Source organism: Amblyomma americanum, chromosome 9, assembly GCF_052857255.1.
Source record: "Amblyomma americanum isolate KBUSLIRL-KWMA chromosome 9, ASM5285725v1, whole genome shotgun sequence".
NCBI classification, from domain to species: domain Eukaryota; kingdom Metazoa; phylum Arthropoda; class Arachnida; order Ixodida; family Ixodidae; genus Amblyomma; species Amblyomma americanum.
The window spans coordinates 49,832,020-49,904,108 of NC_135505.1; the positions used below are offsets into that span (position 1 = coordinate 49,832,020).

The 72,089-nt window shown below is 45.7% G+C and overlaps 1 protein-coding gene and 1 long non-coding RNA gene across 2 annotated transcripts in view; one reads left to right on the forward strand and one right to left on the reverse strand.

Annotated features, from left to right (window-relative positions):
- The first annotated feature begins 12,377 nt into the window (after positions 1 to 12,377).
- On the forward strand, positions 12,378 to 39,383 carry LOC144105020 (uncharacterized). Its single transcript, XR_013308690.1, has 3 exons — positions 12,378 to 12,482; positions 15,672 to 15,726; positions 39,298 to 39,383. It is a non-coding gene; the product is annotated as an uncharacterized LOC144105020 (long non-coding RNA).
- A 30,105-nt stretch (positions 39,384 to 69,488) lies between these two features.
- Positions 69,489 to 72,089, reverse strand: part of LOC144105386 (endothelin-converting enzyme 1-like) — a 4,619-nt gene continuing 2,018 nt past the window's right edge. The window contains exon 3 of the mRNA XM_077638510.1: positions 69,489 to 69,897. Within this exon, the coding sequence (XP_077494636.1) occupies positions 69,556 to 69,897 (342 nt within the window). The 3' untranslated portion in view covers positions 69,489 to 69,555. The remainder of the gene's footprint in view (positions 69,898 to 72,089) is intronic.

Here is a 72,089-nt window from a genome sequence, read left to right on the forward strand (position 1 = left end):
TGCAATCCAATTAAAAAGAACAATTCAGTAGAGTCATGAACGGGTGGCAGCACAATGAGATATCGTACAGAATTAGGTGTCACATGAAGTATTTTTTTCAATGCCCGTTGCTTAATATCACAGAAAAATATCGCATCTTGAGAATTGATGAAAAAATGCTCAATATATTCGGTAGCATCACAAAGGCGCCAAATAACCTGAGACACAAAATGCCATTTTTTTCTGACAATGATTTAACGGGTATTATCTCGGTGTATAGAACATGAAAAAATCTCTTCGTGCACGGCGAGGGGCATTTTACGCACTCTCTGAGTACTTCATATCCCAGTAAACCAAAATACACAGAGCAGTACGTATGCGCTGGGAAAAGCATGAAAATAAATCCTTGTACAACCATATCTACGGCACTGAAAAAAGAAACTCAAGAAAAAAACGAATAATTACGAAACGAACAGCTAAATACACCTCATGCATTAATTGCCACAAACAAGGGCTAACAGAAAGATTTGAAGACACAATGAGGTTCGGTGAAATATAAACTAAACTGACTGGCAAACATGCACGCTCTATTGGGTGTGTAGTGCTTGGAAAAAGAAGAAATATGAAACTATGTGTTGAACATACAAATGGAATAAACTAAGGCCGACAGCGCTCATAGGCCGGAAAAGGTTATCACTCCTCATTGACTGAAACGAATCCCACACAGAGGGGGTGAAAGTTCTTCGAAAGCGCTGGATATAATGTCTTGTGAAATAAATAATTTGGAGTACGTAATAAGCGCAGACCTTCGCGCGATAAACTGCCGGCCTCTCGCGCTGGGTTTGGGTATCGTCGTGCTGATGAACTTCCATTTGGTCGGCGCGAGCAAATCAGATTCACTGGGCACTACAAACAGTTGTACACCATCGGCGCAGCAGAACACCTTCCTTGCATGCTTTCGCATTCACAGGGCGTAAATAGTCGTAAGTGGCATCTGTAATTTTTGTCAGCAGGCTTTGGCATGTAGAATCGTCATATCTATACAGCACTCTATACATAAGAAACGACAGCGTTAATAGCCTTAAACGCGCTGCCAAAGTCACGTGTGACGAAATTCTGAGAGATCTCATATTGCCCAGGCATTTCCGGTTTCTGCGTTATCCTAAAGTAATTGGCCAGTTCAATGTACCATTTCAGATCCAGGTGCTGATATTCAGATTCGAGAGTGCTGCCAGTTTTAAATCTTTAAATAATTACTTCTGTGGTACGTCGGAGATGGTACAAAATTAACATCGGGCGACAGTAAAAAAATAATAAATTATTAAACAATATCATGAACAAATACGTATAAGAATAGCAGTAGATTCCGGTTATATAGAACAATATTCTTGTTTATGCTTGGATTAGCGAGAGGTGCCGACAGTACGCGAAATAGCGGAGTTGCTAAGGTTTAATGTATACATATGGGACTAACCTCAAAATCTTTTTTACAAAGTATTTGATCAGATTCTCCAAATATGATAAATAAAAAATAATTACATGATTACAGTTCACATTGAAATTTGTCATTCTTACTCTATAAACGCACAATATGCAGTAATGGTAATTGAAGGACATGTGGCGTGCATTATGCACTAATGTTATATTGAAGAATAATATGACACACGTAACTGTTTTACACAGAATTAGGAAGTAGTTACGATCTTTCACAGAAATTTTATAAAGAATGAGCATTGATGGTTTTTTTTTAAGGAGACCAAAATATTGAATTAAAAGAAACCGACCGGTAAAGATGTACAGATTTTGTTTGACGGTTGTAGAAAGAACAGGTGAATAGCGAGGAGAAATGTCAGCGTCGGATTCTTACTTCTTGTTCCAAAATTGGCCCAAAACTGAGCTTGTTGAACAATAAAGTTGTAATAATTTTAGCGATTTCTTTTCCGCGAAATTATCTGAGCCAAAAGTTTTTTTGCGCTCATTTCAACAGATATTTTTATGTAATGACTAAAAAATTATTCAGGTTCCATAAAAATATTGCTCTTTTTACGGAAGACTAAACTTTAGGTTTTGTGAAATCGCTGAAGCGGCGTTTTTCATTTCGCGTGATCCACGATTTTTTGCAAAGATGGCTCTGACGTTCCTTGCGAAACAATGTCCCACCCAATTCTTTTCGTCACATTTGCGCATTACATATAAAATCTAAATGAAAACAGCATATGTTCATGAGCCCTCACTTACCGTCCTTATCTGGACGTACCGTACCCCCCCCATCCATCCATGAATTCTAGCACGATCCACCCATCCACCCTCCGACTCGCCTGCACGCACGTGTGTGCGCGCATACACCGCACACACACATATATCAACATCAAGAATTCTAACAACATAAAAGAACTTTTTAATTCAAGATTATATGCCCACGCAACTAAAAATAGCCCCACGTGCCTAGAAACCTTTATTTTATCTCGAAGTAGTACAAAAGAGCGATTGATAATAATGAAAAGTTTAACGCCAAATTTCCAGAAGTTCTGTACTCATCACCATCCTGAAAACCGCCCTGTTTGGAATGAAACTCATTTGAATGACCTTTGAGATTTTTTGGCTGCTAAATTCTGACAGCGAAAAAGGTTCTTTGCACTGCACAACCCTAAAAAGTTTGCTCATAATGAGCGTAAAAAAAACGTTATCGTACTATAAAAGTTTCCTTTGTTCAACGCTTATAAATACTAGCAGTTTTGCGAAATTGCACAATCTACGTTAGCTACGTTTAGTGGTACAGGATTGTTGTCCAAAAAACTGCAAAATTGCCTGGAAAGGTTCATTCCCTTTCGTTGAAATTTTTTCTCATGACCTCAAGAGTTATTCGAAAAAAAAAATTCTCATGTGACCTCTACTACTAGCTTTATTTTATCACGGCATCAAACACGGACGCACCCACGTACATCCGACGTAGTAGTGAAAGTTACGAAGCATTCTTTCTATTATTTTTGCATGTTTTCTCGTCTATAATGCCTTTTCGGTCATTATGCAGTGTCGAATGCAAAGACTGGCTTCAAATTAGTACGAGGTGTTTCTTCTCTGGCCTCTTTAATAAAAGACATATTCGGTGGCCATTATAATTTCAAATTATTCATGTGCAGCTACATTGTATGATATAGAATTGGATGTCACAGCCAGTGGCCATTAAGAAAGCCTGAAAATCCATATAGTTATCGTTTCTTAGTTTTATTTTTGATGTTTTTCACTCTCGATAAGGCTCACAATCTGGCATGTAAATACAATGTATGTACTTTATTGATGTACTGAAATGGTGGCTTGATCATCCAGTAGGTCAATAAATTGCTGGTAATCAAGGTACCCTGGTGCATTTATTAAAAGACGTTCGCTAGCTAGACCATTGAACATTACTTTGGTTTTCTGCGTGTTAATTTTTAGACCCACCGTCGTGCTCTGTCTTTCTAACTCATTGATTATGAATTGCAGTTCATCTCCTGAGTGACTAGCAAGGCAATGTCATCAGCGAATCGCAGAACATTTAGGTATTCTTCATTAACTCTTATCGCGAACTGTTCCCAATTCAGACTTCGGAATCGGTCCTGTAAACAGGCGGTGAATAGCATTGGCGAGATCGTGTGCTTGCCTGACGCCCTTCCTTATTGGAATTTTATTGCTGACTGTGTGGAGGACTATGGTAGCTGTGCAGTTCCTATATATATCTTGCAGTATTTTGACATCTCTCCTACACCCTGATTCCGCACTGCCACTATGACTGCTGAGGTTTGCACTTAGTCGAATGCTTTTTCGTAATTAATGGGGGCTCTATATTACGCATAGTATGTTACATATATTTTTAGCATATTACGCATCATGCATAGTCACTTTTATAAAATTTAGACCGAAGGTGCGCAAATGGTTTTGTGTTTTACGCTTCTGCCACTTAAATATGCTTCCAATAGCCACTTACTTTAAGATATACGAATATTCTCCTCATACATAGCCAAGTTAATGCTGGCGGCGTCCTGGCTAAAACCAAGCATTGCCGCCATGATGTGGATGTGATTTTCGCCACAACGAAAAATTGAATTTTGTACGAAGCACTAAAGCCAAATGGCAACTTGGGACTTAAATGAACTGGCTAATTAGTTCGGGCGACTTTTGTGTTAAGGCAATACCTGAGAAGGAAACAACTCAATTGCTCTGCAAAAGTTTACAAGATTCATGACTGGAGGTTATCTACATGTAAGAAGGCAGACCTTTGTGTAGAAAACATTTGTTGACATTTTCACTGTAGTCTGTACTGAATATTTTGTTGAATAAATGTGATGAAAACAAACCGTTGGGAAAAAAGCAAGCAGGAGGAGGAGGAGGAAGAAGAGGAAAGGCTGGGAGGTTAACCAGACGAATAGCCGGTTTGCTACCCTGCACGGAGGGAAGGGGTGAGAGGAGAAAATATGAAGGAGAAAAGAGAGTTGCAGGAAATTAAAGTCACTATGCAAAGTCATAGCGTTCAGTAAAGTCAGAGCCTATCGTGCTGGCCACAAGTCCTCGAAAAGGGGAGCAACGCCTTGGAGGCCTTCACCGCTGATGACCGCCGAGGCCAGTCGCCGCAAATCTTCGTTTCGGTCAGAGGGGGCCGGTCTAGATGCTCCATTGCACGGCAGAGAGATTGTCTTTCGGTGATGTAGTCATGGCATTCACAAAGAATGTGGGCTATTGTCTCATCACACCAGCATATGGCACATGCAAGGTTGTCAGCCATACCTATTAAGGAGGAGTAGTGCTTGGTGATGTCCCGCGACAGTGTTCTAAGTCTACCCGCTGCGTCGGCTCTCGAGATGGGCACACAATCACCCTCATGGTGAGCAGTTCACGCGGCCTCGTCCGCGCGGTGGTTGCCTGCGATCCCGCTGTGTCCTGCGAGCCACTGGTAAACAATAGCGTGCCCTTTGTAGATGGCTTTGTGATGGAGCTCTAGGATTTCCGCGACAAGTTGTTCATAGGACTCACGGCGAAGAGCAGATTGTAACGCTTGGAGGGCTGCTTTTGAATCAGTGAAAACAGACAATTTCTGGGATGTTTCTTCACTGATATGCTCAATGGCGACACGAATAGCAGTAAGTTCTGCACCAGTGGATGAAGTCCTGTTTGATGTTTTCATTTTCTCATCTGTGACCCTTACGAGGATGACTACGGAGGCCGAGGAAGAGGAAGGGGTCACTGAGCCATCTGTGTATACATGCGGTCGGTGTACGTGTTTCTTATGCAATTATTATAGAGTCGTATGTTTTAGTGCAGTCGTCGATAAATCAGCCTTCTTTTTGATGCCTGGTATGAAAAGAAGCACACGAGGTTGGTGCAGACTCTATAATAGAGAAGACGGTCTATAGGCTAGTGTAAATTGGGTTGGTAGGAAGTCGCGATGGGCATTAATAATATTCGCAAACGATGCACTCAGCTGGCCAGAAGGAAGACTGCAATGTGGTGCGCTGGAATCCGAGACAGGTGACGAATATGCGCTCTCAAGGCTTCGATTGTGACATAGGCAGCCACTGGATTCTTCTGAGCTATGAGTACTGTTGCGGTTGCAGACGCGCATTTTGGCTGTCCTAGGCACGTCAGGAGAGCTTAACCCTGAACACTTTGCAGACACGGTATGTTTGTTTTGCTCAAGTTTCCCAGTGCAGAGATACTGTACCGAAATAATCTCATGGATAATGAAGTGTACAGATGGAGCATCGACTGCACTTATGCTCCCCACGACTTCCCTCCGAGAAAGGAGAGAACGTGAACGATTGATGTCAGTCGCCTTTTTATGTACGAGACATGTGATCTCCATGTTAGATTACGATCAATGATCACTCCAAGGAAGCGATGGTTTCTTTCGTAAGTTATTGTTGACCCATTTATGCGTTCGGGGTAATGGGACATTGTCTTCCGTGTAAATGCCACAACGGAACATTTTTCAGCAGAGATCTCCAGGCCTTGCAGGCGGAGGTATGCCGCAACATTGCTTGCCGCCTTTTGAAGCCTTTCTCGAACTTGTGGTCGCGTAACTCCTGATGCCCATATACAAATATCGTCTGCATAGACTGAGACTCACGCCGGCTGTGGTAGTACATCGACAAGGCCGACAAGCGCAAGATTGAAAAGCGTGGGCTGAGTACTCCACCCTGTGTGACCCCACGGGAAGTGTAATGTGAAGATGTTGGTCCGTCCTCAGTCTGCATAAATAGTGATCGGATGGGTAGATAACTACGTATCCCGCAGAACATGCGACCACCATGTTCTGCAGCTTTAAGAGAGTCCCAAATAGGTTGATGAGTGACGTTATCATACGCCCCTTTTACATCCAGAAACAAAACCGCGGTCAAGCGGTTCAGATGCATCTGATGCTTAACTGATGACACCAGGTCAACGAGGGCTATGAATAGACGAACGTCCCCGCCGAAACTCGGACATTATATCTAGATATATTTAATAGCGCTCCAGATACCACTCAATTTGCGTAAGTACCGCACTTTCCATGAGTTTGCCCACGCAACAAGCCAATGCGATTGGACGGTACGATGCTAGGTCAAGCGGCGTCTTTCCAGGTTTAAGGACTGGAACGAGACGACTTGATTTTCAAGCGTGCGGAACTGTACCCGCACACCATGATGAGTTGAAGTGGTCCAAAAGAACACGTCGAGCCTTCTGGCCAAGATTTGCAAGTGCAGAGTATGTTACACACTAAACAAATTCTCACCCTTCAGGGTGGAAATCAACTGTCCCCAGACGAACACCCTTTTGGGTGCTAAAAAGGGTGCAGAGATCAGCACCCTTCAGGAAGGGTGCACAGCATGAAAGTTTAGAGGGCGCGCATCAGTCCAATGCTTTTGCTTCATGAGTGGATCAATGTGGAGCACCCTTCCAACATGTATTTGTAGAGGTGTTATGAAAAATTGTACCCTTTAATGATGGTGCATCCATTACATCCTCTAAAGTATCATCAAGTGCACCCTTTCTTAAGGGTGTTGACCTCTGCACCCTTTTTTAACACACAACAATTGGAAAAGGGTGTTCGTCTGGGGACAGCTGATTTTGCACCCTAAGGGGTGAGAAATTGTTTAGTGTGTACTCTATCGGCTACTGGCGATGAAGACTGTCTGCAACCGGCCATGGCGGCGTCTAGTTCTTCCATGGAGATAAGAAGGTACATTCGTGAATTCCTACATCTAGGCACTTCGCAGAAATTCAGAGTTGTGGATTAGTTCCCGGGGACTTGCTATTCTTGCGCAATATTTTTCACCAATCTCCGCTTCGCTACGTCTTTAGTGAAGTGCGAGAGACTGGAATGGTTGGAGCTGCTGAGCAGATGTTCGCAAACCACGCACCGCGCTCCAGAGGCATGAGAGACGCTTTCGAGGATCCAGAGATTCACATAATGCTTTCCAATGGTCAACCTCCAAGATTTGAATTCTGCGCTGGATTATCTTCTGTGTGCGCCTTGCATCTATTAAGTCTAGTAGCGACAGAGAAAAAAGCACTTTCGATATTTCATAACCATTGCTGCGTGCGAAAATTCAAATGAATTTCGCTATTAATTGGAGATATGTTTCACGTGTGGGCACATACGCTCTTGGCTCTGTCTAAATAAGACCACACAATCAGCACATTGTGTTCGTGTATGTGCCGAAGCAACATTTAAGAGGTAAAAATAAGCCCTAGTTGTAAGAGAAATATAGTCTTCACTAGCGGCAACACAAAGATTATCTGATTAAAAACCTGACGTGTCCGGCTACAGGGCACCGCAAATGTGTGTTCCGAGAGGCATGTGGGGCGAGTTAACAAATACCTGGCGACTTATTCTTGATTGGAAAAGGTGGCATAGAAATAGCCATTGACTTCGTAGATGAGCTCGAACGTAACCTAAACGATGTCAACACTAAGGACATCCCGCACAGTCAGCTTGCTGATTTCTGGATAGGATGAGAGAGTGGAAGACGTCTAAGACGTACAGAGTCGATCACGCTTGTCTAGAACACTCGGGCGGTGTGCTGCGGAGCAACTGAAGTGAAATCTTTTCGAAGCTGCTTTGCTAGCAGTAAGGCGCTGGTGCCTGTGCGGTTCACGTGTCTATTCTGCTGATCTACAGCGCAACCATTATCAGTGAAAGTCGATACCTGCTTTATAATTGCGCTTTATTTCTCCCGGATGACACCTCTCGAGCGCTCTAGACAAGTGTGATTGACTCTGTACACGATAAAGATACGTCGCGCATGTAAATGTGTTATATTCGATTTCGTTAAAGTTATGTGGCCTACACTAGAGTTTCAGCTAGTAAACAGTTTTTTTTTTCTATATGGCTTCCTGCAGGGCCATTGCTCATGTAGAAAGCCATATCAAGAATGCCTTTTTTTCGGTAATACAGCTTGCTGAAACAGATTCACGCACCCGTAAAGTTTTAATCACGAGATTTTCTTGATTCGTGTAAGGGATCTTCATCTAACATATTGAAATTGAAGTCAGTACTTCAGTGGAGATTATATTTTAATGCAAAATCATTACATAGATCGTGAGGCGGAAAGTCCGGCGTTGTCAGCGCCAAGCGGTCTAAAAACCCACTTTCCCTCACGAAGTCGTCGGCAGCGCCTACGTCATCAGGAAGTGAAGAAAAATAATACTGCTTAAATAAAATTTCACCTCAAGTGACCTTCAGACTAAGGCCAGCACGGACAGATCAGCTTCACTGACCACTTCATTAGAGTACCGAGTGATCACTGTTTTTTTTTTCTTTTTCAACATGGTATTTATTACAATGATGCCATGTTTTATGTACATGAACCATGTACAAACGTTAGGAAAACTGTGAAAATCAACACAATGCATAACACGACACATCTAAAATCCGAGCACAACAACAGAGGCAATGCAGAGCACATTACTAGTTAATCATATAGAACACACATAAACAATAAACCACTATAAAAAGGCAATAAAAGGCAGAGCATTAAGAGTGAGTGCCACTCCCGTTCAAACTCAGTGAAGGCATGCATTCTTTTAGATGTAAAATGGTTTTACTAAGTAGCCATTTGCAGAAGTTCTAGATTCACAATGTTGGTTAGTCGTTCGTGTTTTCCGGAGGCTATGTAATCCAATTAAAAAGAACAATTCAGTGGATTCATGAACGGGTGGCAGCACAATGAGATATCGTACAGAATTAGGAGTCACATGAAGTATTTTTTTTCAATGCCCGTTGCTTAATATCCCAGAAAAGTATCGTATCTTGAGAATTGATGAAAAAATGCTCAATATATTCGGTAGCATCACAAAGGCGCCAAATAACCTCAGACACAAAATGCCATTTTTTTCTGACAAGGATTTAACGGGTATTATCTCGGTGTTTAGAACATGGAAAAATCTCTTCGTGCACAGCGAGGGGCATTTTACGCACTCTCTTGAGTACTTCATATCCCAGTAAACCAAAATACACAGAGCAGTACGTATGCGCTGGGAAAAGCATGGAAATAAATCCTTGTACAACCATATCTACGGCACTGAAAAAAGAAACTCAAGAAAAAAACGAATAATTACGAAACGAACAGCTAAATACACTTCATGCATTAATTGCCACAAACAATGGCTAACAGAAAGATTTGAAGACACAATGAGGTTCGGTGAAATATAAACTAAACTGACTGGCAAACATGCACGCTCTATTGGGTGTGTAGTGCTTGGAAAAAGAAGAAATATGAAACTATGTGTTGAACATACAAATGGAATAAATCGAGGCCGACAGCGCTCATAGGCCGGAAAAGGTTATCACTCCTCATTGACTGAAACTAATCCCACACAGAAGGGGTGAAAGTTCTTCGAAAGCGCTGGATATAATGTCTTGTGCAATAAATAATTTGGAGTACGTAATAAGCGCAGACCTTCGCGAGATAAACTGCCGGCCTCTCGCGCTGGGTTTGGGTATCGTCGTGCTGATGAACTTCCATTCGGGCGGCGCGAGCAGATCAGATTCGCTGGGCACTACAATACAGTTGTACACCATCGGCGCAGCCGAACACCTTCCTTGCATGCTTTCGCATTCACAGGGCGTAAATTGTCGTAAGTGGCATCTGTAATTTTTGTCAGCAGGCTTTGACATGTAGAATCATCATATCTATATACATAAGAAACGACAGCGTTAATAGCATGATGCGCGCTGCCAAAGTCACGTGTGACGAAATTCTGAGAGATCTCATATTGCCCAGGCATTTCTGGTTTCTGCGTTGTCCTAAATTAATTGGCCGGTTCAATGTACCATTTCAGATCCAGGTGCTGATATTCAGATTCGATAGTGCTGCCAGTTTTAAATCTTTAAATAATTACTTCTGTGGTACGTCGGAGATGGTACAAAATTAACATCGGGCGACAGTAAAAAAATAATAAATTATTAAACAATGTCATGAACAAATACATATAAGAATAGCAGTTGATTCCGGTTATATAGAACAATATTCGTGTTTCTGCTTGGATTAGCGAGAGGTGCCGACAGTACGCGAAATAGCGGAGTTCCTAATGTTTAATGTATACATATGGCACTAACCTCAAAAGTCTTTCTTACAAAGTATTTGATCAGATTCTCCAAATATGATCAATAAAAAATAACTACATGATTACAGTTCGAACTGAAATTTGTCACTCTTACTCTATAAACGCACAATATCCAGTAATGGTAACTGAAGGACATGTGGCGTGCATTATGCACTAATGTTATATTGAAGAATAATATAACACACGTAACTGTTTTACATAGAATTAGGAAGTAGTTACGATCTTTCACAGAAATTGTATAAAGAATGAGCATTGATGGTTTTTTTTTAAGGAGACTAAAATATTGAATTAAAAGAAACCGACCGGTAAAGATGTACAGATTTTGTTTGACGGTTGTAGAAAGAACAGGTGAATAGTGAGGAGAAATGTCAGCGTCGGATTCTTACTTCTTGTTCCAAAATTGGCCCAAAACTGAGCTTGTTGAACAATAAAGTTGTAATAATTTTAGCGATTTCTTTTCCGCGAAATTATCTGAGCCAAAAGTTTTTTTGCGCTCATTTCCACAGATATTTTTATGTAATGACTAAAAAATTATTCAGGTTCCATAAAAATATTGCTCTTTCTACGGAAGACTAAACTTTAGGTTTTGTGAAATCGCTGAAGCGGCGTTTTTCATTTCGTGTGATCCACAATTTTTTGCAAAGATGGCTCTGACGTTCCTTGCGAAACAATGTCCCACCCAATTCTTTTCGTCACATTTGCGCATTACATATAAAATCTAAATGAAAACAGCATATGTTCATGAGCTCTCAGTTACCGTCCTTATCTGGACGTACCGTACCCCCCCCCCATCCATCCATCAATTCTAGCACGATCCACCCATCCACCCTCCGACTCGCCTGCACGCACGTGTGTGCGCGCATACACCGCACACACACATATATCAACATCAAGAATTCTAACAATATAAAAGAACTTTTTAATTCAAGATTATATGCACACGCAACTAAAAATAGCCCCACGTGCCTAGAAACCTTCATTTTATCTCAAAGTAGTACAAAAGAGCGATTGATACTATTGAAAAGTTTAACGCCAAATTTCCAGAAGTTCTGTACACATCACCATCCTGAAAACCGCCCTGTTTGGAATGAAACTCATTTGAATGACGTTTGAGATTTTTTGGCTGCTAAATTCTGACAGCGAAAAAGGTTCTTTGCACTGCACAACCCTAAAACCTCAAGAGTTATTCGAAAAAAAAATTCTCATGTGACCTTTACTACTAGCTTTATTTTATCACGGCATCAAGCACGGACGCACCCACGTACATCCGACGTAGTAGTGAAAGTTACAAAGCATTCTTTCTATTATTTTTGCATGTTTTCACTTCTATAATGCCTTATCGGCCATTATGCAGCGTCCAATGCAAAGACTGGCTTCCCATTAGTAGGAGGTGTTTCTTCTCTGGCCTCTTTAATTAAAGACATATTCGGTGGCCGTTATAATTTCATATTATTCATGTGCAGCTACATTGAATGATATAGAAATGGATGTCACAGCCAGTGGCCATTAAAAAGCCTAAAAATCCACATATTTATCGTTTCTTAGTTTTATTTTTGATGTTTTTCACTCTCGACAAGGCTCACAATTTGGCATGTAAATACAATGTATGTACTATAATGATGTACTGAAACGGTGGGTTGATTATCCAGTAGGTCATTAAATTGCCGGTAATCGAGGTACTCTGGTGCATTTATTTAAAGACGTCAAACAATTTTGTAACGCTTAAAAAATCAGAAAAAATAAAATAGAAAAAATTTCTTTCTGAGAAATGCTGTCACGACCGCATAAAAACCGCAAGGAAGCTTAAGGGTGAGGCAGGAGAGCATACCACGTCGCACTGTTCGAATCGCTTATCCGAGCGTTAAGATGAAGGCGGTTTTGATCTGTCTGCTCATACTTGGAGTTTTCGGCATCTTGTCTGAGTAAGTGAATCATTTTTCTGTGATTTTCTGTAAAAACGTGTACTTTGCAGAATGTAAGAACTAATATATCTAAGAGTAATAAGATCTCTATGTAGCAGGCAGGGGCAAGGTTAATTGGAGAGACATGGGAGAGGCCTTTGCCCTGCAGTAGTTGCAGTCAGGCCACTGCTGCTGTCGATGACGATCATGGAGCAAGTAATTTTAGACGAATATATGGCTATTAATGTGATAGATCTTGAATAAAATCTTAATGAGCTTCGGTTTGTGTGTTTCACTGTAAGAAATTTCTCGCCATCCTCGCATGAATGCTGCATATATCGCGGAGAATGGTGAATAGTACTTACATAAGTATGTGCTAGTAGATTTTCAAAAACTTATCGTGGTTTGAAAGCTAACAAAACTGCAAAGTTTGTTCTGTCCCATACAATCTATTTACTTGAAGTATTTGTAAACATAGTCTTCCATAGAATTAGGTTGCCGTCTTTTTTCGACTGTATGGTGACTTGCGCTGAATTTATATTAAAATTAACCACTTCTATGCAAGCATTGAAACATAAGTTATATGTGCAGAAATAAGCATGCCCTTGTATATAGCTTTTCGTAAATACGACAAGCTCTTGATTTTTGTAAATTCTATTTCTATGCTGGCGGTGTAAAATCATGTGAAAAAGGAGTTCGCAGTATTTAAGAAATTGCCTACATATCGTGTACGGCGTTTAGAGTCTACACGATAGCAGCATGAGAAAATGCCGGTCAGAAATCGGGTCATGAAGAAAAATCAGCATTTATTGGCAGCTTGTTTGGAACATATACAAAAACGCTAGTAGTAAGGGGCAGAAAGCGAGAAAGCAGACTGGAATAAGTCGTGTAAGTGACAATGAACAAATGAGAAGATTTGTATAGTCAGCCACTGAGAACCAACTTTAAGACAACACAACTTATGGGGAAGGTGACGTTAAGAAAATGGCACTGAAGAAATCGTGAAAAATTTGATCCTATGTTGTAGTCAAGGGGAGGCGAAATCACGGAATTAATTGCCATACTCTCGTAGCCCATTATATGATTGTTCACGGTGCCTTTGGCTATCAGCTTAGTCGTCTGTCTACAGGATACGGCGCGGACTCAACGAACTTTTTTTCTTTGGGCTGGGCTAAACACTTGGTCTCCTGTTCACTTTCCCGGCTTCAATAGCCTTGGTCATGGGAGGATTTAATTCGACCTTTAGGGTCCTTTATTATAGGGTAGGAGACTAAGATTCGCTCCCTGCATTTGAAACTTCAAGTGTTGTTCTCCAGCCTTGACACGTAGACGGGCTGTCTGTGGCTTCCACATAAAGCCGTGAATGGCTTCAGAGACGAGTCTTATAACATCTTCATTCATCCGGCGGAATTGCAAGAGGATGGACGTAGCATATCTGCCGCCCACCATTTGGAAGCGCGACAAAGAAATGAAAGATCATGAGGAGAAGAATAATTTATGCACCAGCAATTATATGTACAAAAATGAAACACAAGACGTCGCTATTATTGAAAAGCTTTGCGAATAGCATTGATAAAATGCGTCACAATGTTTCGTTTCATTTTTACAGCGCGCAAATATTTATGATGGTCCATCCTCTTGCAATTCGGTGGCTTCATTGTTTTCATTTAGTGCGGTGCTGAAGCCAGCCTTCCTCAAGAGCCGCAATGACAATGAATCTGGGACCAGCAACTATAGATACGTTTTTTCATGTCTCACGTCACCTTTAAGTACTCGTTGACGTCCCAGTGTTCATTCGGCTGCTGAAAACGAAACCGAAGCAGCACGAGAAAAAAATGCGAGTGTAAATTATTTAGCGGTCGTAGAAGATTACCAGGTGGTAATCCATGTTTAATAATGCGTTACGCATTATTACAAACAAACAAAACGCGCCCAAAAAAATTTTGGTGTCGATACTCCTTTAACACTGCTACTTCACTCGCATAATTTTGATGTTTTATATTTACCGGAGTAGAGGCGGAATCGCACTAAACCGCCGTTGATTATAGGCATGAGATTGTTTCCACAGGTCGTTTACACATTATACGCAATTAACCAAAAAATCTTCACAAGGACGTGTACTGGCCTCTGGCACCAGGAAAACGTCCTGCGTTGGTTAAAACTTCGCGTATGGCGACAGGCGATAATTTTTGCTTCTCTCGAACATGAATCGTACGGAAAGTTCGGACTGTTTCGAAAAAGTCGGCTTTAGTAGTATCAACGCGACTTTCGGGATGTGAAGCACGCTTAACTGGCGTTACGGGTGGGGCACTTTTTTTTTCGGCTCTGTAAAATGAAAACAATTATCTAATAACGTACTGTACGCTTTTATAGAGTGCATCAATTCTTGCTGAGCACTAGTAACGACCCGTTTAATCAATCAAAAAGAGTATAAACTGATAAAGAATAGATGAGCACTTTTAAGCATTGCCTAGTTACGAACGCATCTCCTGAACGGTTCTGAAATGTAAACTCTGCAACCTTTGTGCCTTTCCTCAGAGTACACGTTTCGGCGCACAGAACACGAATGCTAGCGGCGAAGCTTAAACTAGGTTTTATACACTTCATAGATATATAGAGAAGGTAATGATGAGGTAGGCTAAAGAAAAAAGGGAGCAGCATGGATGTTGCTTGATATAGCAGCCAGTGAAACCCTTATATGCCAACTTCCGATAGGAAGACCTCATGAGTGGTGCATATTCCACGGCATAGTTTTTTATTTTTTTGGCCACTAGTGTCTCCGCATATGTTACATAGCCCGTAAAGATAGCAAGCAATTATGTTAGAGATTTCATGATAGATTGGGCGATGCTGGAATTTATTTATAGCCAGCAATTCTACATTGTCCGGGAAGCTCAAATTATCAGCGTTTAAACATCTACAGCCCGCGAACTGTACAGCAGTATTTCCGATTCAATGCGAGGAAAAGGAAACGGGTAGAGCAGGTTCTTCGAACACTAAATAAAAGGCGGCACTTTACAGAAACAGAAAAAGGCTTCAAAGGTCGACAATTGCGTCTTCAGATAATGTAGTCAGCTTTTTGCATTATATTAAGAATTCGTCTTCAATACAACGGCAGTCGCTGCCACAGAAGAGACGGGATTGGATATCAGAGCAAGAGGCTATTTCTCGTTGGCATCCTGACGCAAAGAATATCACTTTTCTTTTCAGATGTGGCATTCCGCCTGGTGCCCCTGGCATTGAAGGGAACGCCTGCCAATCGTCGGTTGGTGTAAATTTGATCCTGATATGGTTTTATAGAAAGGTAGTTTCAGTCGCAGCCGTATAATTGCTTTCATTGTGCTAAGTTAGTTGGCCTTATTGATAGAAAAAACTCTGATCAATCTCGGCACTGATATTACCAGAAAAAAAACCCACTGTGAGCGTATGTTTGTGTTGTTTATGAAAAAGCAATGCAGCGTTACATTTTAAGACGAGGACGCTGCAAGAACTTGACAGGACGTGCGCGGTACTCCAAGCAGTGTTTTAATGAAGCAAACATATTACAGTTATACACAATGAAGGTAGTGAGCATGCGCATTCATGACGGTAGAAAAAAACACAAATCTAGTAGGTTGAGGACAGCAGGCTGCATATTATTGCTTATTTATTAATATGGCTGTTGCTGTGCGATGTCAGTGGACGTTAAATATCCCCAGGAGGTCGATACTTCCGGAGTCCTTCACTACGGCGTCCCTCATAGCCTGAGTCGCTTTGGGACGTTAAATCCCCATAAACCAATAAACCAAACCAATTATTATTCTGGATTCACTCGTTCGCAAGGGGATGTGGTGCTGACGCACGTGTCTCCTCTTTCTTTAGCAATAACGCTTCTGACCACTCATGAGCTGACATATCCTAACTTCTGCTTAGAATTTTGATTATAACAACTAGTGGCTAACAGTTTTGATCGTTTTTATCTTTGCAAGAATGGCATAAGGTGAATAGGTTCTGGTGCGGGTCTGAAACGTTATCTAGTAGTCGTTCATGATCCCTTGGGCGTTCGTTTACACAGCAGCCGGTTTTTCCGACCTAAGCTTTGCAACATGAAAGGCGGATCTCATGGACAACACTTCTGGCGCACCGCACGTACGACTTCGTGTGTTTCATTTCGCAGCCGGAGCTCGCAGGGGCGCCACTGGTGATTTGGGGCACATCTTGGCAAATCTGCCGGGAGCAGAAAAGACCATCGGCACACTGCACTTGTTGCCAACCATATTGAGCTTGTGGAACACCCTGAGGATGTTAGGGGTCACCAGTGGTTTCACTCTGCCACTTTCTTGTCTCCGTACATTCCTTGGTCAGTCCTTGATTTTTTGTGAGAGCGCCCCTGCCAGTTTGGAGTGCAGAATCAAACACACAAAGCTGTACGTACTATGTGCTGCTGGTGTGGTCTATGAGTTCGCATTTCATATGACAAAGTGTACGTCAGGAAAGCTGGCCGCTGTGTCAGCGTATGTGCCAGGGAAAAAAACAATTACTTGGTAACATTTCGGAGCCGCACCAGAATTTAATCCCTATGCCGCTCTTGAAAAAATAAAAACGGTCATAACTGCGAGCCCTGACATGAGGAAATCAAAATTCTAAGTGGTAATAAGGACGAATCAGCTCGCCAATTGTGAGAAGCGCTTTTAACAAGGAAGGCAAAGGGGCGACACGTCCGTCACCGCCAAATCAGTCTCCCCGAAGGCCAGTGTATCCAGATTATTAATTAGGCGATGATACGCAGTCTACTCCCTTTAATATAACACGTTTTTGTATTTCTTTCCTACTCTTATGAATACACCGCACTCAGTATTTTCATATTCAGTAAGTTAGCATTTCTATTCCAATAGAAATAGTTGGAATATGGCACCCATCCTGTCAAGTGCTTTTTGTGTCCTCGTTTTAAAATATAACGCTAGAGTACTCTTTCAGAAAGTATTGTTATCTGCGAACATGACACAACTGGGACGACCAGGTATCATTTTTTTATAAGGATCCATGTAAAATCCATATCGTTTTTCTAATTCTTGAGGATTAAGGCCAACTTCAGCCAAAGACAGCACGCCGCGAACCACACAAATCAGAAGGTAACGGGTCCTCACGCTGATGAAAGCTTTCGCCATTATAGCTTTCGCACACACCGGTTCTCTGTTGGCTGATATATGCAGCCAATGGCGAGGTCTGCCCGCCAATGAGCCAATGTTCGGGTCGCTCACCATGGACGCTTGGAAGCCGCAGCTAAGTCACTGTTCAAAGGGCCAAATGAATCCAAAATGAATAACGGGTGATGGATATTTGTTAATTACGGCCCCACTATAACATGTATAATAGTTGAGTCGGATGAGGAATAGTTGGCGCTTGCCGCGCAGTTGCTAGTTCAAGCAGTCGGCGAGGTCATACTACCTGTTTTGGGCGTAATTTGACATCTTTTCTCCTGCTGTCTTACCGAGGTGTTAGTTAGAGCCAATGGATAAGTCACAGGGTACACCGGGAAGCACGGATGCGATTGCAGTGCTGGGAGCGCCAGTCAGGGGCAGCCATGAAGCCTCAAAATCCGGTGGTGGACAGAGGAGGATCGCGGTACTCTGAATTCTTCCAGTGACTGTAGTGTCAGCCTGCTTTAGGCAGTTGCATCTGCGGCCCATTGATCCAGTGCTTTCTCCATCAGCCTCAAACACAGCCATGTAGGGAACCACACTGTCGCCCTGCCTTCCTGCATTTAATGGTTGGATATCACCGAATGTTACCTAGTATGACTGATACGCAATATGTGTGTTGCCATTTAGGGCCTCATATTTTACAGAAAAATACTGATATTAACATGTGGTAAGGATTTTACTCTCGGTGTGCACTTTAGGCGCCGTGAAGAGAGAGACCATAGGTGATAAAAGAGAAAGGAATTTCTTGTAGTGATGGTATCGTTTTTCACAAGAAAAAAAAAAGGAAAAAGTCAGCCACATACACAATAGCGTGGCGATGGCTTGTAAATAATCATCTGTCGGCAAGGTGTGGAGTGATGAAAGAAATAAAGAAAGGCGATGATAAAAAACAAAAAAACTGAACCTTCCACGAAGTAAGATTATATACAGTGCTACAAAAGGTGTGCGGTGACGTCAAGCGGCCGCCAGTGCAGCACGGTGGAAGGCAACTTGCGTGTCTAATCGGCTCATCCCTATCGGCTCCAGCATGCAACGCTGAAGCTGTGCGCTGTACAAAAATAAAATGGTGTCCGTGATGTCACATGAATACATTCTATGTTCATCGGGGTGAGATGAGGTACAGAAGTCGGTAAATAACACATGACATCTAGTGGAATGTCCTCAGGCTGGTGAGGTCGTTTTCGCGTGTCTCGGCGCTGGCGAGGAGTTCGCGGCGTGGTTGAGTGCTGAAGTTGCTGCGAAGCAAGAGTCATTACAAATTTCTACTTATGCCTAGTCTCGTCGAGAACCGCCTGTTCACTGAACGTGGCGCGCTCTTCTTTCACCTGGCTAAATCAAAAACACAAAATCATAGAGGGGTCTATCCATTGCACTAGCATATTGATCTTATGGAATGGTTCGCCAGGAGCAGAGCGTGAGTGAGTGGGTTGCTAGACGACTTAGCACCACATGAGATCTCACATATTCTCCAGTGCGAGGAGTGGGTCTTAGGTCGGTAGTCGGCCTGCGGTGGCGACAACATAAATAATCCACGGATACCCGTTGTGCTGTAGTGGCAGCGAGGGAAAAGAGCGCGCAGCTAGAAACGGCGCTGCAGGAGTTTTTCTACACGGTCATGATAACGCTCAGGACGGCTATTCTATAGGGGCGTTCTTTTACAGAGGCGTATCATGGTAATTATGAGGCTATTTTCCTCATAAGAACGTCGTAATGCCCACGGTGTCCAAGGTAACACGTACATTTGAGGATTTAGAACCAGGATGGCGCGACTGCAATGAACGTTATGTGGTGTCATAATTGACTTTTAGTCAGAAGTGCTAAGAGTGTATCCAATACTGACACAAGGCTCAGTTGGCTGCGAGGCGTTTTGACTGTCAGCCGCCTTCGTTCCTGTATAAAGGCAGCCCCATCTGTCATCGAATTCGCTGGTAGGCCAAAAAAACATATAACAACACTTGGCTGCTATACTATTACGTGACGGCAATCCCGTGAAGACAAGACTACATGACAGATGGCGATAAATTGATTTAATGGCGGCGGGCCCAGCGCGAGCGCTCCATGCCGTGCCACTGCCCGCTTTGTCGTCTTTTAGTTCGTGACACTACCCATGGTTGGCAAGCGATCGTCCCGATCGCGAGAACTAGAAGACCGGCAGTGAAGATGAAACGCAGGAGGTGACGATGAGCGTAAAAGGAGGGATGAACACAGAAGGGAAGAAGATGCAGGGCTTGCCGTCACGATGAAAGATATCAGCAGATAATGATCGGATGAGCGCTGATTCAGAAAGCTTCCGCACCGTAGCTAGGTCACCTTGAGCCGACGGCCGATGCCCACGAAAACACCAAAGGGCATGGGCAGCGGCTGTTCCGAATATGTTGGCGGTTTCAAGGGTCGGTGGGGTCTTTGGGGCGGCGTCGCCAAGTTTTCATGCCTTCTGGTCGGGACGTGGGACGGGGCTGGGGTGAACGGCGTGGTCGGTTCTCACCTGGAGGGCTGGGGCACAGCCGGGCGGTGCGGAAAGGAACACGCGACCGACGACCACGGCAAACAGAGGACGCCGAAGCTCCAAGACCAGGATGGAGATCAATGGTCCGCATCTCACACCAAATGCTACCTGACGGCAGTCCGGTGAAGACAGGACTACATGACCGATAGCGATGGAATGATTTATGTTGTTGTTGTTAGCCTATCAAAAGATGGCACATACCCACACTAGGGGATCGGCCAAGAATCGGGTGGCTATTCACCTGAACGCACTTAATAAAAAGGAAAAGCACGTGGGAGTGCAACACCGGTGAATTCTTCGTAATGAACAGAAAAGGGATGAGAGTTTTGATTTCAAAATTATAAGAATAATAATAAAGAGATTGATTAAATATTAATGATTAAGTCAAAATGTAATAATTGGTAGAAAAGAAAAGTTTGGAACACTTCGCAAGGTAGTCGGTGAGATTCTATAAGGAAATTTAGAACAGCGGTACAAACAGATCTGTGGCTGAACTCAAATGTGGTGGCGCCAAATGATAGCGACAGCGGACTGCTTAAACTAAGGCCAAGATGCTGCAAGGGCTCCTCCTGCAACCTTTTTCTCAGAGAGTTGAATCGGCGACAATACAGCCAAAAATGTTCTATAGATTCAGGCTCACGGCAAAATGCACAAAGGGGAGAGAGCGCCAAACCCGACTTGTGAAAATAGAAATTTAGAGGGGAGATGCGGCAGCGCAACCTCGTCAGTGATACTTCAAGCTGCCGAGAGCAACAAATTTTTCTGTTCCATAATATTTAAGGTGCTCATAATCCGCCGATGTTAAAAGTGTTGTGTCTTGCGCGCTTAAAAACGCACGTCGCCGAAATCTAGATGCTGTAATATAGGCTGTAGCCGCAATGATTGGCAACACGGGGCCGCTGAGGGAAGCTTTTGCGAGATTGTCAGCAATCTCATTTACTGTCACAATGCTGTGACCGGGAACCCATACTAAATGAACAAGGCCCAAATGCGGAGGAAGTAGGGATAAGAAAGTTGTTAAAATGGGACCGCCAACATGTGCAGCGAGGGACGAACACAAAGACAAAGAATCAGTAATTGCTGCACCTGCTGTAATAGAGGGGTCTAGCTTGCGTAGGGCAAGTACAACTGCTAGAAACTGCTTGAAAAATAGGGGTGAAATCTGGAAGGCGCAGTGAAAAGGACAAGTCTAAATGCGAGAAAAATATTCCCACACCTGCTTTTTCATTGCATTGCGATGCGTCAGTGGCTATTGCTATATCTGTAGGTAGGGTCCTCAGATGATCTTCTAGAAGACCATTTGGAATATTCGGTGGCAAAAGTTTTGCATTTTTTGGGAATATGTCGTCGAAAACAATGTGGATAGCGGGCCCATTGCGAAGCGTAGGAATGATATCATAAATGTTTACATCTAAAGGCTGAAGTAATCTTTGCACAAACACTACCTGAGGGGAATTGAAACGAGACCAGGGGACACCAAAAAAGGAGGTGGGCTGACAACAGAAAATGCTTTGGGAACGGTGGAAATGGGATTCATAGATCCCGAGGTAAGTCTGCACAGTTAAAATTTGAAGTCGTGATAAGAGAGGCGGAATGCGGGCTTCAAGGTACAGCACATTGATAGCCCCAAATTTTGGAAGGCCGAGGCACACGCGAAGTGCTTCCCTCTCTAAAAGGACGAGAGGACGAAGTTTATATGTAGCCGAGCCTGAAAACAACACTGATCCAAATTCTAAAATTGTCCTGACATACACAGTGTAGATGATTAATAGCGCATCTCTGCGCATGCCGTACTGGTGATGACATAATCTCCGTAACATGCCCACGGCACGAGCCTCTTTCGCCGCGACACGGTCAATGTGAGGTCGCCAGGTGAGTTTGTTGTCATAAATGACCCCTAGGTATTTTAGGGATTGAACCTGCGGTATTGTTTTTAACTGGCAAGTGAGAGAGACCACTACAGGAGTGTATAGAGGGAAAACAAGAGTGGCGCACTTGCCAACATTTAAATTCAGGTTTAATGCGCTCAACCAGTGCTCAAGTGTATTCAAATATGACTGCAACAGATCATACAGGGAATGTATATCCGGCGCAGCAGCAAAAAACGCAATGTCGTTCGCATAGACGTAAGTGCGTACATGGCAGTGGAGAGGAATTGAGCTCAACAGAATATTAAAGAGCACAGGAGAAAGAACAGCTCCTTGCGGTACACCTCGCGTTTGTCTGTACCTCTCTGAATGAACACCATTATGGACGCAAAAGAATTACCTGTTATAAAGAAATGCAGATATCCATGCAACTATATAATCTGAAAATTGAAGAGACTGTAGCTTATGTATTAGGATTGAGTGTTCTACACTGTCGTAAGCTTTGGCGACGTCTAACGTAACCAAAGCCGGGACCAGGCGTTGACGACGATCAAGGAGAGTAATGCTCTCAAGATCAGCATGTACATTCCATATCGAACACCGTGGCCGGAAAACAAGTTGGTACGCGCTGAGTATATTTTGCGGTCCACAATGGCTGACACCCGAATTAGTAACACCCGTTCTCTCAACTTTCCCACGTTTGATGTTAAAGAAATTGGCCTAATATTCATAGCCTCCACCCTGATGTTTAAGTAAAGAGATCACCTTGGACAGCTTCCACTCAGAAGGTATCCAAGCGTGTTTGAGAGAGTAGTTTATTAGGTGCAATAAGGAGTTGGGAGACTCTTCAAAGAGAATCTTGACCATCTTTGTAGTAACACCATCAGGACCAGGAGCAGCAGCTGGCAATCTCTAGACAACTTGTGAAAGCTCTGATAGATTTACTTGTGAGGCATTATCATTTGGCACGACTGGTGCAAACAACATTGGGCGCGAAGGTAGTAAAGACGAGAACCGCTTTTGCAGGCCTGTGGCAATTAATTCAACCGCCTGGATAGCTTCTTCAGGTGACATAACTAATGACTGAAAATTATGAGAGGACATGAGCTATTTCCTAGACCGTAGAAAACCGAATAGTGCGCGTCGGTTGCCCGCCTTTGAAAAATATTCGAAGTGTTCTGAGTCATATTTTTTCTTCGCGCGAGAAACTGTGAGTTTAAAGTTGGCTGCAATAAATTTATAATCACTCCAGTTATTCGGGCATTGGTTATGAAGAAGCTTTTCCCATGCTGCCTTCCTCCGCCTGTAATCTCTTGTACAGTCCGCATTCCATCAGTTAGAAGAATTCCCTTTTGTTGGCCTCACCAGGAACTCCGACTTTTTACGGCTTTCCTCTATAGCCAGACATATGCTTGCTGACTTGTGGACCTCGGCGATGTTAGGCACTGAAGCAACGGCAGAGCGCAACGCCGTCTGAAATCTGTCATAATTTACATGTGACCGCAACTGAGAAGACGCCGGATTAACACGACATATGATATCAAAATGAATAGGTATATGGTCACTTGAGGTGCCGCTATCAACAGTCGATCAATTCGTTACGCCAATTCCAGGACTAATGAACGTGATATCTAAAAGAGATTGAGTGTGTGAGCGAAGATAAGTGGCCGATCCTGAATTTAAGCACATCAGGTTGTGATCAGAAACCCAGTCCCAAAGGCGCTTGCCGCATGTGTTAGTCATAAAACCCCACGACAAATGGTGACAATTGAAGTCCCCAGCCACGAGAACTGGGTTTTTACAGTTAACGAGTAACAAGTCCAGAGGTCTAACATCCTGGACTCCATTGGGGAAATAACAATTTGCTATTTGAAAATGGAGAGCACCCAGGAAGTACAAAGTCTAGTGCCAGAATCTCACAGTCAGGAGACATTTGTTGAAAAGGTACCATAGCCCTGTGGCAAAAGTGTGAAGAGACTAAAGTTAGTAAACCCCCTCCTCTTGACTGACGGTCTAGGCGAAAAGAACGGTAATTTTTGATATGAAAATGTTTGCCGGTTGAAAGCCACGTTTCTTGAAGAATTATGACATCCGGATTTAGCTGGGTAGAAATGTAGTGTAAATCTGCGGAAGCGGAAAGAAAAGAGCGACAGTTCTACTGCAGAACTCGCAACGACGCTATGGTTGCTAAAGCCTAGCAGCAGCAACTGCCTGCTCCAAAATGGTATCCTTAGGTTTAGTGCCAGGCTGCTGCTTCTTTGATTTGGGCTGGGTGCCCAGCGAAGACTACGAATCAGACATGGGGTGCCCGCTGCGCTTAAGAAGCCGCGCATCAGGCTCCACCATCCAGGAATCATAGATTGTACCAACGTCCCTCGAAGTACCCGAGGTAGGTACAGCGGAAGGGGCAGAAGTTTGTTCCTGGGGCTGTGATGCTACTGGAATTGTAGACCGGATAAGAGGAGAGGGAATTGCTGTCGAAAGAGGAGCCAAACCGCCCTGCAGGGCATGTGTAAGCTGAGTCGCTAGAAAGTTTGTAAGGTACTCCAACACACTTGCGACAATCTTTTCTACCATTTTAGACGTGGAAGCCTCCACAGCAGCCGCAATTGCCTGGAACAGCGTTGAGTCTAACATGACACCTTGCCGAGCGGTCACACCGGCATAACCGTAGGCACGTTCTTTGATCTCTGAAATAGCGTCACGGCGCGAACAGCGTTTTCTGTCAATTATCTCCAAAATTTGGATTTCCTGAGCTCGAGAGGGACAATTTGAGTAGTTTGCAGAGTGGGCACCACCGCAAAGGCAACTGTTCTCATTCTTCTCAGTTTAGGTGCTCGTTGAATGACCATCCCCACAGTTGCAACACCTCAAGTTGGATTTGCAACCGCCAGCGCTATGTCCATAGCTCCAGCAGTTGCTACACTGCAGAGGCCGAGATGATAACGGATCTACCCGACAAATTAGAGGCCATGCCTTGACTTCAGAGGGGCAGGAGGTGACGGCAAAGGTAGCAATCACTGATTCAGTGGGCATCCGCAAGTTGTTTACATCCCGGCTACAGCCAGCGGTGCACAGCAACAACACCTGCAGCCGACAGAAGCTCAAGAGTCTGTGCCGGAGACAGGGAAGAGTCTACGCCTCGTACAATACCTTTCGTGCACGCCAGATGTGAAGGGATGAAGGAACTTACCCGAAGGGAGGCAAAGGATGAGGAGTTTAGCAAATCCCTTACACAGGCGAGGTCTGGCGATCTGCACAGAATCCTGCCGCATCCAAACTGGCGTACCTCTGATATTGACTCATAATGAGAAGTCGCCGACTGGAGAGCAGCCAGAACAGCACCAGGGTTGTTCATCTTGATTGCACCACCATCCTTCGGCACCAGCGCGACAGGGATACTGCCGACACCACTGCGCAAAAAAGCTTCCAACGGCAGGAGATCAGTGGACAGAGAAGCCGACCAGAGGGAGCTCCCCTGGCCGGGAGACTGGGTCGACATAGCCCCGGCTTACTGCCTTACCGCGCAAAGACGCAGAGAGAAAAGACCAGAACCAGCCACCCGAAACTTAGCCGATCGTTCTCAGTAGAGCAGAGCTTCCAGGAAGTAGTCTGGCGAGGCGAGGCCTTCTTCCCGTTTCAATGCTTCTGAGAAAGCACGACCGACGCAGAGCCAGAGGAGCGCGCAGTTCGAGGGCGCGTTGCCGCGAAGCTTGGCCGTGAAGCCTGGCCGGCTGAGCGCGAGCGCTCCGTGCCGCGCCTCTGCCTACTTTGTCGTCTTTTAGCATATGACACTACCTGGTTCGGCCCGTCCGGACCACAAGACGCGACGAACTGACGACGTTGCCGCGCCCAGAATGACCCGACCGACCCGTATGCACACCGCATCCGTGCCCTTGCTGTTCGGTGCATCCAATGACTTCGGCCGTCGGCTCCTGGCACCCTGCGGCCTGGATGCTTCGTGGACCGGGACTGATCAGCCGATCGTCTCATCCACCGTGGCGGCAAGCCCTTCACCTTCTTCTATATTCTACGATTTTTCAAGCCCATCGTCATCTACAGCATTTTAACTTCTTCTTCTTCTTCTTCTTCTTAGTAAGCTGGCACATACCCACTCAGGGGCATTGGCCAAGGTTCAGTATATGATCCTAATGAGGTATTTGCGCGGGGCGTGAGAAGACCAAATCAATATAGAAATAGGAACAGTCAAATGAATTAAAGAAATATGAATATTGTAACGGAAAACAGGGAGACAGGTCGCTAACCAGCAGAATACAGCAAGCAGCCAGCCAGCCAGCGCGAGACACTTCAACGTCTTCGAAGACACTTCAGCGCCACCTGAGAACACCAGGTGGCATTACTCCCCCTCCAAAAAAAAAAGAAAAACAAAAGCGGGGTTGCAGTATGGGCAGTGGAAAGAGAAAAAAAAACAGCACAAGCACACAAAAATGTACAAGGGAGGTGGGCGAAGGTGTCCCACGCGAAAACTAGCAGAACACTGAGCGTACTATCCATTACCGCGTGAAGTAGGGTTTCATGCGGACAACGTGCACAACCTCAGAGCGGGGTGGACGACGCTGAGGCTGCACAGTCCCGTCAGGAAGAACTTCGTAGGTCACTTCGGTGACGCGGCGCAAAACTCGGTACGGTCCAAAGTAACGGCACATCAGTTTTTCAGACAAGCCTGGGCGGCGTACCGGGGTCCACACCCAAACTTGGTCTCCCGGATGGTATTCGACGTGCCGATGACGGAGGTTGTAGCGGCGTGCATCCGTGCCCTGCTGCCGCTGAATGTGAAGACGGGCAAGTTGACGTGCTTCCTCGGCGCGCTGAGCGAACTGCTCGGCGTCTGGCGTGAGTGGGTGGTCATCAGTGCTGCATGGAAGCATTGCATCCAGCATCGTCTGAACGTCACTTCCGTAGACCAGACGAAATGGTGTAAATCGGGTCGTCTCCTGGGTGGCCGTGTTGTAAGCGTATGTGACGTACGGGAGAATCTCGTCCCAGGTTTTGTGCTGCGAGTCTATGTACATTGCGATCATGTCGGCGATCGTTCTGTTGAGTCTCTCTGTGAGCCCGTTCGTCTGTGGGTGATAGGCAGTAGTTTTGCGATGGTTCGTGTGACTGAGCTCGAACACGTCGCGCATGAGCTGTGCCGTAAACGCCGTACCTCGATCAGTGATTACGTGGGACGGTGCGCCATGACGCAGCACGATTTGTTGCATAAAAAACTGGGCGATCTCAGATGACGTACCGCGCTGCACCGCTTTAGTTTCCGCATACCTTGTTAAATAGTCGGTCGCGACTATGATCCATTTATGACCGGCCGATGACACAGGGAATGGGCCCAGAAGATCGATGCCGACTTGATCAAAAGGCGTCCGAGGGGGTTCAATAGGTTGGAGCAAGCCCGCTGGCTTGAGAGGAGGCGCCTTACGACGTTGGCAATCGCGGCAGCCTCTGACGTAACGCTGGACGGCGTGAGAAAGTTTGGGCCAATAATACGCCTGGCGCACGCGTGCAAGTGTGCGGGCAAAGCCCAAGTGGCCGGAGGTCGGCTCATCGTGACAAGCAAGAAGGATATCGGCGCGGAGATCTGCCGGAACGACGAGGAGGTGCGCTCGGTCAACAGTGCTGGAGTTTTTCTTAAACAAAATGCCGTTCCGGAGACAGAAGGCCGGCAGGTTTCTAGAAAATTGTCGGGGTACGACAGAAGCTCGGCCCTCCAGATAATCAATGATAGGTCGTAGGTCTGGGTCAGCTCGCTGGCGGGTCATTAGGTCTAAGGCGCTGACAACTCCAATAAAACCACTCTCGTCCTCTATGCTATCATCCGCTAACCCGACGGGCGCGCGAGAGAGTGCGTCAGCGTCTTCGTGCGTCTGGCCAGATTTGTGCACAATGGTGTAATCGAATTCTTGGAGGCGGAGGCTCCATCGGGCTAGGCGCCCCGATGGGTCGCGAAGATTTGCAAGCCAGCACAACGAATGGTGGTCGGTAACTACTTTGAACGGGCGGCCGTAGAGGTACGGACGAAATTTCATGGTTGCCCACATAACCGCAAGGCATTCTTTTTCTGTGGTCGAATAGTTTGTTTCAGCGCGAGAAAGCGTGCGGCTTGCATACGCGATGACCCTTTCCACGCCACCTTGGTGTTGGACGAGTACGGCGCCGAGGCCGACGTTGCTCGCGTCGGTGTGGACTTCGGTTTCAGCCTCTTCATCAAAGTGCGCAAGAACAGGGGATGTTAGCAGTCGTCTGCGCAGCTCGGCAAAAGCCTCCTGCTGCTCGGCAGCCCACACGAACTGTGTATCATTGCGCGTGAGGTGGTACAGGGGTGCGGCAATCTTTGAAAAGTCGGCGATGAAGCGGCGGTAATATGCGCACAGACCCAAAAAACGTTGCACACTTTTCTTTGTTGCAGGAACAGGAAAGTTGGCGACGGCAGCAGTTTTCTCGGGGTCGGGCTTAACGCCATCGGCACTCACGAGGTGACCGAGAAACTTCAACTCTTTGTACCCAAAGTGGCACTTCTCGGGCTTTAGCGTTAAGTCGGCCGATCGGAGGGCATCTAATACTGTCCTCAGGCGTTCAAGGTGTTCGGCAAAGGTTTCGGAAAATACGACGACATCATCGAGATAAACCAAACAAGTTTGCCATTTTAGTCCAGCGAGAACGGTATCCATCATCCGCTGGAAAGTTGCCGGCGCTGAACATAGCCCAAAAGGTAGCACTTTAAATTCGTACAGTCCGTCGGGTGTTACGAACGCCGTTTTTTCGCGGTCCCGCTCGTCGACCTCTATCTGCCAGTACCCACTCTTTAAATCAATGGAGGAGAAGTACTGGGCGCGACGAAGTCTGTCGAGCGAGTCGTCGAAACGAGGCAGCGGGTAGACGTCTTTTTTGGTGATGTTGTTCAGTTTCCGATAATCCACGCAGAAGCGGAGTGTCCCATCCTTTTTCTTCACCAGCACGACAGGTGAAGACCAGGGGCTGCTGGAAGGTTGAATGATTCCATCTGAAAGCATCTCCTTCACCTGCGTTAGGATCGCCTCACGCTCCTTCGGTGAGATACGGTACGGCTGCTGATGGATGGGGCGGGCATCGTCGGGCGTAATGATGCGGTGCTTGAGAAGAGCCGTTTGCCGGACTTTCGACGAAGAAGCGAAACAGGAGGAGTATTCAAGTAGGAGGGCACGTAGTTCTCGCTGTTGAGTCACCGAAAGGTCCGGGCTGATGTCAAGGGATGGGCGCACAGGTCTAACAGCTTCGAACGCGAAACATTCAGAAACCTCCGCTAAGGGGTCGGCGAATGCGATGGCAGTAGCACGAAAAAGGTGCCGGGGCTCGTTAGAGAAGTTAGTCACCAGGAGCTCAGAGCAGCCGTCGCGGAGATGGATGAGACCTCGCGCTGAGCAGATGCCGTGGGTGAGCAAAAGGGACAGGTTGCCCTCTGCGACCGCTGTCCCTTCACGTAGTCCGTCGCAGTGAACACTCACAAAAACGCTGGCGCGTGGCGGAATCCAAACGCTCTCGGCGGATATTCTAAGGGCGGCGCGGCGTGGACAGTCCCCGGAGTAAACTTCAGCTTTCTCGGTAGAAAATGTGACAGTGCGCTTTCGGAGGTCAATAATAGCTCCATACTCTCGGAGAAAATCAACGCCAAGGATACAGTCACGGGAGCAGTTCGGTAGAACTAGGCAGCTGACAACAAATGTGGAGCTGCGAATTTGGACTCTTGCTGTGCATAGGCCAAGCGGAGTTACGACATGTCCGCCAGCCGTGCGAATCTGCGTGCCGGACCATGGTGTCATTACTTTTTTAAGAAGCGCCGCTAGATTTCCGCTTAAAATCGAGAAATCAGCGCCAGTGTCCACCAAAGCACTAACCTTATAGCCATCGAGAAGCACGGGTATATCCAACGAGAATCGATCTCCGAGTTCAGGTACTGCAGTCGTTGCCTTTAAATCGCGGTCGGTCGCTGTTCGCGTTGTCGGGGGGTCTTGTTCGTATCGATTGCCAGCGGCCTCGCCCCCTGAGGTCGCTCTCTTTAGTTTTCCCGGCGGGGACTTGGCGACCGTCTCTGCGCCATCCAGGAGGAGCTTTGGGGCTGTGGCGAAGGTCGGCGTGGTGATGGAGACCGAGACTGCCGCTGGGGAATTGTCGCCATGCGCTGCTGGGCTACGTAGTCCTCGATCTCCCGGGGTCGTTGACCTCTTGGTGGACGGGGCATGTCGATAGGGAACCCCTGCAGCCCAAGCTGTCGATACGGGCACTGGCGATACAGATGACCGGGTTCCCCGCAGTGAAAGCAGAGACGCCGCCGATCCGGAGCACGCCACAGGTCCGTCTTCCGCTGGGGTGATCGTCGATTGTCGATGTAGTACGTGTCGGGGTGTGCGGAAAACAGCGAGCCTTGATTGGACGGAGGAAACTGCGCCGAAGAGGGCGCAGGACGTTGCAAGGCTTCAGCGTACGTTGGACGACGGCACTCCGTTGGTAAAGGCGGCGGGTCAACGGACGGGAACGAAGGTCTCAAGGCTTGAACCTCTTCGCGGACCAGGCTAGCGAGAGAGCCGGCCGTCGGCAGGGGAGCACCGAAAAGCGCCTGGAGCTCTTCGCGCACAACGGAGCGGATCAGGTCGCGGAGAAAACCAGGGTTAGCCCCGAAGGCAGGAAGCGGCTCTGTAAGTGAAGCGGCGAGTACCGGCCGGTCGTAGGTGGTAGACCGCCGCAAGAGCATTTTCTCCATCGTGACCGCCTCCGAGAGAAACTCAGCAACAGTCCCAGGTGGACTGCGCACGAGGCCAGCGAAAAGTTGCTCTTTAACGCCGCGCATGAGATGGCGCACCTTTTTATCTTCGGGCATGGCCGGGTCAGCTCGCCGGAAGAGCCGAGTCATATCCTCCACGTACATGCTTACAGTCTCATTCGGCATCTGAATGCGAGACTGCAAAGCCCGTTCAGCCCGTTCTCGACGATCCGTGCTGGTGTAGGTCTCCAGCAGGCGTCGGCGGAACTCGTGCCATGATGTTAGGGCGTCTTCTCGGTTTTCGTACCAGGTACGTGCACCATCCTCGAGACTAAAGAAGACGTTTCGAAGTTTAGCGGCGTCGTCCCACTGGTTGAATGAGGCCACGCGTTCAAACTCGAGAAGCCAGTCCTCTACGTCTTCGAGCTGGCTGCCGTGGAATGGTTTGGGCAGTCGCGGATTCTGCAAGGTGTAGTAGGCAGCAGCTGGCATGACAGGTCGATGGGTGGGTGCTCTGGCAGACTCCAAAAGCCCGTGTTCGGGAGGTAGGCCTTGATTTCTCCGGCTAGCACGGTGCACGGGGGTGTCCACTAGTGAAGGACTGGAGCCCAGGGTATCCGGAGGAGTATGAGACATATACAGGGATCTTTACCCAGCACCTCCACCAAAATATGTAACGGAAAACAGGGAGACAGGTCACTAACCAGCAGAATACAGCAAGCAGCCAGCCAGCCAGCGCGAGACACTTCAACGTCTTCGAAGACACTTCAGCGCCACCTGAGAACACCAGGTGGCAATATTCAGGAATAGAATCGAGCATTTTTAGACATGCGACAAAATTTTGTATACAGCTAACAAGGTAATCGATCTGTTGCACTTATGTAATCATGATCGTAGCCACAGACACTGCTTAACGGGAATCTCTTTGCGCTCGCACCGAACGAAATAATAACTGGAAGAGACAGTGGGAGTCCTAGCCTCGAAAGAGGGACCTCTAAATACTGTTTTCTCTGAACTGCGAACCACCGGCAAGAGAGCCGAAAATGATCTCAATGGTTTGTCGCACATGAACCCACATCTGCATAAGTACAAATTTAAGTGAGGGATTCTGCATCGCAGAAGCGTCATTGACACCTCACAAAGCCTTGATTTACACCACCGGATGTTCCATGGGAACTGTAAGTGGCTAAAATTCACGGTATTGAGCAATCGATCACTCAGGTTGGCTGAAATATGTAGGAAGCGCTGGAAAAGTGAAGCTTCTAACACAATAAGGTGAGGGACGGGATAGATTACCGGAGCGCTGAGAGCTGACCTTGCCAATAAATCAGCCATCTCGTTAAAATAGACGCCCGAATGCCCGGGTACACAGACAAAGCGGATCTCCCCCACTGTGCGCGGAACAAAAAATCTAAGCGAACGATTCAGTAAAAATTTTCCCGAATTTTGGAGAGAGACTAGAACTGAAAGGCAGTCTGCAAGAATAAGAACCCGTGCTACAAGCCTATGAAGCTTGAGAAGAGCCAAACCAATGGCCAGAAACTCTTGCGAAGAATATGGGAGTATAATCTGGGATACGAACGGAATAGCTCCAAGCCAGCTCCTGCGAGTATATCCCCGCCGCCGCCTTCTCACAGGTGCCGGAGGCATCAGTGGAGATAACAGTATGAAGTGTAAAATTCTGTAGGTGTTCAGAAAGGAGACCATATAGGATATTTGCGGGCATATGTTCCGCATGGAACAGGAAAATATGGTAATAATAGAAGACGGGGTCAGCCTGCGTATCTGCAACTTGCTGCAAGGAGATCAGAATAACCTGAAGCGGGGCTAAAAGATTCTTCGTGAACCTACCTTCTGGAAGCTGTTAGCGTGGCCAATGATTAGTTAAAAACAGCTGTGGTTGGGATAGAAAAATGGGACTACGAACGCCGGGGGCCGGGTCAAAGGACCTGAGGAAAGTACGGACTGTTAGAAGTTGGAAGAGGGAAAAGAGATCAGGAATACGGGCTTCCAGATAAAGGACAGCGTTTGGAGCTGATTTTGGCAGCCCGAGGCATAACTGTAGGGCACGCCTTTTCATTAAAGCTAATGGCTGCAGCTTGCAGTTTGTGCTACCAGAGAACAAGATACAACCAATTTCCAGAATCTGTTTCCGATAAGCCTTATAGAGCAACATTAACGTGTCACGACGCATGCCAAACTTTTTATTGGAAACTCGTGTCAACCGGCCCAGAGCACGTTCCCCTTGAATAACATTATTCTTAATATGTTGTCGCCAGTCCAAGCTTTGATCATAAGTAACGCCTAGGTATTTAACCGACTCCACCTGCGGAATTGGAGTGGAACGGTATACTAGGGTGATGTACAAAGGAGTGTCGGGCTGATATACCAGCACGACACATTTGCCGACATTAAGTGATAAATTAATTTGGTTCAACCAGCCTTCAATAGCATTCAGGTATGCCTGCAAACACTCGTATAGTGCGTGAATATCCTTTGCAGATGCGAATAAAGCTATATCATCTGTGTATACATAAACTGCAATGTCTGTATGTATGGGTATGTCCCGAACCAATATGTTGAAAAGCAGTGCAGACAAAACAGATCCTTGCGGCACACCTCTTCATTGAACATAGGTATTAGAACAGAAAGATCCGTCTGTACAGAAGAAAAATCTATCTTTTAAAAATTCACAAATCCAAGCATAGATGTAGTGCGGTGGATGTAGCTGAGCAAGATTGTTAATAAGGACTGTGTGTTCAACGCTCTCATAAGCTTTAGCAACATCAAGTGTCACCAAGGCCGCAACTTCTCTCTTGCGCATTGAGAGTCGTATTCGGCTCTCGAGATCCACATGCACGGATCATATGGAACAACCGCGACGAAAGCTAATCTGTGCGGAGCTGAGGCCGTTAACGGGATGAACATGCTCTGTGAGGCGACTGTGTACTACTCTTTCTATTACCTTTACTAAATTTGAAGTTAAAGCAATCGGCCGAATATTGTCTAAATGAAATCTATTGTCTGCATTTTTCAAAAGTAAAATTATTTTCGCAATTTTCCAACTGTAAGGATTCGAAGAGTTTTCCAATGATGCATTTACAATATCCAGAAGGTGAGTTAGAAATTCTTGCGCTAAAATATTTAACATGCCCACAGTAACCCCATCAGATCCCGGGGCAGCAGACCGCATCGAGAAAACAATTGGGAGGAGTTCTGACACGTCCACCTCGGGATAATCCGAGCTGGGGTTAAGAGTGTGCAAAGGTTCCGTTTTCTGCACTTGGAAACGAAACACCAGCCCCTGAGCGATACGTTCAAGGTGTTGCTATGATTATAGGAAAGGCTTTTTTATGCTGCTTTTCTAAGGCGATAATCCTTCTCGCACTCCTCTGTCCACCAAGGAGACGGCTGTCTGGCAGGGGCAGTAGCACACACAGGGATTACAGAGCTCTCAGCAGCATCTTTCAGAAATGAAATTGCCCGCTGAGCTCTTCCTGCTCGACCTGAGCTAACTATGGAGGGAAGCGAGGCAGATATCAATTTTTATACGTATAGTGATTTACAAATTTCATGGTTGCACCTCCTTTTCTGATAGGAGAGGACATAAGAGTATAGGTTATTGGAAAGTGGTCACTAGATGTACCAGAGTCTACGGTTGATCATGCAGATACTCCAACCCCACGAGATGCTAATGTTAAATCTATGACTGAACTATAAACTACACGCATAAAGGTTACTGCTCCGGAATTGCAGCAGCGCACTGCATTCATAGACATCCATGACCAGAGAAGCTGGCCGCAGGAGTCTGAGCGACTACCCCAGACACTGTGGTGCGAATTAAAATCTCCCTGCGATGACTGTGTTGTTTGCTCCGCCCAGTAAGATATCCAAACAGTCTGTCCTATGAACAGCTACAGGAAAGTAGACGTTAGCAATAATCACTGTGGCGCACTGTAGCAGGGAGATTTTAACCGCACAACTCACAGTCAGGGAGCATAACTTTCTGGGAGATTGATGCCCGGTGACATATTTTTGTAGAGATCATAGTTATTAAGCCACCACCCCTGTCATTATTGCGGTATACCCTGAAAACACGGAATTTGTTCATGGAAAAGGATTTAAGTGCAGAGAGCCACGTTTCTTGCAAAATCACAATATCTGGATTATGTTTATGAAGAAGTGTTTCAAGATCCGTGAGAGAAGAAAGTACGGAACGACAAATCCATTGCAGAACTTTTAGACCCGCCATGATTCTTGACTGAGGAAAGAGGCAGCAACCGCCTCTTTCAGCACATCAGTCTGGGGGATTAGTTTGGGGGGTCCTTTCTTTGCTTTGATTTGAGGAACAGCTGACTTCGAGGGTGAGGAAGAAGCTCGAGGCTTCTGGGAAGGACAGAGCATTTCAACATCCGTGTTACAGATATCTACATGAGAGACACGACCAGGAGCGCTGTTGGCAGGCGGGACTTGGGACGCGTCAGGAAGCGACATGAAGTCACTCTTACTAGCAGCACAATTTAGGAGCGATGCAGGCGTCGCCGCCGGAACGGATGATTGAGAAGGCAGTGACAGGCCTGCAACAAGTTGAGATAAAGCGTCGGTGAAGTTGCACAGCATTACCTCGACCACCACAGAAAGAGCCTGTTCTACTGAGGTCGCTATCGAAGTAGTCAAACTTGACTCTACATCTGCAACAGAGCTTCGCGCACGACTGGCATATGTATTATTCTTCCGATCCAGAATTACATTCGCATCTGCTCTCGAGCATCGCTTCGCTTGAATTATATCTAGCAGGCTTTGTTCGTCCGCGCTTCGAGCAGTTGGCATCATCACCTGAGTAGTTAGTTACACTTGCAGAGGCAACACTGGGATGATCAGAGGAGCAACTGTCATCCGAATGCCCTTCTCCACAAACACGGCAGCGGGTCGCCGATTTACACGCCTTACCACTGTGACCGAACCGCCAACAGTTAATGCATTGAAGTGCACGGAGTTGCAGAGGATCCACACGATACACTATTGGACAGACCTTGATCTCAGAAGGACAGGAGGAGCCAGCAAATGTAGTTATAACTGATTCTGTCGCTACACGCACACCATTTAATTCTCTACTGCACCGGTACACAGAAAGAACCCCCACACCTGCATCCTGAAACTCCTCCAGTATTTGCTGTGGGGAAGATGCTGGGTCCACTCCACGAACAATACCTTTGGATCATGCGAGCTGTTCAGGGATGAATGCTTTCACCGCTAATGACTGAAACATTTTGCACTGGGGCAGGTCTGTGACGCAAGCAATGTGAGAGGACTTGAAAACAATGCCTCTATGGCCGAAAGGTCGCACCTCAGAGATCTGGAGGTAGTGGGTAGTGAGAGACCTTAGCTCCTCCTGAAGAACCTTAGAGGTTTTCATCTTGATCATTCCCTCACCGATCGGTACGAGCGCCACTGGGATAACGTCAATTCCATTTTTACTAAAAAGGTCCAGCGGCAAGCTTTGGGTGGGCAGGCTGGCAAACCAGGCTGCCGACCCTCTGCCCGGGGAAGTCAGCGACATACTTGAGCCAAACGCTCCCTCAAGTGCACATTGACCGCGCCTACAGACTTAAATTTAGACCTGGCCAAATCCCTTACGCAGAACGGCCTCAACAGAGACGAGCACGCAGACACTACCAGGAATCTACAGGCACCACAGGAAACAGCCGTTCAGAACCGTCCAGCTGGCAATCCTCACACTTCTCACGTTCCTCTTCTTCACTGGTGATCTTCTTCTTCGCGGTTAGGACGATCCCCCGATGGCCCCAAGTAATGTGACGGACTAGAAGAAAACGAACTGTGCTGTGGCGCGGGCGGGAGTGCTCGCACCATGCCGTCCGCCATTAAAATCATTCTGTAGCCATCTGTCATCACATCTCATTCACGTGCTTGCCGTCAGGTAAAAGTACTTTTAATGGGTCGCCATCTTTTCATTTAGGGCACCCATGATTGCTGCGTTCAACTACTTGGAACCAACACGTAGCGTTGTGATATAGTCGGGGTTGTAAAAGGTCACTAAACGTTCCTGCTTAAAGTAATATGAAGACGGTGCGATGAACGGCGACAGAGAAGACATACAAATGATGGGACCAGTGCAAATTGTAACTTAGTTCATTTCACATTAAGTCTGCCCTTTGTACGACAACCAAGCCGTATCACAAGTACACCAACACTGTCAACAACTATCTAGGGTCCTCTCTTGGAATCACTGCTGAGGCAATACATCGAATCAGCAAGCAAAATACCATTAGCGATGCATGGGGTGCAAGTTATTGACCATTGTTTTAACCTTGCTATTGAAAAGAAAAACAAAACATGCAAAACATGCAAAGGAGATAACTATGGTACACCAGCGAAAAAACCGCACACTCTAACCAAGGCGAAACCTGGGTTGTGTATCTTCACTATGAAGAATCAGAGCGACGACTGACAAGCCTGCTTTGCTGCTGTGCACCATTATTTCAGTAAGTAAAACGTGGTAAAGCTTTGTTAGCCGGTTTCTTAAGACGTACTTTGGCAGTCCGTGAATGAGTGGTCTTTCCTTGCGCTTAGTTCATTGGACGTGCTTAAGCACCTAGGGAATTTTCCGCCTCAGGAGAGGCCCCCTCCTCCGTTCTCCATCTGCATTGAAGAACTGCACTATTCGGTTCCTCACGAACGACTCTTAACAGCTGGAAGGAATATGACTCATTCAAATGGTGAAGTGCGCTTTAAAAATGGCACAGAAGGCAGTGCTAAAAATTTTCATTGTTAAAATTTGACCTGAACAAGTCCTGTTTCGTACGAAGGAAAATTATTATCTGAGAAAAAAAACGAATCTGTATCGGCTTACCTATATGCCTGTCCCTTGCAATATCTTCCTTTCAATTGTAGCAGCTGAGATAAGAAGAAATCTTCATGATCATTTTGTATTTCGCATTCACAGGCATGTAGCCGGTCTTGCTCGTGTTGAAGTAGACCATGAATTAGATGTTCATGACTATGTTCTTAGGCACAGCCAGGGTCCGAGGTTTACTTACAAAATCCCAACAAATGGTAAAATGCATTCCCTAAGTATCAGCCAACTGCTTCTAAAGGCTGGCATCTGCTGGTTATACTGTAGAAGACAAAGTCCCTGGACCACATGGTCCGCCAATGAAGCTGATAGCTCTATCATTAGCCGCCATCCTTTATCCACACTTGTGGATTCACAGCTCCACAAGTTGAGTCTTCAACTGGCCGTCTTCATATTACTTCGTTCGTGCGTGTATATTTTTCTTCTCGTGTAGCACAGCCAGCTCCTTTGCCCTGTTTTATTCTTGCAGCTACGGAATGGCTAGGTTAAAAAACTGCTCAGAGAATTTCCCCTGTGCCTCGCTTATGTCATCTTCTTAGCTAAGGCGATGTACTACGTCAGCAGTGTTTCCAAGAGATGGCGATATAATGTTTCATAGATTTGATTCATCTGTCATACGGCTCAGTTGTCGTACAAAATGAATGGCTTGAAACAAACTAAACTAAAAAGTGGCGGTCGTCCTGTCGTATGTGTTTTTTGTCTGCTCCCTTTGGTCGTACCGTCGTCATATTGCATTCACCGTGAACCAACGAGTCAAACAAGAGTTTTAGTTTGTACCTAATCCGGGTTAACGGCTGCAGAATCGTATTTGGCGCAATGGAAACATTTTTTGCAGAACACGTTTCTAGAATACTTCGGCACTGGCTCCAGCTCCAAAAACCATTTACTTTCGTGGAGATGTTCAAAGGATCCGCCAAAAATAAAACCGTAATGTACCTCTGGCTTCAGAAAATAGTAAAAAATTGTCGTAGAGACTTGTAATCGAAGTTTCTCTGCATGGTCTATTACCCATTAGCAGTTCCAACTCATTATTTAATTATTTCCTGAACGTTCTAGCAGTGTTACATGAATATTCGAGTGAAAGGGGTAATCGAACAGAATAGAGTCGTTATGAAACTAATGCTAACTCTTAGTCATATTCCATATAAAACTCGCGTGCTTTCTCAAACATACTGACGCAATGCCATTTAATGGTTGTCTCTGTATTCTTCGAAGCCGGCGCCACAGAGCTTTAATGCTTTGTTTGTGTTGAAGGCGCGAACATATTTATCTCAATTGATGGCAGCGAGGGCCATCCGATTCTATGTTCCACACTGTTGTGGTCACTTTGTACGCTGTATGTCGAGACTTCTTTGTGACCTTTAAATTGTGCATGGCTGAGAGCGGCCATTCAATTGTTACTTACGGCGTCAGTGAGTCATTCAGCTCCTCGGGGGCGTGAGTCACACCAATAAAGAGCTGCTTTCAGACGGCCATTTCGCTGTCTTACTAGCTGCCGGACAGCAATATGCACTACGTGAAAGTTTTTCATATGTAATACTTGACGTATCATTTCATTCAGGGAATGTTTTTGAGTGATTTCTCTTGAAGCAGCGTGCACAAATTATGCCGCCGGTTTTCACACTAAACCGCTTCCTTTCACTTGATTATTAGTGTCGTCCAGGAGTTCACGGGACGCCATGCGGAGTCGGATGTAGATGCCATGAGAACGTGCGCAACCGAAGAGAACGAGGAGCGTGCGTCGTAAATGGTGGACGGGTGCCAGCTGGATATAGGCCATAGGAGTGACGTTCGAGACTGTGAAACATATGCTACGAGAAATACCGGTTGTAAGCTGACAAATAAATTGTGCACCGCTTTTTATTACGAGATTTAACTAGGCATGCTAGCTGTTTCAATGTAATTGTGGCAAATGATGACTCTCCCTATGGCTCAAACAAACATGCAATTCTACTAAGCTTTCTAATGTTTCTTCTTTAGGTGTGTCGCTCAGACCACTAGAATGCGTTTCTATTCTTTCTCACAAAGAATCAGGCAGATTTCACTAGAATAATTGCAGCCGCGCTCCAATGCATCAGAATTATTTTGGAACTTCGTCGTAACATTTCAACAGAGAGCGCTCGAGAGGTGCTGTTTCTCCGATCTTAGACGACTGCCCCGCGAAGTTTCTGCTATTGCAGATGCTGAGCTGTTTAGTGTTTCGGTACAAGATTGTTCAATAAACGATGGTTTAACAGCATATATACATGATGCAGCAATCAAACACAGAACGTGATTTGGCGTTAAAGGGCAGTGGCTGCAATAATGGTATCTCATAGAGGTCGTCGCACGCTGCAAATTCGAAAAGAGGTAAAGATTAAAAATACAAATGCACATAAAGAAACAATTCATTAAATGGTTTGGTTTGGTATATGAGGGTTTAACGTCCAAAAGTGACTCAGGCTATCAGAGACGCCGTAGTGAAGGCCTCCGGAAATTTAGACTACCTGGGGTCCTTTAACGTGCACTGACATCGCACAGTACACGGGCCTCTAGAATTTCACCTCCACCGAAATTCGACCGCCGCGGCCGGGATCGAACCCACGTCTTTCGGGCCAGCAGCCAAGCGCCGTAACCACTCAGCCATCGCGGCGGCTCAATTCAATAAATAAAAATATATGAAATCAAGTGTGAAAAAGGCTTCTGCACGTTTTAATGACGGCCGTTGCCTTCAGTATAAAAAAACATATGCCAAATTGAGAATCAAGGTTCTATGAAGTTTAAAGTCCCAAAGGGACTCCGGCTATGAGGGACGCTGTAGTATAGGGCTGCGCAAAATTTCGACTGCCTGGGGTTCTTTAACATGCACTGACGCCGCACATCGCGCGGGCCTCTAGCACTTCGCCTCCATCGAAATTCGACCATCGCGGCCGGGACCGAACCCACATCTTTCGGGTGAGCAGTCCAGCACCATAACCACTAAGCCACCGCGGCGGGCTAAATCGTGAATAAAAATAAACGATTGCGAAATTGGTCCAGTACAAATCCAGTGGCATTTCCTTCGGTATGCTGCTGTGAGGATTAAACATTTGGACACGGTTTAAATCCTGTATGGCTTAGAACATGCAACGGCGAAGCGGTTGTTGGTGTATTTGTAGGAGAAAAAAAGGAAATTATTGGTTATACGCTTTGTTTGGAGCAAAAACGAAGAAGGGTTGTAATATTAGCTATGTAGTGCATTTCGTCGCTCCGTGCTGGTTTGGATAACTGCATGCTTCTGCACTGAATTCCGGTCCAGACAAAGCACTATCGTGAGATCACACGTTTGCTCCATGATGTGGCCAAATCATAGTTTCGAATACTTGTGACAGTAATTGCAGAGAGAAGACCAGCGCAAAGGACGGAGACACAGAACGGGAACAGAGGACGACGCTGGAGTATCGACTGCCTTTATTTCAGAAACGATCACATTTAAACCCTTCAGTATCAAACCACGCTTGCGCACACATGACAGATTTACAAGAAAAGGTAGATTGCAGGATGACAGACAGCAATCAGGAACGCAATCATTGTGACACATGTTACGTTAAGAAGTTCAAAAAATCAAACTTCTTTATCGAACAGACTAACTGTCGTGTCACTTAGACATCAATCAGCTTGTTCAGCGATATGGTATGCCTCTGGAATTTAGCGTTGACTCTTAGTTTTACCGCGTCCAAAAATTGTAGCGTTCTTGAAGAGCGGAGTGTATTTGTGCTTGCTGCAATGTTTAGGCAAATTCGTCCCTTCATCTGTGGAAAGCGAACTTTCATGTTCTCTTAGTCGGGTGTTAAGACTGCCCAATGCACATATTCCTGCAGGCTAAAGGTATGCAGTACACTATACGGGTGACACAGGTGACGTATTTGAATTCATGATTGATCGTGCACTGTGAAATTTTACTCTTCCTATCGCAAGTTCTTCTGCACAAACTGGCCAGTTTTCGCGGGGCTGAGAAGAATACATCGACACCATGTCTACTCGCGACCTTCTTTATGTTGTGTGAAAGAGCGTGCAAGTAAGGCATAACTTCACACTTTCTTTTGTCCTTCCTTTCTTCAATCACCTTAGCTTTGGCTTTCATTTCTTGAGAAGCTTTTCAGAAACACCTTTTATAACATGCGTAGGAAAGCCTGCTTATATTAGTCTTTGCTCTTGCTGCAGAAACCTTTCTTGTACAGTAGGGAAGCAGCTTTTTTCAAGCGCGTTACTGAGGCATAAGGTTGAAGTAGCCCTTTTGGTAAGTTTGGAGTGGCAGGAGTTGTAAGGAAGTAAGACTTTCTTGGTTCGTGGGGCGTAGGTCCAGCAAAGGTGCCTATTGCAAGTTTAAACAAGGTCTGAAAACCTAATACGATTGTCGTTCGGTAATTTATAAATAAACGTCAATGAGCTAAAGCACGAGATAAAGCAATCTAAAACACTAGCCGCCACATCCTGCAGATTTTCTTTAGGTAAAACTTTCAAAAGTACTAAAAATCATCAACATATCGAAACACCTTTGCCACATAGTTGATGTCCAATTTTTTTTCTGTTGGTGTCAAACTTAGACATGTAGATCTGGGTCAAAATCGGCGCCACACAACACCCAATACAAATTTCTTTTCTCTGGACGTACACTCCATCATTGAAGTCAATCATTGCAGAGGAAAGGTAGGCCGTGAGAAGTTCTAAAAAATCTTGAACTGAGCAACCACAGCGGTTCTGGAACTGAAACGTGCCGGAATCATCTACCAAGTCGCGCACTGCCTGGAGCACCGGGTCATGGGGTACCGAGTAGTACAGCTCCTGGATGTCTATGGACACACCTGTATTGCTCCGTGATCTCTTCGCTTGAGCGCCGCTGTGAAATCCTGGCAACTCCCAAGAGAGAATGGGTCAAAGGGCTCCAGAGTGGAAATCTTGGATTTAAGGAACTGTCCGATCACTTTTTGCCACGATCCTCGTTCTGTGATCACAGTCCTCAGCGGACAATCAATATCGTGTGCTTTAGCAACCAAAAAGACAACCCAGCCCCGCTGCGGTGGCTCAGTGGTTAGGGCGCTCGACTACTGATCCGGAGTTCCCGGGTTCGAACCCGACCGCGGCGGCTGCGTTTTTATGGAGGAAAAAGGATAGGGCGCCCATGTGCTGTGCGATGTCAGTGCACGTTAAAGATCCCCAGGTGGTCGAAATTATTCCGGAGCCCTCCACTACGGCACCTATTCTTCCTTTCTTCTTTCACTCCCTCTCTTATCCTTTCCCTTACGGCGCGGTTCAGGTGTCCAACGATACATGAGACAGATACTGCGCCATTTCCTTTCCCCAAAAAACCAATTATTATTATTATTAAAGACAACCCAGAGAACGTGAAAGGTCGCTTTCCGCAGATGATGGGTGAATTTGCCTTAACATTGCAGGAAGCACAAATGCACTCCGCTCCTAAAGAAGGCTACACTTTCTGGACGCGGTAAAACTAAGAGTCAACACGAAATTTTAGATGCATACCATATCGTTAAACAAGCAGATTGATGTGTAAGTCACGCAACGGTTAGTCTATTCGACAAAGAAGTTAGATTTTTGAACTCCTTACAAGCTTTCTACTGCTCACGCAGGTTGGCCTTTTTCACCCTTTGAAACCGTCGCGCTACATTTTGCCGGTTGCACCCCAAATGCTTTATCTTACTTTTTCCTGTAAGCCACGCGGTTTTGTGTTGTCAAATCGTCTGTATGTTAAGAGGCATTTTTCAGTTTTTCGTAGCCCAGTGTTTTATCTGCTAATCTTGTTGCTTTGTGGCGGGGATATTGAGAGTAACCCTGGCCCAGCAACAGCTGAACAATTTCAAGGGCTGTTGAATGGTCAAACCACAATTCTTTCCAAGTTATCGCAGCTTACCACGGACGTAACTGACGTAAAAGCCCGGCTTGTTGTATTGGAAACTAAGTTAGGAAAAATTGACGCAATTGAAACAGCTCTAGCCAACGTTGAAGATCAACAACGAAAATATCATGAAGTTCTGAGAAGCATGATTGCAAAAATAGACGATTCGGAAAATCGTGGAAGGCGTAATAATTTGATTTTTTACGGCTTAACTGATTCTGATGACAGTGAAACGGCAGCCAAGTCTGAGGAGCTTATCATAAGTCAGTGCACTGAGAAGCTGGAATTGTCTTCCGTGGCTATTGAATGTGCTCATAGGCTGGGTAAATTCTCCCAAGGAAAAAATCGGCCTATCATTGTGCGCTTCAATTCCTTTATAGACCGACAGGCTGTGCTTGCAAATGCATTCAAGCTCAAGGGATCCAGTGTTACTATATCTGAAGACTTTTCCCGTACTCTCCGTGATAAGAGAAAGAAATTATGGGATTATGCCAAACAAAATGGCGAAAAAGGCGTGAATGCAGTTCTGAATTATGATACGCTTCGTTTGGGTAGTAGGCGTTTTCAATGGGACAGTGAAGCCGGCACCGTACGGGAACAATGACAAACCACTGTTCATTCTGTGATGTGCCCAGTCAGCATTTTGTCAATCAATTGCCGCAGTATAAAAAATGAAGTTGATGACTTTCACTTTTTTCTTCGTACCGTCCAACCGACCTTTGTTTTGGGAACAGAATCGTGGCTCGATCCGACCATCTAAAGCGCTGAAATATTTCCTGACACGTACGAGTGCTTTCGTCGCGACCGTTGTGCACGTGGCGGAGGAGTGTTTATTTTGGTCAATAAAAGTGTCCCGTGCGCTCAAATGGAATTCTCTGATAGTGAAACTGAATTGGACGGCCGAACGGGAAAGCAATGGTTCTTGGGTCATTTTATAGGCCTCCTGGTCCTTCTGTAAAGCCGCTAGTTGGCTTATCTCATTTTCTTGAAACCATTAACACTGAATGCCTCTTTTTAGGGGGGGGGGGACATTAACCTTCCGGACATTGACTGGTCAGCTGACGAACCAAGAGATATAGCTCGAGGGAATCTATACTCAACTTTTTTTGACATTTTAGATTCCAACACCTTTTGTCAGTATGTGCATGAGCCATCACGAACGGACGGAACTGGTCACGTACACGACCTCTTGCTGTGTAACGTGCCTGATGTTGTATGCAATGTACAAGTGTTGCCTGGTTGGAGCGACCACAATAATATTCTAGCAGATTTATTAGTTCACTATGTGAAGGTTGCAAAACCACCTAGGCGAAAGATTTATGTCTACAGCAGGGCCAACTACAAGGCGATTAGCGCTGCTTTCGATTCGTTCTTTCCAACTTTTGATGAACTCGCGGATAACTTAAATATCGAACAGCTATGGAATACATTCAAACAGAAATTGTTCGAATTACGTGAAGCTTTTATTCCATCAAGCGTTATATCAAGTAAGAGAGCTCGAGATAAACCCTTGTTTAACACCGAGTTACGTGCCCTTGTTCGCAGACATCGACGAATGTATCGAAGATACAAGTTGTCTAAATCGCCAGAGTGTTTGGCTTTGCTGAAAACAATAAAAAATGAATTCAGACAGAAGTCTCACATCGCTAAAGACTTGCATTTTTCGTATTTAGGAGAAAAACTTGTCAGAGATACCAAAGAGTTTTGGAGATATGCGAAGCGTAATGGTAAGGATGACAGCTCAGTACCTGCTCTGAAAAATGATGAGATAATCATCCATGATGATGAGGCTAAAGTTGAAATGTTTAGCCGTTATTTTTCATCTGTGTTTTTGCCACCTAGTTCACGTTCTGTCTGTTTTGCATTACCACTTGAAATAGATTGCATGCCGGAAGTTACTTTTTGTGTTGATGGTGTGCGTAAATTATTGAAGGATTTGAATCAGGCTAAGGCTTGTGGCCCTGATGACATTCCTGCCACAATTTTAAGGAATTGTGCGGATACATTATGTCTGTATTTCACCCGGCTGTTCCAGAAGTCTCTTAATGAAACCGACTTGCCTGTTGATTGGAAGGTAGCGCATGTCGTGCCCATACATAAGAGTGGTATGCGAAACTCCGTTCAGAACTACAGACCCGTTTCCTTAACCAGCATAACCTGTAAAATTATGGAGCATGTAATATATAGTTGCGTTATGGCCCATCTCACCAAACACAATCTCCTATGCACTAGTCAACATGGTTTCAGGCGTGGATTTTCCTGCAGTACGCAGCTGGTAGAGTTCGTTCATAATTTGGCATCGGCAATCAATAAGCAACAAATTGTGGACTCGTTTTCTTGGATTTCCGCAAAGCATTTGATGTTGTCGCGCACAGTCTTCTTCTCTCCAAATTGAAAGCGTATAACCAGGATTGTAAAGTAATTGCGTGGATTGCAGAATATGTGTCGTTACGAAGGCAGGCTGTTGTTCTGAACGGTATTTCTTCACAGTATGCACCAGTTACGTCGGGAGTTCCCCAAGGCTCATTATTGGGACCACTTTTGTTTTTGCTGTATAATAATGATATTTCAGTTGGCATACAGTCTCCATTCAGGATGTTTGCCGATGATTGTGTTGTTTACAGAGTAGTAAATTCCACTTCTGATTCACAAATCCTGCAAACTGATTTAGATACTGTGACAGACTGGTGTGTACGTTGGGACAAGTCCTTAAATATAAACAAAACTGTTCACGTCACCTTCACAAGAAAACGTCTAATCATCCGTATAGGTATAGAATTAATGATTTTACTCTCAACATAAGCAAGTCATTTAAATATCTAGGCGTCTTTTTTACATCGGACTTACGATGGATAAGCACATTAATTATATTGCGAATAAGGCAGCGTCACGTTTGGGTTTTCTACGGCGGAATTTTAGCCATTTACCAAGTAACTTAAAAACACAGCTGTATTTCAGTTATGTACGCTCCATACTTGAATGTGGATGTGTTTGCTGGGACCCACACACATCTGAGTGTGTAGGAAAATTAGAGAAAATTCAGAATAGGGCAGTTAGATTTGTTCTTGGTAATTATAATTGGCAAGTTAGTATGACGGAAAGCAAACGAAAACTTAACTGGCAAGAGTTGAAGGACCGTAGAAGGTACATCAGATTGAAATTTTTCCATGAGACTTATTATTCAAAAACTGTCATAAACCACGAACAATATATCCAGGCACCTCATTATATATCAAAGCGACTGGACCACTGCTTGAAGGTCAGAGAATTTTCTTGCAAGGGTGACGTCTGGCGTTATTCTTTTTTTGTTAGAACTGTTCGGGACTGGAACAGTTTGCCATCGAGCATTGTATGTATTACATCTAACGAAGCATTTTTCCATGCACTGCAATAATTACCTTATACCTATAAATGAAGTCTGTACCCCCCTGCTGTAATGCCCTGCGGGGCGATGCAGGTAACTAATAAATAAATAAACAAATAAATAAATAAATAAAGCGTATTGCACAATGATTGCGGCCTTGATCATTGTCTCTGATGCTGAAATCTACCTTTTCTTGTTAAATGTCATGTGTGCGCAAGCATTGTTTGATACTGAAGGTTATAAAAGTGATGGTTTCTGAAATAAATGCAGTCGATAGTAGAGTGTCGTCCTGCGTTCCTGCTCTGTGTCTCCGTCCCTTGCGCTGGTTTTCTTTTTGCAATCATGAACCGACTCGCCCAGCTCTCCCCTCTACTGTATTGTAGCAGTAAATTACCGTCGATGCAAAATATATGCAACACATGAGCGTTGATAATCTGACGAGTGTGTCCAGAAAGGCGTTCTGATTCACACAAGAAACCACGCACATGAAATACCGCGCAAAACGTAGCTATTCGTGGTGCCAGAATTGTGCCAACTGGAAGAATGTTGACAGTCGAGAGTCAGATTTCGATCAGGTTAAGCACTTAGAAAAGATCGACGAAAACTGGATGTTAAGTTCGAAAGGGGAGATAAAATTTTATTTTGCAGTGGCGTAGCTCCAGGAAAACTGATCATGTAGAGAAACCAAATAGGGAGCTGAATTCAATTATTGATACTCTAAATTGCTTTGGTTACCTTCGCAATTAAGGAGGGTATTTTAAAACCCAATTCAAGAATGGAAAATTTATGTGTGCAGATTATAAAGTCCCAAAGCTGCAAACGCGATAAGGAAGAAGCCGCAGCGAAGCCCTCTAGATTAACTTTGGCAATCTGGGGCTCTTTAACGGCCGCTGATATCGCACAGCAAGCACCGTTTTAAGCTTGCGTTGAATTTAGCTCCAGTTTTAAAAAAATTGAGCCGAGCATCGCCTAGGGACCGGTGCGCAACGAAAGGAGAGCATGAGCTCGAATTTCAAGGTAACTATGCGAACCTTTCATTCAGCATTCTAAATAAACCGCGTGCCACATGCGGAAGTGCGATAGGCGGGCCTTCGCTGGCGCTGCCTATCGGCGAAGCGAAGATTTCTGTGGTGACTGCGCAGCGCGTACCTGGCACAAGGCGATGAAAATGTGACCGGCGATAGGGTCGCATCTACCACTTGGAAGCGTCAGCAATTGTGGATAGCTGCACACCTGTGAACAGGAGACGCTGCAACGCCTCAAACATACCTGATAAAATGTAAAAAATTGGCTCTGGTTTAGCTCTGGTTGACGCTAGTTGAATTGCGAGAGCTTCGTTTCCTCGGCGCGTCGTGTACGCAGCGTCTCATTCCGACGCTCTCGAGAACTCAAACCGGCCTCCTCCGCAGTTAAAGAGTCACTCCGGGACGTGGCACGACTTCTAGCCGCATATTGGTTACGACGCTTATCGAGTATTGCAGCGCGTTCCTCTGGCGTCTCTTGAGCACGTTGTCTCTTGCTCGCTTCGTTCAGTCGTTGTTGCGTCTTGTTCGCGCTCTTCATAGCGACTACAATAGGTGGTGTCTAATCTGCACGAGCCGCAAGAAATGCTGGGTACTCCGACTTCCAGGTCTTTTTAGGAGGCGAGTGTGCATGGGTTGGTGTTGAAACTGCAGGAAGCCAAGGAATATAGCGTTTCTTCATTGCTCAAAAAGCCCTTACACGGCCGCCAGAAAGGTCAGTAAGCGCCTTACGAATATTACGTACAAATTTACTGCAGCATATTTGTGACTAACGAGTGACAAAGCTTTGTAAGTGCGAGCGTTAGAGCAGGCGTGTTGTCTGTGCTCGCTGCAGTTTACGTTGCTTTGCCACTCGCTGGAGCGTTTTCATGTGCTTGTTCTTTGTTTGGCTGTTACATGCAGCTGTAAATTTTATTACAGTGCACCTTTTCTGGAGGCATCGCGCTTCAAGGAGCTGAAATACTGGGGCTGTCATCAGCTGTGACCGCGTATTACATATGACAACATTGTCGCATACTTCGTGCATAGTAAAGGCTGCAACGACGAGTAGCTGAAGGCCTACAAATCGCTGGAGGGTTGTCTGTATGTACAAGCAGGTAAGCGCGCTTTTTTGTAACTTATTGGCTCCATTGGATGTTAACGGCGAGGCGTTCTTGCTCCAATGTAAGTCGCTCATGATCTGCAGGCAATACGCACACAATTTTAGTGGCCGTCCCGAAACTGGGCCATGTAATCCTGAATGATGCAGTGAGCCCCTCCCAAACGTCTAGATTCACTTATGAGTGCTGGGTGGCGTGTAGTACGAATGGAGAAATCGAAGATGCATTTTGCATATGCATGGCAGGGTAAGTGCGGCTTGACAACGTGTACAAGATTCGCAATCTTTATTTTGCAGTGCAGTTTTGTCCGCCAATCTGTTTTGATTTGCTTTTTAAAGTTTCTGGAATAATTAAAAAATATAGATTGCTAGCAGCTGAACTTCTTTGGCTGCTTTGCAGAGGAACAACTGACAAATATGCCGTTTTTTGTATTGCTGTACTTCGTTCTGTACATACACGAATTATGCCCCGGAAAGCGTGCAGCTGTACCCAAATGACTGAAAGGCTATATTTGGGTCAAGGCATCGGACTGGCTGAAATAGCTGTGCTGACAGAATAAGTGTAAAAAGGCACACACACACATTCGTTGAGATTTCAGTGTTTGTCATAGAAGCCACTCTAAATAAATTTTGCTAAATATTCTTCAAACATGCAAAGGCGTGTTGCTCTGGTACAAATAAGGAACAATTTGCAAGTCGCTGAAGAGTTTCTAGACTGCCTGACAAGAGCAGCATGAGATTATATAAATTTCAGAATCTCCCTTTTACAGCAAAACACATTGCTCAAGCCACTAGAAGGAACTGGGATTCAGGCCATGTTGCTGACTAGAAATTTACAGGAACACAGAAAATAAAAATGCATTGAATATGAACAGTTTTCTCTAAACAGGGGTCTACAGTCGACTACAAACCTTGCCAAGAGCATTTGAAGGGCACACCGTTGTTTATTTATGGCAGCTCTCGCTAGTAGGCGGTCTCAATGCAGCTTATCAAGAAGCGAGTTAAACATCTATGGAGATGACCTGGGAGTGTGATTTGAGCACTCTAGACAGGTGTGTGATCGGCCGCACAACTTGGCAGCTGCAGAAGTAATCAATAGTTTTTGCACCAAGACACACGACACTTAAACATATTGATGAGAAGCTGTTTGGTGGAGTGGCATTGACAAAAAATGAGCAGTACAAGAAACTATAAGCATATCAAGCAATTCAAAATGCTGTTCTGTCAAGTCTGTAGTGCTCTACATGTGAGCAGCCGAGATGAGCTAGGTGGCTCGGTAGGGGCACTTTATAATAGCCACAACGCATATACACACTCCTGTCTATAATTAGCCAGTTGCTCCTAATGCCATAAACAACACATAATTATGGATGACGAAAACTCCATGACTCGTAACTACGTGCCGGTGGCTCGCAGCCCTGTGACTGAAGTTGCAGCAGCACACTTCAACCTGGACGCATTGACGAGGGGTGTTCCAGAGACAACTGGACCATAGCAGTAGCTAGTGGTGTCCACGCCGTCTGCTAGCAGCCTTGTGCCACCGACTACAACACCACATCAACTGCTTTTAATAGCCATTGCTTGGATCTTTCTTGTGCCGAATTTTTGTCTTCTGAAATGCTTCAAATTTTCCCTTCATCTTCATATTTCTCGTGTTCTTAGACTTTCTGTTCTTTATCTTTTTTACTTCTTTACCCTGCCTTACCCTCAACTGCGTAACAATGAGCACTCGTTTAAGTTTTTTTTTCATTTCTCGGATTTAACCACTGGCAGAACCACTTATTGCAATTCTTCATACTACCACGGCACTAAACAGGCACCATTTTACATGCAAACACCACACTCATGGTCCATAATGTTCTTGATGGGAAAAAAATACGCTGAAATCAGACCAAGCCATAAGCACTTGATAACAGTCTGAACTTAGCACGCACATCATAACAGGCTGTACTTTCCAAACACTTCTGTCTTCAGCTTTACACAAGTCAAAAGCACAGACTATCCATAAGTCACGGTCGTGTCATATTCACACACTGCTTAAAACAAAAATGAACAATCATGTCGCTAAAGGCCAGCTTCAAAAAACAGTATTAATTTTCAGTGTGGCACTAACATTTTAGGGTGGAGACCAGTTTTTATCAAGTGCACGCAAACTGAGAAAAATATGCGCACTATGCGTTAAGTATTGAAATTTACTGCGTGAAAATATGTGAGCAACTGTGGTATGCACATTGTGACAACTTCACAGACATGCAATTCAAAATGAAACATTCGAGATGCCACTTATGAGAAGGTCGCCGAAAGCTTTTGTGAACAAATCTTCATTCACTGAATACAGAAGAAATGATAGCATCAAATTAAGGCAAAAATCTTGTACAACATGTCACCTTCAGCGACAAGCAACTTCATGGGTTAAAGAATTTCATTAACATAATCATCTCGGGCACAGAGGACAAAGAGGAAGCAGCAGACATATTACAGAACCAACTGCAACTCTTTCTGTGCCTTCTCAGTAAAGGTCGTATCCTCGGATGATTTTCAGATTAACCTGCTTTCTGAACTCTTGCATATTGTGATAGAATGTTGTGCAGTGAGCATTAGGTATGTGAGTCACAGGATTGAAGTGGAAGTAAACAACTTGACAGCACTACCTCTGGCAGTTACTGCACGCATGAAACTAACCAAGCATAATTATGCACAGAAACATGCATCAGACTCTGCACAAGGCTCTGGGACATTACATTGCTCTCGTGTGCAATTGCCACAGATGTGAAGGTTAATTGCCATACTCGATTTCTGAACACTGCATGTTAAAGTTTAGGTTCACCATATGCCACAATGGTACTTCACGGTGCTTGTAGCTGTTCCATTAGAATGTGTGGCGCGCCTCTCCATGAAGGCTCAGTGATTACGGCGCTCGACTACTGAACCCAAAGATGCGGGCTCCATCCCGGCCGCTTTTGGTGCAGGAAAAAAGCAAGGTGCACATGTACTGTGCGATGTTAGTGCATGTTGAAGTATCCCAGCTGGTCAAGATTTCCGGAGATGTCTACTGCGGCGTTCCTCTTAGCCACAGCCTCCTTGGGAGTTAGACCATAAACTTAACTAGAATGTGTTGCCCGAATCTTGCTTCCACTTAAGACAGGGGCGGGCCAGCAGCCATTGTGCCGCTGTGTGCTTTGTATTGGAGGCATGGTCAAAGGAGAACGAGCAGCCGACCCGTGCTCCTACGAATGTCCAATGCCTGCTACGGATGTCCAATGAAGGATGTCCAATTTGCAGCTCTTGCATCGCTTCCGCCTAGGCGAAAGCACTGCCCTTGGCATTGTTATCCTAAAGCTAAACCTGTTACATGATACAGGTGGAGCCGAAGTTTGCTGCTCAGCTTCGATACAGGCACCACAAGAGGCACGAAAAGCCGCGTACAAGACCAAAACACGAAGAAGAGCAAGTTTCACTACCAAGAAGAGCAAGCAAAAGCAGAATTGACTGTTGATGGAGGCAAGTTACTCGAGTTTATCTGTTAGCATAGCTGCTTGTGGGGAACCCTCATGAAAGTAATGTTTCATATAAGCTGTATTTGTAATTCTGCAGAGAATATAGTAAATCAACCTAATGTCTTCGTACTTCTGTAGCCTTTTTGGATTGAATATAGTAAGACAGCCTAATGTTCAATAGGTTGAAATGGCAAATCATATTATGAAGCACGGGGCACAGAAATCTTTAGCTACCTTTTCAACCACATGCAAGAGCTTGGTCTGAGCTCGTTCCAGCAATTTCTATGGGTTTCAACTACATCCTACTTTTTTAAAGCATGCGTGCCCTCAAAAACCTTGATAAGCTAAACTATGCCTTGAATGTTTCAATAAGTTTCAGGTTTTATATATTCTTTAAAACAAGCTGCCATTTTCCATTACCACTACTAACCAACTTTCTATCCATATAGACTGCTTCTTCTCCAAAACCATCGAGCTTCTCATCACCGAACTATTCAGTTTTTGTTGTGGTTCACGCATGTTCGGCATGTGCGTTAATCATTCTACAAACATTTCGCTTTGCAGATTGCTCCAAGAGCAAGATACTTCACTCTTTTTGACAAGACAAAAAATGAATGCAATGAAGCCAACCAGTGTGAAGCAAAAGAACAGGGTGCTGAGTTTGAGACTTTTGAGATAGCAGTTAACAGACCACTCTGCGAGTTGCAACCTTCAAACCAAGAGCTAGAAAAAAAAATTACCAAGAGGCAATCAGAATGCTCAAAGTCGCAATGCCCACAGCTGTACAGATTGAAGCGGCTACACGAGAACAATGAAACATCGCTTTGTGGTACCTTTGTGGTACCGTGATTCTTCGCTCACAACGCCGACGTCACCGACGCTGACGACACCAACGGCGAATTTTCTGCGTAACGTGGCCTTTAAAGATATCGCGTTAAATTCACGCATTCTGAATAGCAACTGCTCCGTAACCATCAATCCAGTCACTAATGTACTTCAACTGGTAACCATGACCGACAAATAACACAAATCTAACGTAAATAGAGAAAGTACGCATCTGATAGTCCAGATTATTTTTTTTAAATCAAGTACTTCGTAAGAGTGCTTGAACTGATTAGGTTCGTCAACAGTTAATTGTGATTAGCTCAGAGAATGGCGCGTTTCAAAAGTGCTTGAGAAAGATTCTACAATTGAACCTAACTATCCTGAGTGTCGACCGCCCTGTGGAAATCCAGGTTTGATGTCCCGCAACTTCACACGGGCTTATGAAATGCCTTAGGGAGGCACCTCGCACTGCGGAGCTTACATAACAGCTGCGGCGCTTTAATATGCGTGTGGCATCCCGTAGCGCGCGCGCATTTATGCACTTCACTTCCACTAGAATTTAGCCAAGCTGACCGGGATACTATCCGCGACCCTACACTTAGCAAGCAAACTAAGACACTGAGCCACAACTGCAAGTTTTAGAAACTCAGCTTTAGAAGCTGAGAACCACTAAATGTGCTTCATACAAGAAGTATTGTGAAAAAAACACATCTGCGATTTGATTCCCTCTACGTATTTTCGGTTTCATGGTACTGAAAATGCAAAGCTGCACCGAGCAGCGATACGTGATTTGTGCGCTCCTTTGTTGCATGAAATGAAGAGCGAAGCCTGATGGCGACACTGGTCTACTTCGTAAAATACGGTCCGTTGCACCGTCCGACGGCATTCTTGCTCGGTAACAAGCGCCGCGTGACGGTGCGCCAGTAGTACACTTACATACATACATACAAGTTTTATTCTCCACAAAGAAGTGGAAGGAGGCGGAGGGAAAAGCCGTACATTTGCGGCTTGAAAAACCCTCCGCCCCCTTACAGTGCACACAGCAGCAGAGCGGGACAATAGACAGTCACATTTTTTTTGTTGCAAAGAGGCAAAAAAAAAATAAACCGCACTATATCGCATCACAAAATAAAATAAGCCTAAATAAGAGTTTCAATAGAACACTGGGTTTGGACTCCTGGAAAAACATTTTTTGTTTTTGAAAAGTAAACAATGCAATGTAATTGACCATAAAGATAGACCTGTGCGTTCATTCACAAAAAAGAGTATGAGTAGCAAAATATTTGTACATATTGGGAAGAGACATATTGGATACATCAGCGCCTTCTTTTTCTGCAGCATTCAGTAATCGCGGAAGGTTATACCGGAGTGTTTGTTGTCCATAGGCAGTACGACATTTTGGAACTTTCCATCTTTCTGGAGTTCTGGTGCTGTAGATGGGATAATTGGGTTTTAGTTCTGCCATTTCAGTAAAAACTGTACTCTCTCGTTGGACACTTAAACGGTACTGCCTGCATAATTTGTATTCGTAAATATTTCTTACTTTCAATAAATTAAGCGAAGCAAAGATATCTGAAGAAGGCGCTGTGTATTCAACGTTTTCAATTATTCGTACTATTTTTTTCTGTAGCCTTTCAAGCTTCAGCAGATTAGTTTTTGTTGATGTTCCCCAGACTAAACTGAGTGCCACATCAAGGCTTCTCTCTAGCTCCTCTTTCTGTTTTTGCGGTCGGTGGCCCAGCCATTGCCCATTCGCTTTCTTTAGCGCTTATGATAATGCTCAAAGGAAATCTTGTTTTTGTAGCGATAGCTACATTACGGTAGCATTTCGAGCCTTTAGCGCGGCGGCTCGCCACCATGTGGCTGCGCCGCCACGCTGTCAGGTGGTTAGTCACTTGGTGCGGAGCAGCTGCCGGCGCCGTGACTGATCACGTGGTTCGTCACGTGGTTTGTCACGTGACTAGCCACGTGGTGCGGAGCAGCTGCTGCTGCCGGCGAAACCGAGCTGCCACAGCTGTGCGCATGCGCCGTGTCAAGTGGGACGAAGATGAATAAGGGACGCCCAGCGAAATGGAGCGGCGAAAGACTGACTTTGCAATTATACTGAGCGAGTTCCACTCAGCCAGCTCTAGCTCTCGCGTCACTCCAGGAGTTACCAGGTCTCAGCCACCGCCAATTTTTGAGTTCAAATTTACTATCAAACCAACTTTTACGAGCGATGTGGTTGCAAACGCTGTGGATAACGACCTGCGGCTGTATGTGTAGCGGAGAGCTCACCTGTAATTGACATAGGCGGTGTTTTCGCCCATCACTAAACTTCTGGAAGCAAAAATTGATTGATACAAGGACCTTCCTCTGTCCTATTTAATGTGTATTTCACAGCGATAACTGCACTGGCGCAAGCCGGTGAGACATTAACGTTAACATTTAGCTGTCGTGAAAATTGAAAACAAACTATTGTTTGAGCAGCGCTTGCACCAAGCGAAAACTCCCCCAAATTATGAATCACCAAGCGAGAAAGGCACGCAAGGCTCACGGGAACTGACGAATCAGTGCGGTCTAAAAGAAAATAAAAATCAACCCAAATACCTTCTATAAATAGCATCATTTTCGCTCAATTGTTATGGCGCGGTGAATGCAGTACAGCACAAAAGATGTAACTTCCCTATAAATCAGAAATCTAAAATTGACGTATTATTCAGTACAAAACCGCACCGTCGGAAGCCTCCTGGGCAAAGAAACTTTTGGTTTTATACCTTTTATTGGCAAAAGGTAACTTCTCATTATTAGCTCCCATTCACTCGCTCTAATTTTCTCTTCACATCGAATTGGGTACTAACTCAGCTGCTCATTGTCTTCACTCTACCATCTTTCTGTAGAGTATTGCAACCCACAGTGCACCAAGGGGCCCAAAATTACACTGCGGAGATCTATTTGCAACTGCACTGCGGTTAACTGCAACTAAATTTAAAGTGCAGTCTCAGCACTGCAGCAGTGTAAATAACAGGGCATTAAAGTTTATGCCCGAGAAAATGTGACTGCTGTAATCATCATAATCATCATCAACCTGACTACGCCCACTGTAGGGCAAAGACCTCTCCTATGTCTCTCCAATTAACCGTGTCCTTTGCCAGCTGAGGCCACCGTATGCCCGCTAACTTCTTACTATCATACGCCCACCCGACTTTCTGCCGGCCCCTGCTACGCTTTCCTTCTCTCAGGGCCGGATAAAGAAAAATGGGGGCCCTGGGCTAATGCGCATGCAGGCCCTCTTTACTGATCCCCCCCCCCCCCCCCCCCCCGTGTCGCCTGCTACGCCACTGGAAATATGCCGTATGTTTCATTGTAGTTCCACCAAATAATAAGAACGAAATACGATCAACGGGAATATTAATATTGTTATTATTATAAGAAAAACAAAAACTTCTTCAAACGCGTGTTGTTGTAAACACCAACACATATGTTCACTTTGTGATTAATCTGCATTCTGTTTTCAGCAAAAGCTAGGCTTTAGGGAAAAGTTTAGGCCACTCAGACGAACAAGAACATAGAAAAGACAACACAGCTCAGATGTCGATCCTTCTGAAGCTAGACTTTGTTTGCATCACTAAGTTTAATTCTGTGAGGAGACGCATGGTTGTATCCAAATCATTCTTTATTAAAATTCAATCATCAGACAGCAGTAATGGTTATACAGTTTATTATATAAATGTGCAATAGACATATACAATACTTAAGGCAATACAAACACCACAAAAATGCACTAGAATACCGATGAAAATTACCAACTGTAATGACACAACATTATTTGAAAATATTTTAATTAAAGGTAAGACAAGCAAGGACGACACCAAATAAACGTGGCACTCTAAAAAACAACAAAAAATACAGTTCTTTATAAACGCTCTAAATATCACAGAAGAGCAAACAAGAGACAAACAGCGAAGATTTGCATGTCTTGAATTACACTTCTCAGCGCGTCACTGGCAATGTGGAGGCTGGAAGGCAACAAAACGAACTTATTGGAACTATTCGTGTTGAGCGCAAACAGTACTATTTTAAAATAGCATCTTTCCTGCCTTCGCTTTGGGGAAATCAGATGTAGGCTGTTCGAAGGGTAGTTCGCGGAGGAAGTCGCTTTCAATGAAAATTATAGCAACCAGAGTTAACCTTGTCGTCAAGGAGGCTCGAATAAAGGCGATATTTTACCAGCGACAACTTGGAAAACGATAGTTCGGTCTCACAGTTTGTCACGGATATGCTTAAGTACATTCGCAAAGCAATAGAAAGGTTCGGAAACACATCAATAAGCTTCCTTTCGTGCAGCAACTTCATTATTCCCAGGGGATTCGTGTCCCGGTTCACAGATTGGAGCAGAAAGGTCGCAAACTGAACGATTTCAGCGGAAAATACTGGCGCCGAGTCATTTTTGTTAGTTTTCGCCAACTTCTCAGCCTGCTGTGCCAGAGAGGCCTCGGTCCCAACTTCTGTAAGCAATTTTAAGAATCCGAATCTTTCGCAGAGTTCAGTGTAGGCAGCCTTTCGCACTCGCGAACCAGAGCCTAGACTGTCAAGTACAATATTGTAGGACTCAACGATAAACTTTTTTTCTAACTTGTAGCGCACTATCGCTTTTTCTGTCCGGGTGCTTACACAAAACGATGCGTTTGCCCTCATCCTGATAACGCTGATTGGTACTAGCGTGCGTACTCTCTCTTCGAAGGTATCACAGAGAGGACGCAAAGAAGTAACAAAGCTATCTAGAGAGCTCAGCAGGTCTACAGCAGTTGAAATATCTAGACCCGGTTTCTGATGTGCTACGCTCGTTTTGTCAAAGCGCTCCAAGATTTCACTTCAGAAAATCGCCATGAATGCAGTCTTTAGTTTTGTCATTTTCTTGAACAGAAAGTGCGCTTCGTTCATAGTGTCACCGTTTTCTTCCTCGTTCTGTGATATAGCTTCAAGGCAAAACAAGACTGCATTGAAATTTTTCAGAATGGCCTTACATGATTCAGCGTGTCGTGACCACCTGGTCTCAGACAGACTTTTCAAACAAGCTGCTGGCCAGTTCCGCCCTAGCTGTCCAAAAGAAACCTCCATCGCTTAGGTGAGGCAGCAAAGAACACATACAATTTCTGAATTACAGTTAAAAATTTGACTGCCTCAAGGCGACTGTCAACGCCACACGCGCCAAATAAGTTTAGTGAATGACCAGGACACGGGACGTAGACTGCCAATTTGTTCAGGTGTTTGATTTGAGGTTGCAGTCCTTTGTATTTTCCTGACATATTATTCGCATGATCACAAGCTTGGCCCCTACAATGATCAATTCAGATGCCATTGGTCGTCAAGAGGGACATCACGGTGTCGAAAAGATACAAGCCGGTATGCGCTTTGATTAGGAGAAGTCCAAGAAAGCTTTCGTACAATTCCCATTTAAATAGTATCGTAAAACAACTGACAGTTTATCAACGTGAATAAGGTCTGGAGTCGAATCCACAATTAAAGAGAAATATTTTGCGCGTTTCAATTCGTCAACAAGAGGTTCCTTGACAGCCTTTGCCATATGCTGGATAAATTCATAATAAATAGTTTTTGACATACGATGGGCGACCTTTTCCTTTATTCCCGTAGCGTTTGATGTGCTCCTCTAGAAAGGGATCAAACTTGACATTGGTCTCAAGCACTCCTATATAATTGCCATTTCTCGGTGAACCAAAAACCTCCTCACTGCCCCTAAACGCTAGGTTGCGCTCAGCTAGAAGCTTAACTACAGCGACTGCGCCCTTCAATATCTCTGTGCAGTAAGCGGTCTCAGTGACAAGATGCTTAACCAGATCCTTGTCAATTCTGCTGCTCGAGTTACAGCGGGCGAGCCATGCTGCCACGCTGTTCCGGTGCTCGACGTTTTTTTCATGTGCGCAAACCTTTTACTTCTGCTCTTTTTCAATCAGAAAAGCCGTTCGTGGTGAAAGTACTGGGGCGGCTTGAAATCGAAAATAGTTTGCACATCAAACAGCAAACGGAACCTTTGGACCCCGAGTACATTAACCAGTGTCGCTCGTACGCCTCCCCATTTACAGCCTTTCGCACGAAAAGATGAGGTGACGTATAGCGTTTCTGAGTTTTGCATTGCCTTTCGGAAGACAGAAAATTTTCTACCCGATTTTGAAAATACAATTCCCTTTTCTCAAGGCATACACTCCGAAAGCTGTCAGTAATAACGTCCGGCCACTCAGCAGGGTCATTTTGGAGAATCTCGCAACGTACCTCTTGCTGCGGGTGCCTGTACTTCTCTGTTTCCGCAACGAGAAGCCGTCTCATGAGGCCTCTCGAGGCACACTTTGTGGGTGGGAACATGATCATTTGAAACCAAACTAACAGGAAAAAAGTGAGTTGGTTCTTGGAGTGTTGTTTCCTGGAGCTCGTCAGTATAAGGTGGCTCATCGGGGAGGTTTGGCACCTGTAGATCGGCAGTGGTAGAAATCGGGCATGGCGGACCGGACACCTGGAGCTCTGTGGCAGGGGCCCTGCCGAGTAGCATAGACGTTGCTGACTCAGAAACAGGACAGGGCTCGGTTAGCGTCGGTTGCTCAGAAATATGGACGACCGAGGTTGGCACCGTTTTCACAGAAAACCAGACAACGAAGATTAGTCAAACCTTGCTGCTTGCCAGGTAACCGTGGTGATGGAGTTGGCAAGTTCTCCACAGAAGCACAGTCGGTACTGTTGGGAATTTGACACAGACACTGGGTAGAGCGACTATGGTGTTTCGTGGAAGCTTCATTCAGTAGGTATTTTGGCATCTTTGGTATCTTCTTTTCACGCTCATCTCTTTCTAACTTCGCCTTTCGTTTAGACGCACCACTTTGATGTTTTCGACTGAGCATTTTCGCATGAATGGATGCTACATGTTCCCCGCACCGGGCACTTCAGTCCGACGTGACCGCAGGTGTCCAATGGTGGCCGTCCCGATGACTGGCGCACGCTGCCTGGATGGTCCGTGGCTGGCTGAGAGTGGTGCGTCCCCCTGGAGCTCCTCAGCGGACGGGGTTACGCAAGCTTAACCGGCGGTTTGGGGCTGAACCGCTGTCACCACTTCGCGCACTTTTGCGTGCGCTCCCAGACACCCTTAGAGCGTGGGGGGGTAGCGGCCTCGGTCACAGAGGATATGCCCTCGACTCGGCGTGGCAAACTCAGCCGGAGACCAGCTACCAAGTGAAAAGGGGTTGGTTGTTTGGTGCCCAGTTTTCGCCGGTCGCAAGCCAGAGAATGGGTCGGAGCCAAAGATTCACAAAACAAAACAGTTTATACAGCTAAGAGACAATACAGAGATTTCACAATCACTCGTTCGAGCACATACAAAGTGATTTACAAATACAATGCAACTCATGCAAAGTAACAATGGAGAGAGATTACAATTTAACAAAATTCCTGCACCTAAAGTGCACTAACACACAGGGAGACATATAATAAAAACACAATTTGTTAACCGGGCACTTCGACAGTCCGACGACTTGAGGAGCACGACGGGCCGATCTGCAGACTGGCCCACGTTGTCTCGCTGGGCCGGGCTGGGCGAGTGGTGTTTTCCTGGGAGTCGAGCGGGCGCGCTTCTCGAATGCTTGAAGGGCGGATCGGGCTAACTGACGGCGGTTGCAGCCCCTGATTTATAGGCGCGGACCGCGTCTGTTTGTTCTTCGCGCCAAGGCAGGCGCGCTTATACATGCAGCTTTAACCGCACCAACTCCTTCTCTTTCTTGCGCCGGCGCGCGACCCCATTTGTCGAGCGCGGAAACCACCTTCTAGAACAATCTATGTCATTCGCGGCACGCTGAATCATCGGTGCCGGAGGGAAGGGAGGGGGAGTATCCTTTGGCGCGAAAGGTTACCCCTTTTCCGTCGACAACAAGCAAAAACTGCTTCAACATTCGAGAAGAATCGACGCCGCGCGTGTCTATGTTTACTTTGGCGCCCCAACGGCAAGCTGAGTGGAAAGCACCGTGCGTTCCCCGGGGGTTCTTCCTCGCTGTTTTTTTTGTTTTACTTTACCTTGCGCGGGCGCGATTGCTTAGGCGCAGCGCCGGTTTTTTTCGAACATGCGCAGAATTTTGTGACAACCACAGCCCACTTCTTTTCATAGACGCGCGCCGCGTCTGTCTGTTAATTGTGCCAAAGCGTGCGTTCACATGCGCATATAGTTCTTCCGTTCTGGCCTCGTCTTCCTATTGGCTAGGAGCAATCGTCTGTCAGGGGAGGTTCTCGATTTTTCTTTCGCCCCGTCGACGCCGAGCGCGAAAACGAAAGAGAGACGGCGACTCCCAGCGCGGGCGAAGTTAGGCGCCCTCCGTCGCCTCTGAGTCATGTTTTTCTACTTCTTCCTGGAAAGTTAGGAGGCCAGTCAGACCTACGTTTTCCATCGAGCGCGCGCGAGGGTGCGCAGCCACTAGGCAGGCATGGGCCCTGGAGACAGGCCTTTGTGCCCAGCTCTCCAATTTCCCCCTTCATTCTTCCACAACCCTAGACCGAACAGTGAAAAATCCATGCCCCACGGCACGCGAACAAAATCACGTGTGACGTCTTCTTTCCTTTCCTGCCTAGACTCTGGCATCAGACTCATCATCATCTGCTATCGGACTGATCCTCTTCCGTCCAAATTACCATCATTGTAAAGAAAAGTTGAATAAGAGGCACTGTTGGGTACTACAGCACATCCTTTCTATGAGAAGTACAGCGAAGGGACTATTTGTTAGGTGGAGGGTGGCGTGGTGGTGACGAGGGGCTAGGGACATTTAGGTACTTATTTTACATTACATGTCTGAGGTGTTTCCCCCTTGCCCCTTCTCTCCAGACAGCACTGGACCGACAGACTGACAGAAAACCACGAAAACTCTTCCAAGCAAACGCACCTCGCTTCGTAAGAAAGTGGGCTCCGCAGGCGTGCCGGGGGATTCGTGTTTTTGCAGCTCGGCAAGCTCTCCCTAAATGATCAGGCTAAATGCATGCTGTTGCATTAGGCGGGCGGCCCCGTCTGCTCGGTCTGATTTCCTCGTTTCATATACTAAGCAGGTAACAATAAATGGGCCCCTTCTTCCACTGTCAGAGGTGAGGCACTAGGCTGCAGCCCCCTTAGCCCCCCCCCTCCCCCCGCCTTAATCCAGCGCTGTTTTCTCTTGGAATCCACTCCGTTACCATTAAAAACCTGCGGTTACCTTGCCAACGCATTACATGCCCTGCCCAAGCACATTGCTTCCTCCTGATTTCAACTAGGATGTAACGCAGGTCTTAGGAAGAAGGTCTTCGGCTTGCTTTCCTCACACTACATTTTGTGCTTCTTTGCAAGAAATTAAATGAGTAAGCCCTTGGCAGCTCTCCTGACACCCGTCAATTCGAGAGAAAGCTTCCGCCGACTACTGCAGTCAAACGTTACTGGTGGGACTGCGCGGCTCCGAGCAGATTGGCCTTCGGGGTTGGTTTCGGCGCTCAACGAAAGCCAATCTCGGAGCCCGAGATCCAGTTTTGAACATTTTCGGAGGTTACTCAAAGGGGTGGCGCTAGGTGTGCGCTGCTGGTAAATAGTTTTGACAATTTTTTTTTAAAACCTGTCTACTCTCAAAACGTTTCAGAAGCATGGCTAATGAATGCGATCACGCCGGCTTTATTGTCATATGAAGCGGTGTCAGGCATTGCGAAGTAGCAAAAGACCAAGAAAGAAAAACTACCGCCAGAACAGCCGCTGGGCGATTGGTTTTAATATTGGTAGCCTTCTTCATCTCTATTGGGAGTTGCATTACTTCAAGCGGTACTCGAAATGTCCGTGAACCATATCGCCACCTAGCGGTGAGTGCGAGAAGTGCCAGGAAGAGGGTACTGCGGGCCACCGGTTTGCAGCATGGTGCGTTTCTCGCTTGGTCACTGGCATACGCTCATCCTTCTTTTTTCTTAAAGACATGCAGACGAATGCGTTGGTGCCTATCTCAGTGTGCTGATCGAGCCGTCTAGAACAGAAAATTCTATTATTAGCCCCCTTTATTATTAGTGTGGGTGGTGAAGCTGCGGTTTAGTGTGTATGCGTGCCGCTGCCTGTGAAGGCCTGCAGTGGCCCCCACATTTCACCCCTTGGCATTTACTACCTAGTACCAAGGCTAAGAAAAAAAGCATCTTCTTTTCCAGCTGAGAAATAATGCGAGTCATTTTGATACGAGATATTTGCACTCTTTGAAACCGGCCACCTCAACAAAGGAATGGCGTTAGAATTACAAAAACCAGGTGAATCATAGAAGACTGACGCTTCTTTGCAACACTGTTACTTTGAAGCCTGGCGATTTTAAATGTAATGAGTGCCATGTTGGCTGTATTAAAAGAGTCATATAATTAACACGAGCTTGTGCGGCGTGATATTTATCACGGCTTCGGCGACGGTTTAATTTGCCGGAGGTGAGGAATTACACGAGTAACCCCAATTAGCTGCTAAATGCTGCCAGGATCACACTAGTGAAACTCCGCTTCTTAACCCAGGCAACTCTTCATCAGACTGGTGCTGTTGCGTGGGGAGAGAGAATAAATAAAAATGCAACCCGGCGCGAAAATGTGTATGTTCTCTTAGAAGTTTTCGACACATGTAAGCAGAGCTCAACTTTTCTGCTGCTTGCAAGCATGTCTGCGAATAGAGAAGGTCGAGCTGGGAACAGCAGAAAACACCATTCACTTCTGAACTACATGTTTAGACCGCCAGGAGTTAACCTTTTTCGCTGTTTCCATGTTCGGAAAACATCTGCGCGTACCTGCGAATGAAGTTCATTTTCCTATCTATTGTTAACCCAATTGTCATGCGCCACACCTCTCACCGACGGACGCCGATGGAGTTTTTACATGCTCTGCGCGCCACAAACTTTCCACATGTGTTTGATTCCGCGACCGCGCGTCGTACATGAAACAAATCGGGCTATGTGCGTTAGAGTAATATACGGCATGCTCAAATACCTTAACATATCAAGTGTGTTTAGATCCGATGCCTGCACGTAAAGAATTTATCATTGAGGAAGCTTTCGCGCCACAGCAAACGATTTGGCGTGCGCTAGATGAGCACCTATCCACCTTCAATAAAACTTTGAACGCATGGACTGATCCAATGTGTCTTAGCATATCTTGTAAGTGGAGAAGGTTAGTTGTTGAGTTGAGTTGAGTGGTTGTAAACTACCGGTGGGATTAGCCTTGCAGTTGCTGCCGGCAACTGCTCCACCGTAGCGACACTTAAATAGAAATTACAGAAACACTGTCCGCAGAAACCCAAATAGACACTCCTGAGGTCACCATGTGGAGGCCAAATCCGTGTCCTGCAGGTAAAGTAGAAGGAGGCGAGAAGCATCCCTTCTACTCGACTGGCTCCCGCGCGGGAAAACAATGTCCTGAAGAGAACTGTGAGGAACTCCTGCCTTCTTGAGGGATCCGAATAACACAGCCCGTTCCGCGTTGTACAAAGTACAGCACAAGAGGTAATGTTCTTTGTCACCACACACACCACACGTTGAACACAATGGTGACAACGCTAGGCCAGTCTTATACATCCACGCCGGCGTACGAGCAGAATCCGTGCGAACGCGGTGCAGCAAAGTGGCTTGGTACCTTTTGAGACCCTTGGTCACACATGGCTGATGAGGAGAGCTCCACAAAGAACTGAAGTGGCACAACACCACATCTCTGAACATTTGCTTAACTTCATGAGGGACTGCATGTACTGGAATCCCGGAGAGAGCTGTATGGGCGAGGTTGTCTGCTATCTCGTTGCCTCAGACACCTATGTGCGAGGGCACCCATTGAAAGCGTATATAGAAGCCTTTGCTATGTAGATTCTGCACCAAACGTATGGATCTAAGACTCAAGGCATCAGTGGGGAACCCGTACTCTAAGCTTTGAAGGGCAGATTTTGAATTATGACAGTAGGTTGAGGCGTACAACACCGTAGCTTCTTTAGAGCTGCCTCAATGGCAACGCCTTCGGCCATTGTGGAGGATACGACTTTAGTAAAACGAACAGACCAATCATACTTCAAAGACGGAATATGAAAAGCAGCTGCACTAGATCCTCTGACCTTGTCCACAGAGCCGTCTGTAAAAATTTGAAGATGACTGGCATATTCGGTCTCAAGATGTTCCAGTACGAGCGAACGCATTGCCGCTAAAGGAGAATTCCCCTTAGCGCGAACGTGGGGAATTGTCAAGGAACAATCGAGGCTCGGAAAGGACCAAGGTGGCTTCAACGTCTTAGGTCGATCTCGAAGGTCGAGACCCAGAGAACGAAGAGTATTTAAAGCCAAGTACGCCCGGGACTCAGATCTCTTTCGAAGGCGCTGTAGAAGCGCTCTCCCGGCAACAGTCTCTCTGAGGCGGCCAATTTGCAGCAAAAGTCGTTGTGAAGCGGCTAGCCGAAGAGGTTTCGATTGAGACTCATACAGTACTGCATTGTTTGGAGCAGCCTGCGGAACGCCGAGAGCCCTCCTTAGTCCCATTCTGTGCAAAACCTCAAGGCGTTCCAGCTGCGATACCGAGGGGGAAATTAAAGGGAGCTGGTACATTATGCGGCTTGTCACCAGGGCATCGTGAAGCCTGATCATTGAAGCAGGATGGTTTTCCCATTGCTCACTAGCAACTCTACGAAGCACATTGAGACGCGAAGCCACAATCGAGTCCACAGCTCGTCGCCACTGTAGACGTGAGTCAATAGTGACGCCCAAAAAACGTATGTGGTTAACCTGACGAAGGCAAGACTGATCAAGGTCTATGCTCAGCCGCGCATACCGTCGTCCCCTACCTGGAAACAGGACGAAGCCAGATTTTTCCACCGAGAGAGTAAACCAAACACCTTGAAGGTAACTTTTAACTTAAAGTACGGCCTGTCGCGCTAATAGAGCTAAGCGTTTGTGTTGATATCCGGTTAACCAAAGACAAATGTCGTCTGCATATATCGACATATAGACATGCCTACAATGTTTTTTCACTTCTGCGGGAAGACCAGCCATGACAACATTAAAGAGCGTTGGGGACAGGACACTACCCTGAGGTACCCCTCGCGATACCGCCCTTTCGGAGCTCATTGTACTGCCTAACCGCACTCGAAATTTACGATCACTGAGAAATGAGTGAATGAATCGCAGAAGACAGCCCTGTACGCCTATGACCTGCAGACTGTTCAGTATTGAGCTCTGGAGGACGCTATCATAAGCCTTTGATACGTCTAGGAAAATAGCTAGTGTTGAAAGGCCAAAAGCACTCTGATGTTCAATGTGGCTTATCAAGTCCAGGACGCTATCTTGCGCGCTTAAACCTGTGCGGAATCCAGTCATGCATGTTGGTAGTGCCCTTCTATCCTCAAGCCACCAAGACAAACGCTTACTTGCCATCTTCTGCATGAGCTTAGCCACACACGACGTCAGCGATACAGGACGATACGAGGCCGCGTCTGTCATCTCTTTGCTGGCCTTCAGCAGTAGGACTACACAAGCCACCTTCCATGAAGGGGGAACGTCACCAGACTCCCACACTCGATTGAGATAGGTTAGGAGCATCTTCCGGTGTTCCAGAGGCAGGTTCTGTAACATTTGATTGGTAATGCCGTCAGGAGTAAACCTTTCGAGGCGCTTGCATCGCGCACGCAGAAACATCTCGTGTGCTTGGCAGAAGAATTTGCGGATGCATTTGTAAATTCCAGACCAGGCATTCATCCCTGCGCTCTGCCTGCTACGTCTCCGTCTCTTATGGACGCCCCGTTCACACTTCGAGAACTACAGACAGCGCTCCGCAGCCTGCGGCGTCGTTGTGCACCAGGTTAGTAAATGACAGTGCCATATTGTTGCTTACTAAGCTCAGCGCACGTAAAACGCCCGAGACTGTGGTATGGCGCGTACACATGAAACAGGTTTACCCCCTTCCCGGCAGCCCTTTTTAATTTTTGTCGCGCCACCGTGGACATACCAGTGTACATTGCGGCCTGGAAATTGCCAATAAACACCTACCTTTTGGATACGTAGTTTCTTCTTTGTAATAATGCGTAAGACACTAATAAAGATGGATAAGTATGTGATATTCTCCTACGAGCGTTAAATAATCTATAATCGAATTTATTTCTCTTATTTCTCGTGCTGTTTTGGTTTCAACAGCCGAACGTTGGCTGGGACGTAAAATTACCCTTATAGGTCACGTGAAGGATGAAAAAAATGTGGCAGAATCACTGCTTCTACATTCCTTCTAACTCCGGCTATTGAGGAACGCTGGCTTCAGCACTGTAGTGAATTAATGCGAAGAGGCAGCCAATGCATCGCGGTTTTTCCATGCGTCCGTGATGTATAGCCACACTTTGTCGTCACATCCATCGTTAGGCTATTGATACTGAAACCGAAACTGCATGCCAAAAACATTCGAGTATAAATTATTTAGAGGCCGTAGGCGTATACGATATGGTGATTCATGCACAGCAGTGTCTTCGGAATCATTGTACAGAAGTCAACATGTCTTCAGTGTTCTCAAGATTTGTGCAAGGAGAACCCCGGCGGAGGCGTGCTGAAGTAAGAAATTGGCAGCCATACATGTCTGCGTAATAGGCTGAAGACCCACGACACTGCCTGTAGATATGCCATTACTGTTGCGCTCACCGTTGTTTGCAAGCACAAAGTGCAGGAAAATGCTTTATAGTGATGACGTCGATATTACTGACACTATATGCAGCATTTACCACTCCAAATGTTTTTCAGAATGCGAGTAACGCGTAGTGTGACGTAGGATCACTTCAAAACCGGCGATGAGCACTTGGCCACCAAACCAATAGATGACAGCAACAATGCCATCGTCGCTGCAGTGTTTAATTGATGGCAAACCCGCCAGACGCCACCCAGCAGTCAGAGCTTTTAACATGCCTATAGCAAGATACAGCTAATAAGTCGACTGCCAGCCTGAAGACTGCGTCTCGTTCGAGGTCCATGTGCAGACTCCGGCTTTTGTCGGGACAAACGCGCCTCTAAAGCCACAAGTATTTACCCAACGCCGTAACCGTGTCCAGGCAAACCCGAACAACGAAATCGAATCCAGCCGCAAGCCCATGGGCCACTGTAACGACCTTAACTTGCCGAAAGTTCCAGCTGCAATTCCATGACATGCGAAAAGCCCTTGCCTATCAAGCTTTTATGAACAAAAATACACTTGCTAAGAGGCAGGCCCGCTCCCCTTCTACAAAGCCTGTGACATGCCACAAGCCTTTGCTTCCTCACAAGCCTTTACCTTGCCGTAACCCTGTACTATTCTCGAATTTCGTGCTGAGTACTAGGACCGACCATAGCAACAAGCCCAATCGGAAGAGGAAATAAAAGCTTGCTTCTGTGAACTAAAGATCTCGCGTGTCGGCGCCTCAAGTGCTTAGTGTAAGCGGACAGCTATTGCGAAAAGGCAGCTTTCACCCTATTGAGACGGCGTTCGCGACTACCCACTAGCTTCCAGAAGAGCGTCACTATATTTCACCCCACTGGAGAGCCAAAGCCGTTCGCCCACCTAAGGATACGGACAAATTTGTGAACTATAATTTTCTAGTACTTGCTCTTTCTAGACGCTTTATCCAGCCCATTTTCTAATTGTATATCGCTATTTTTGTTCTTTGCATCAATGGTGTTGAGCTTATTTGCCTTGTTAGTGTCAACAAATGAACACCTATTAGATTAAGAAGTACTTGCAACTGGGCTTGTTGGTGCATATTCGTGAAAGACAAGAGCGCAAAGCGCTCGTCCTGTTCCCTTCCTTGTCCGTGTTGCCAGTTTGCGCTCTTATGTCTTTCACCTATTAGATTTCTCGCTTTTTATTGTAGTGTGCTACGCTTAGCAGTGGCGACATCATGCGAAAATTTTCAAGAATTAAACTGAAAACGAAATCTCTGCGTATGTGGTGGTAGAAGGCTTAGTTGGCAGCATTGAGGAAACACTTGCACCGTCATCACTCCATATTTTCCTGACAGGCACACAGTGCAAACAATCGTTCAGGCGAAATTGGTTTTTTTCAAGGAAGCCGCAAAATGGCCGATTGTTGTGAGATCAGGAACATGTATTGAAATTGTGAATGGAACACAGAATGTTTTATATAAATAAAAAGGCCGCTGGTTATTTTTATTCAGATCGGATGCCTTAAGGGGTCCTAGGAAAATTCTTCACATAAAACGGCGGAAAGTAAGTAGTAATCAAATTGGTCGGGCGTCTAACTGTCCGGCATGCACTTCTTCCTAGTTGGGGCGTACATGGGGCTGTCTAGTGGGCATCTGAAGGCACGCCCGAACTCCGAGTAGTTCATCAGCGGAAGGTTGCAGCGCACTCGCGATGACAGCGCACGCGTGTAGCTGCTGGGCAGAGCCACTCCGCACAGCTGGAAACAGTAGGCTGCGAAGAAAAGCCGGTGCATAGCACCATCCTGCTCAACTGTGCCGAAGGGTCCGCTCCAGGACTGGTCAAAGTTACTCGCGGCCGGGTTGGTGCCGTTGCCGGCAAGCTGTTTCCGGTAGGCGGCGTGCGCGATGCGAAGGCCCAACGTGTGGGCGAGCACCTGGATAGATGGTGCGCAGAATTCACATTTCAACGTTCGGATTGGAGAAATTCGGATTACTATTGCGTTTTTTGCTCCCCCCACTTACACAATGCATGGATCTTATCTGGAGAAAAGATGGATTACATGCACCTTTCTCTGCAGGTTGCTATCACGCACTGATCAATGTTGAATCTTCGGCAGGCACCGCACGATATTGCCTCAGTGAAAACGATTTCAGGCGACTACAAAAAATATACGTCCTACAGGAGTAAAGCTGTAATCTGGGCTAGTTGATACGTACTATTCATATTTTATCAACAGCACGACAAGGGCGGTACACTTGTCAATGCTCCGTTTCATCCCATTCTTGTCCTTGTGTTGAGGCAATATGAAAGCGACGTACAGGACTTGTTTGCACAGCCCATGAATTCACGTCACAGACCTGATGCTTGCATTGAAATAATTAGTTCGCGTTGTCTGCAAAAAATGGTATTCCGCAACGCGGTACAGAAGGTAAGGTAAGGTCTCTACTTCCCCGTGTAAACAAGGGGAAGTGGAGACACAAGTCCAAGGTGGCGAATCCGGCACTTATTAGAAAATGAGGGCCACGCACACCTTTGCAAAAGTTCCTTTTATGCGCTGGCACGAGATGAAATTTATGGACATCTTGTAAATCAATGATTTCAGCATTCGAAATCAAAAACTATAAAAGCTTTTGGAAAAGCGCCTTGTATCAAACCGGACTCCGGGAACATCGAAGTCATTTTAGATAGGTGCGGCTCACTTGACTTGGACGGGCTCGAAGCCTGTCACATAAATTTAGAGTTCACACTTGTGTCGCTGTAGATATTGCGCAGGAACTGCCCCTATATGCACAAATTTGAATATCAAAAACTACACCTCTAAAGTTGCCAAGTTCAGGCGAGTTGGTTTCTTATGCTAAACTTGGTCTCCGCGCGAAAATGACACGACGATCACGAGCACCGTATTAGTACTAACGCACTGCCAGTGCACGTATTTGCAGGCAATAAATAGGCGGTACTCTGATTTTGAGCGCTGGGGTATTACGCGACGTAATTAGATAGCGCTTTAAAAGTGCCTCACCGCTTCCTGCATCTTAGGGTCATGCCGTTCATCTCTAGGAAGGAAACATTCTTGAAGAAACAAAAGAAAATTTGCTTACGCAGAGAAACAAGCCTCTGAGTGCAAACTAAAGGTCGTTTTCATATTGATTACATTCTACATATGTGCAAAAAGACAACATTGGCAATTGGATTTTGTGGCAATCCTGCTCGGGAAGCGGATATCGTCAATAAGACACGTAGAAAGAAAAAACGAGCACGCGTTTTTATTTTATTACAGAGTATTTAAGCGTGAAAAATTTCACCATAATAAATTTATCGCTGTCGCGGGAACATAAAGAAGATCCTGTAATGAATGCAAATTCTTACACACACAACAAACTATTCCTAGTACAACATACTACAAATTTATTCCAAACGCTTCTTGCGATTTAACCTAATTTTTGACATGCTTGGATCTGCATCTTGGCGGAAAAATATTTCCGTGACGACTGGTAATATTTGTTTGTTCGCGCTTAAAGCTGCCGAAACGTGGTTTATCGGTTTGTTTGCGATGCAAGACGCAACGAGGTTTGTATCGAACGAACGCAGCCACGTAGAACTGTGTCTAAGTTGTTTGGGATTGTTGTGTTTGCTTTTCGTGCGTTTATAGCGAGAGCTATACTCCTCGGGGTACAACTTCCGATTTCGACGTGGATGAGAAATTGACCATCAATGACTCACAAGGTCACACAAAACTTAACTGCGTGGTGGCATGGCCCAGGCTATGGCAGTATGACCACGGGATTATATGACTATAACCAATGGGTGCCTGACCTTGGGCTTGACATTTGATTTAAGACAATGTAGAGTATGCTTAACAGAGCCTTCCCTCGTATAAATAGGTTAAAGCTGCGTTAAACACAAGCCAGTTTTTTTTTTTTGCTCGAAGGCTCTTTGTCAGCTTTAAATTGAGCACGGCCGACAGCTGCGGTGATTCTGTTCTTCGATAACCGCCTAACACGTTTCTTGCTGTCGCCGCCGGGAAGTTTATCAGTTCTTTGTGGGCGCCAGACAGCCCCAATAAATAATTCGTTTACTGTCAGATCTGTCTGCTCGTCCGCAGTACATGGTGTTGTCACTACCACG